Genomic DNA, 72089 nt, shown 5'->3' on the forward strand with positions numbered 1-72089 from the left:
ACTAAAATAACTTCCAGACATCATGAACTGCAAAGTAAGAAGAGTGCTTGCTAGTTTTTTCTGTACATAACACATTCTTTGTGATTCTAATAAATTATGATAGTAGTTAGCGACCCATGTGGATTTCCCCAGATGATTGAGATTACTCTTTTCCCAGAGCACGCTGTTCAAGATATAGTATCATCTGAGCTTTTTTTGTTGTTGTTGGGAGATAAGTTGCTCTTTTACTTATAACAACCTTCAAGGCTGTGTGATCAAAAAAAAAAAAAATAGCCTACACTGCCACTGAGGCTGCAACAGTTATAAAAACCAGGCATGTTGCACATGTGCCTGATCCACATACCAGCTGCAGTCTCACTGTATTCACAAGAGGATACGTGTGTGCTTGGGTTAGTACAGAAGGTGAGATACTGCCATCATGTCTGTGTAGCCAAAAATAAAATGCTGGGAGGAAAATACTAAAAACAATCTTGTGGGGAGGGAAGTGCTAAGGGGTGAGGAGTTATGTTGTTTACAGTGCTGTACTCATACTCCTAAAATAAAAAAAAAATCCTATTCACCTCAATTATCCACTGATATTTTATTCCCCACTTTTTCACATTAGTATATTGATTTATTGATTTGACTAGGTCAGCAGCCATTTGGGAAGGAAAAAAGGACAGAATATTTGAAATAGAATCAATTTTTTACAACGGACAATCACATTTAAAATACTGCAGGCAGCTCTGTTCATTGCTGTTTTGAAGGACAATGAGAGATGAACTATTTATGTTCTCCTTAACTGGGGCATGCCAGCTTCCAGTGTTTCTCCCCCAGGCCCACATTCACAGCTCTCAACCATGAGTGGATTTTTGGTTGAATAATTTTAGAAGCATTGACAAAGAGGTTAGAGAAGAAGAAAGAGAAAAATCTTGCTAGATTTCTTCTTGCATCTTAAACAATCAGTGAAGTGGTCAGCAGATAGTGGGCACTAATAAATCTTGGTGTGACTGAAATGTCTAAAAGCACAATGTGAAAAAGCAGATGTTTCCACTTTGGAAATATGAAGATGAAACAAGGTGACTCATTTCTATAAATGACATGCTCACCAAATTGCAGAATGTCCCATAAGCATGCTGTGCATAAGCAGAGTGCATCGGAGCAAACCAGACACTTTGGTTTCTTCATCTTAATTTGTTTTCCCACCATTACTGAAAGATGGCCAGTATTTTCACTGAAGATAATGAAATAGGGTCTTGGAAATTGCAACTGCCTGGTTGGACTTGTTTCTCTCTCTTTCTCTCTCTCTCTTTCTTTTTTTAATGTGACATAAAGAGAGACAGAGACAGGCAGACAGAGAGGTCTCACCCCGTGGTTCACTCCCCAGATGCTCACAATGGTTGGGGCTGGACCAGGACCCAGGCATGCAGAAGGAGGCAGGGTAATCCAAGTCTTCTGGTGGCAGGAACTCATTTACTTCAGCCATTACTACTGCCTCCCAGGGTCTGCATTAGCAGGAACCTGGAGTCAGGAACACAGGTGGGACTTTAACCCAGGTACTCCAAATTGGGATGTAGTCATCTTAGTAACTACAGGCTTCTTAGAAGCTTACTTTACGTACTATAATTTGAACATTTCCCTTATTAGTGTTATCAGTGGTGCAATGGAGCTTAACAACTGTATACCATACTAATTCTCTATCTTCCAGTGACTTTTCCCACTCTGTAATGGACAGTTTGCATTTCATGATGACATAGTTTTAATTCTATGTTAGGATCCAATAGAGTAAGTCTCAATTCGGCATAGTAACTTAAAACTTATGCTTTTACAAATGGAGACATCCATGTACAGATGAAAATAAAAATAGAAAATAGAAAGTTATAAAGATTTTTAAATAAGCATAAGGAGAAATTGAAGAGAATATAATGAGAAAATAATATAATGTGGATATATTCATTTTTAATCACTCTTCACTTTTAGTATTATCATTCTTTAAAAGTCTGATTTTCCATAATTTACTTCAGTGGGCAGTTTCTACCATCTAAGCAATTTTTATGTTGTGTGAAATCCCAGGTGTCTTCTGCCTTCATTCTACTAAATGACAATCATGTAGTAGATAGTTTAGGGGGAATTATAATAATATTTATTTATATAGTAAGTTGCCACATTCTAAAGAGTAATATAGTAATGATGATTCCTGTAGAGTCATATTGATAAGTAAAAGGCACACCTATTCTGGCAGATGTGTCCATAATGAGTATTTTTATGGCCAAACTCAGCATCTACCTATTGCAGTGTACTTACATTCTGAACTTAACCAAGACATTTAAAACTTACATCAACCAGAAGTTGGGTTAATAATAAGTGGCATGCATATGGAGCAAAAGGCACTATTTTCTATGTTAGCACTATTTCCTGCCAAAAGGTACTATTTTCTAACTTAGTATATATTGCTTATGAGCTAACAGAAATGTCAAGAATTTCAGCCAAATGCTACATTTCCTACAATGCATCCTCTTTTGCTTCATATAATTATATGCTTCAAAATGTAAAAGACATTTGTATTTTAATGGTCTACTTGAAGAATTTGAACAGTGTGTAAAGAAGTGCCAAGTCTTTCTTTAAAAGATTTTTATATTGTTTTTACAATTTAAAAAAAAAATCATGTATGGACCATGGTTTGCTAAGCCAAGCTTCAAAGCGTTTGTTGTTCTATAATGCTGCTCAGATCTGAGAGTCACTGAAGGAATGATCTATGGCCATCGGTAGGGAGTGGGGAATAAATGCATGGACAGTTTTCAAGTGTACAGTGCCTGTTCCCAATATTTCCTTGGGAAACAATTTTCAGGAACTTTCAAACCAAAAGCAAAATGTAAATAAAAAAACTAATTAGAAAATAATCATTTCAGGAATAGTTATTATATACTGAAAATTTTGTTTTTATCATGACCAAAATTCATGGTTAGGATGGTTTGGTTATTTTTAGTATGTTGAAAGGACAGAAAAGGGTCATAATGGTGAAGTAAATTGAATGAGACCAGGCCTTCCCAGTGTAGAAATTATACCCACACAAAAACATGAAACAGTTCATGAGATTTAACATCAGAAACAAGACTAATTTTGTTAGGGCAATAGGGTTATACAGTTTTTCATTTCTTCTGTTTTTCCCTTTCCAGTATATTTTTAATTTAAATTTGTTTTAATTTGTGTTAATGTAAAGAGAACAGATTTGATGCATTTCATAGATACAATTCTAAGAAGATAACCTAAGGTGGTGGGAGCTGAAGCTGAAAACCACCACTTCACAGGAATGAGAAATTGGAAGTCTACTATAAAGGCTTTCAGTGGGCTTAACAATTAAGTGGGAATCAATTCTAGGCAGGAGGGAGCCAAGGGATTGGAAGCCTTAACATTTTGGTGTAAATTCCTTCCAGATCTTTGGTTCATCACAGAACTATGGTGTGGGGAGCAACTGGGACTAGACTGTTACTCGAATTAAGATTTATTCTATGCATCTGCTCTCCCACAATATGGCGCTGGGAGAGGAGGAAACAGCTTCTACACAGCTGCCTCCAGTTCAACCAATAAACAGCAGGAGCTGCTCCTGATTGGAGGAGAGCAGCGTACTCGGCGTGTGGGTAGCAGAGTTGGGATTGGTGGAAGAGGACTATAAAGGAGGAGAGAGACAACATGCACCAGGAACATCTATCTGAAGGAACACCTGAGCAGCCCCCAAGAGAGCCGGCCGGCGGTGTGCCGCTCCCCCGCGGAAGTGGGGAAAGTGGCAGGGGGAACCACCCTTCCATGGAGGTGGAAGGGTCGGTAGCCAACCCGGGAAGAACCAGCAGCAAACCCGGGAAGGGCCGAGCAGACAAAAGAACAGCGCAGAGTCTAGTGTCGCTCCTCCACGAAGAGGGGGAGCGACACTATGGAAACACAAGGAAGAATCTACGGCATCCTATGAAAGGTAACAAGTGCATCAAATGGTGGAAAGAGACATTTCAACTGCTACCAACTACAGTGAAATTGGATTTAAGCCAAGATAATTGTCTGGTAAAACAAAAACTAATGCTTTTCTGATGAAAGCATTAGCATAGAGGAATCCGTGTCCTCTAAAATGTTATAAACATAATTTTCAATGAGCAAAAATATTACTAAATATACAAACCAATATTAAACTTACAACTATACTGCTATAGGTTGGATAGCTATATATCCCAGGGTATGTGTATATTAAATACTCATATTAATATATTTAAACTGTGTTGTATCCACATGTGGAATACAAGGTCACCAAAAATAAAGATGCATGCATGTGAATGTATATTATCAGATACAATTTTGTAAGAAGTGGAAGGTAAAACAGTATAGATATAATATAGTGTCTTCATATAACATTACATTTATTTGTATGATTTTTGTAGAAAAATACACAAAAATAGGTTTGGGGTTAATAGCTTTAGGAAGATGGGGTGGGGGTTTTATTTTTATTTTTCATCTTCTTTAAAAAGTTACTTATTAAATTTTATTCATTTGAAAAACAGAGAAAAAGATAGATATTTCATCTGCTTTTTCACTCCCTAAATGCCCACAACTGAGAGTGCTGCACCAGGATTTTGAAATCAATCTGAATCTTCCACGTGAGAGGCAGGAAATCAAGTACTTGATCCATCACCTGCTGTCTCCTTGAGTGGGCATTAACAGGGAGCTGGAAGCAAAAGCAGAGCCAGGACTCAAACCCAGGCAATCTGATATAGGATCTGAGAATCCCAAGTGGCATATTAACTACTGCATGAAATATCCACCCCAATTTTTATTTTTATCTTTTTTATTTTAAATGTATGCATGTTTTGCTATTATTTAAATTCAATTTTTTTAGTATTGATTTGTTTAAGAGACAGAGAGATAATGATAGAGGAAGAGAGAGTAAGAGAGAATGCCCATCCACTGGTTTCCTCCCCACATGTGCACAGTAGCTAGGACTGGGCTATGCGGAAATTGGGAACTAGGAACTCAGTACCAGGCTCCCACGAGAGTTGCATGGCCCGTTACTTGAGCCATCACCTGATGCCTTACATGGTCCATATTAGAGGAAGCTGAAGGCAATATCCAAAGCTGTGACTCAAACTCAGGCTCCCTGATGGGGGACAAACACTCAGCCTTACTTTTTAAAATATGTTGAAAAAACTGAGTGGTAGTAGTGAGATTCATTTTTGTTAACTTTTTTATTTATATAAGGTGAACAAATTTCATGTATTTCATATATACAGATTTTAGAGCATAATGATACTTCCCACCCTCCCATCCCTCCCATCCTCCCTCCTCCTTCCTTTCTTATTAATTTTTACAATGACATCCTTTTAGTTTATTTTATAAGAGTAACCCTCCACTAAGTAAAAAAATTCAATAAAAAGTAAGGAAAAAAGCACTATTCCCCAAACATAGAGACCAGGTCTATAAACAATAATCAATTCTCAAAATGTCAATTTTGCTAGTATACTTTACATTTTTGTACCCTATTAGTTTTGTTATCATTCCTATATATTCCTAATTTTGAAGAACAAAAATACAAAACAAAGGACATAGTAAATATAAACACATATTTGCTAATACATTTTAATCAAAATATATATAAATGTATAATCACACCCATTATATATATAATACTGTAAGACTTATATATTTATATTGTATTCATATATATATATATATTTGTCCAGAAAAATGTAAAAAAGCACGGACACATTTAAAGCAATTATTATGTGGAGCATGGCGAGCTGTAAATAAATGTGTCATTGCAACAGTAGTAGGAGATGCTCCAAAAACTGTAAGCTACTATTTGCTACATTCTAAGAATTATTTTTAACATTTATTTATTTAAACATATTTATTGATTTATTTGAAAGACAGAATTACATAAGGGAGAGATGGAGAGAGAGAGAGTGAGAGAGAGAGAGACCTTCTATTCACTGATTCACTTCCCAAATGGCCACAAAAGACAAGGCAGGGCAGGCTGAAGCCAAGAATATGGAACTCCATCCCGGTCTCCCACATGATTATCAGTGTTTAAAGCACTTGGGCCATCTTCTTTTTTTTTTTATCAAAATTGTACTTTATTTTATTGAATATTTACATTATGCCTTTTTGTTACTCTCCACACTGTGCTTTCCTTGTTTAACAAAAACTAGAGTCACTTTGTGGTTCTAGTCCAAAGGAAACAATCATCCTTTTTATTCTTAGGATTCCTTTTCTTTTGTCAATTTGCTTTTGTATGGTTTGTTTTAAATAAAGACCTGTGAATTCAAGAGATTGTAGGAGCAGGGCCCTACCCAGCAGGGTTTGGAAGGTAAACCCAGCTGGAAAACAGATATGCTATGATGTAAGGGGCTGAAGAACAGTTGTGCACATATCTAACAGGTCATTCTGACTCTAAGTGTAAGGATCTTGTCAGGTGACAGGTTGAGGTTGGATTAGTGAAGGATTAGTGTTGGATTAGTTGAGGATTAGTGGATTGTGGTAGAGAAGACCCTATAGAACAATCATGGATTAAATGCTTGGCTAACTGCTCTCCTGGAACTGGTTTATGTCCTAAAACACAAAGATCTCTGTTTTTTGATCTTTGTTTAACTTGCGAAGATTTAAGTTACAAATTTGTTTGTTTTCCAGGTTTAAAATAAAAGCAACTAAAGATGGTAATGTAGAGAAGACAGGTGAATGGCACCAGTATACTTAAGATTTTTATATTGTGAATTATTATACCTCATGAAAATACATGCCAGTATACTAAGTACTCAAAAAGATTCAGGATATGGATTATCTGAAAACTATATTTCTCTTAGATCAGCACCAAACATATCTTTATGACCTGAGTCAAATTCTTAAGGGCAATTAAACTGAAACTAGAAAAAATTGAGAAAAATCACAAAACTCCATAGAAATCATTAAAAATATACGCAAACAATTCTCAAATACGTTTTGACATCAAGATCAGGCAGCTCACTTGGTTGAACGTAAAAGTGAGTACCAACGATTTCTCCTTCAGTGAGACGTTTGATGTCAGCTCTGTATTAAGAGAATTTTTTTTAACTTTTATTTAATGAATATAAATTTCCAAAGTACCATTTATGGATTACAATGGCTTCCCCCCCATACCGTCCCTCCCACCCACAACCCTCCCCTTTCCCACTCCCTCTCCCCTTCCATTCACATCAAGATTCATTTTCGATTATCTTAATATACAGAAGATCAGCTTAGTATACATTAAGTAAGGATTTCAACAGTTTGCTCCCACACAGAAACATAAAGTGAAAAATAATAGATGATTTTTTTTAAATGATGATGAAATCAGATCAGACCTATTGTCATGTTTAATCCCAGTGAGAGTCAAGTTGGGAATTGATAATTTCTTTTCTTTTTTTTTTTTTTTTTTTTTACAGAAGATCAGTTTAGTGTACATTAAGTAAAGATTTCAACAGTTTGCACCCCCATAGAAACACAAAGTGAAATATATTGTTTGAGTACTCGTTATAGCATTAAATCTCAATGCACAGCACATTAAGGACAGTGATCCTACATGAGGAGTAAGTGCACAGTGACTCCTGTTGTTGACTTTACCAATTGACACTCCTGTCTATGGCATCAGTAGTCTCCCTATGCTCCAGTCATGAGTTTCCAAGGCTATGCAAGCCCTCTGAGTTCTCCGATTCTTATCTTGTTTAGACAAGGTCATAGTCAAAGTGGAGGTTCTCTCTTCCCTTCAGAGAAAGGTACCTCCTTCTTTGAAGACCTGTTCTTTCCACTGGGATCTCACTCACAGAGATCTTTTGCCAGAGTGTCTTGGCTTTCCATGCCTGAAATACTCTCATGGGCTTTTCAGCCAGATCCGAATGCCTTTAGGGCTGATTCTGAGGCCAGAGTGCTGTTTAGGACATCTGCCATTCTATGAGTCTGCTGAGTGTCTCACTTCCCATGTTGGATCACTCTCCCCTTTATTTATTCTATCGGTTAGTGTTAGCAGGTACTAGACTTGTTTATGTGCTCCCTTTGACTCTTAGTCCTTTCATTATGATCAATTGTGAACTGAAATTGATCACTTGGACTAGTGAGATGGCATTGGTACATGCCACCTTGATGGGATTGAATTGGAATCCCCTGGTATGTTTCTAACTCTACCATTTGGGGCAAGTCAGCTTGAGCATGTCCCAAATTATACATCTCTTCCCTCTCTTATTCCCACTCTTATGTTTAACAGGGATCACATTTCAGTTAATTTTCAACACTTAAGAATAACTGTGTATTAATTACAGAATTAAACCAGTCATATTAAGTAGAACAGACTTGTCTGTATTAAGAGAATATTTTAAATGGCACACAAAGGAGGCACTGCTTCCCTCAAGGTCATGCTCACCAGAGCAGTGGCCCTCCATCCTAGGACTATTCTGGATGATAAGAGGTTCTGTTGCTCGTATTCAAGTCTCCCAGACACCGCACTCTTTCTCTCCATTTCAGTTCAAGGGGTTTTCTGGCATGGGAGGGAAAGACTGGAGTCTTTATGTTGACTGACAAATATGTTGAGATGTCTAGAATCAGAAAACAACCCTTTGACATAAGAAACCTAACACCTCAGTGCCCTCTACTCTTCCCTGCTAACCGATTCATGCCTTTCAAAACTAGTAAGACCAAACACCCACCGATTTTCAGATCACTTCATTTAAGATAGTAAACCGTCAAATTGCAATATGCCATAACAAAACCATGAAACCAATAGTGAAATGCACCATGTCCACTGACTTATAAGTTTCAGCACTTTTGAGGACATATCCAAACAGTAATGTTGAATATTATGTTATGCTCAAGGTTAAATATCATGAAGAGTGTGTTCTGCAGCGGCTAAATGTGGTTCTTTGCGTGTCAATGGTTTCTGCAAAGTGAGAAGGCTTACTGTATATATAATGTAAATTTCAGGGGAAAATGGTGCTTTGTGTCAATACAGTTCATTAAAGTGATGGCAACTAAATTCCTTTAGTGGAGTATCAGTGGTAGAATCTTGGTGTTAAAATATTTCAACATTTTTGGTACAAATGCTAAATTTTTTCTTCTTTAAGTCATGAAGCACTCACATTTGCATGTAGTAAGTGTATGTTTGATTTAGGAAGAATGGGGAACTAAAGTGTATTAAAAGATTCTAGATATGATGTGGAAAAGGACCAATTATGTCCTAATAAGGAAAGTGAATGAAGACCAGTGGCTTGGCCAGTCAATAGATATTTATTGAGTGCCTCGGGTGTCCTTAAAACACAGAGATGTCATTAAGAAAATCCAATAGCCATGAATAATGTCACCAATCCATACACTCAGCATCAACAATTTGCACAAATTACATACCTAAGAAAACTATTATTTCAGGGAATTTTTCTCTTCTTTTATCTACTTAAATCCATATATTTTATTTAATAAAGATAGTAATAACAGCAAAATAATAATAAAAATACATTATATCTCTTCTGTCAAAATAATTTGTGGGGTAACAAAACTACACATTTTGCATTATTGACACTATCCACATACTTATTGAGGGCTATTGCCCTGTTTTACGGTATGTAAATAAATGTAAATATTTTGTCAGGCAAGTAGTTGCATTCAAAACATCATGTGCTTAAATTTAAAAAAAATGAGTTGCATTTGAAAATAATTATTTCTAGAAAAATATATTTTCCAGTTCCTTATATTTTTTATTTTTAGAACTATAATTATGTCCATGGTTATGTATTTATAGCAATTGCTAAAAGGCAGGCAGTGAAGTCTGTGACTATAAGGATAGCTTTGTTCTGTTTATTAATTTGGCTCTAACAGTTTTTACTTGATGTATTCTGTGTCTGTGATTGGGCATATAAACATTCAAGGTCATAAGATCTTTTTTATTGATTATATTATTTTACATAATGTCATTCTTTGAATCTTCTAATGTTGTTTGCTCTGCAGTTTACTAGATACTAACATAGTGCTCCTTTAGCATTATTTAAACGTATATTTGCATAGTGTGACTTTTTATATTTTTAAAATATATATTTTATATTTTACATAATTAAAAATAACATGATAAATATATAAACAACATAATAATATATTTATAAAAAATATATTCTACAGTATATAAATACCTACTATATATAATGTATATATAATATGTTATATTTCAAAGATATATATATAGAGAGAGAGAGAGAGAGCATTTCCCATCCATTTGTTAACTCTCCAAAAGTCTGCAATAGTAGGGGCTGGAGTCAGTCCAACGCAGGAGCCTGGAACTTAATCCATTTCTCTCATGTGGGTGGCAGGGAGCCATCCACTTGGGCTATCTCTTGCTACCTCCCAGGATTTGCATTAGCAGGAAGCTGGAGTTAGGAGTGGAATTGGGACCCAGACCTCAGTGTTCCAGCACAGGCTGTTAATGTTGCAAAGGTTGTCTTAACTATTATCCTTCTCTGTGGTGTGACATTATAACATTTTTATTTTTGACTTCATTATGTCATTGAATTTGAAATGATCTTTTTAAAGTAGTGGATCATGTTTTTTTATTGATTGCCAATCTCTTGTCTTTCAATTGTTATATTTAGTTAAGCAGCATTTAGGATAATTAATAATTTGTTTATGAATAAATCTATCAATTATGCATTTATTTTCTATTTATTTATTTTGGTTACTATTTCTCTCTTTCTGTTTTCTTACTTACCTGTGGGGGTATTTAATATTTCTTAGCATTGCATCTTAGTTTACTTGTAATATTGAATGGATCTTTTTGTACAGTGCTCTTTGTGGTGGTTCTTATTATACACACACACACACACACATACGCATACACATTTGACTTAAATGGTCCATATTTTACCACCTCAAGCTAGATGTAGAAGACACTTCCATTTAGATCATTTCACAATTCAAATCTTCAGCTCTCATTGTCTTGAATACCAGGTAGTGCATTAGTTAACTAGCATATTATTTACAAAAAAAGTAGCATAACTGGGTGTGTTAAGTAACAAAATTCTCCTGTTTCACAGTTCTAGAGGTTACTACCCTGAGATCAAGGTGTTGGCAGGGTGTACTACTCCTGAGAGCTGTGATGCAGAATTTTTTCCCTACCTCAGTCCTGGCTTCAGGTGGTTTGTCAGCAATGTTTGGTAAACGTTGGCTTATGGCTGCATCGCTCTGATCTTTACCTTCATGTTCTTAGGGCATTCTATTCTTGTTTGTGTCTGTGTCCAAATTCTACCCTCTAGTAAAGCAACCAGTAGTACTGGGTTAGGGTCCACTCTCCCCCAGAAAGACTTCATTTTAAATAGTTACATCTGCAGTAATCCTATTTCCAAAATAAAGGATGACATTCAATTTATGAATTAAGGGGGTGTGCAATTCAATCCGAATTGATGGTGTCACAAATTTAGTTTCAGTTATAAAATATGAGTTATAAAACTAATGATGAACAATGTAACTTGCTATTTGTGCTTGTTTCTATTGGTTATTTTTCCTTTCTGATGCTTCAATATTTTTTTTTTTTTTTTTTTTTGGACAGGCAGAGTGGACAGTGAGAGAGAGAGAGAGAGAGAAAGGTCTTCCTTTTGCCATTGGTTCACCCTCCAATGGCCACCGCTGCCTGCGTGCTGCGGCCCGCGCACTGCGCTGATCCGATGGCAGGAGCCAGGTGCTTCTCCTGGTCTCCCATGGGGCGCAGGACCCAAGGACTTGGGCCATCCTCCACTGCACTTCCTGGCCATAGCAGAGAGCTGGCCTGGAAGAGGGGCAACTGGGACAGAATCCGGCGCCCCGACCGGGACTAGAACCTGGTGTGCCGGCGCCGCAAGGCAGAGGATTAGCCTAGTGAGCCATGGCGCCGGCCTCAATATTCTTTATTTAATCATTCCTTTTCTGTTTGAAGAACATCATTTAGCTACTCTTTTTTAAGAAGAGTGAGAATGACACATCATTTTAATTTTCCTTCATCTGACAATGTTTTTATTCCCCCATTCATTCTTTATGGACTCTCACGCTGCATACATCCTACTCCCATCATAAAATCAAGCATCTCTCCAAGAAGCACTGATTCCTCATTTAAAAATTGCATTAGCGGCTGGCACCGCGGCTCACTAGGCTAATCCTTTTGCCTGCGGCGCCGGCACACGGGGTTCTAGTCCCAGGGGCGCCAGATTCTGTCCCGGTTGCCCCTCTTCCAGGCCAGCTCTCTGCTGTGGCCAGGGAGTGCAGTGGAGGATGGCCCAAGTGCTTGGGCCCTGCACCCGCATGGGAGACCAGGATAAGCACCTGGCTCCTGGCTTCGGATCAGTGCGGTGCACTGGCCACAGCGCGCTGGCTGCGGTGGCCATTGGAGGGTGAACCAACGGCAAAAAGGAAGACCTTTCTCTCTTTCTCTCTCTCTCACTGTCCACTCTGCCTGTCAAATAAAAAAATTAAAAAAAATAAAAGTTAAAAAAAATGTGACATACACACTATGGAATATTACTCAGCTGTAAAAAAGAATGAAATCTTGTCTTTTGTTACAAAATGGGTGCTACTGGACACCATTAAACTTAGTGAAATAAGCCAGTCCCAAAAAGACAAATATCATATTATTTCTCTAATCTGTGGTAACTATTGAGTACAAAAATGTAATGTATATGAGCAAAATTGACATTTTGAGATTTGGTCATTGTTTACATCCCTTATCTATTATTGAGGAACACTGTATTTTTCTTCTTACTATTTGTTGTATTCTTTACTTAGTGGAAGGTTAATTTTATGTTATTCTTATGACTATAAAATAATCCAAATGTATGTCCCTATAAAAATTTAAAAGAACAAGAAAGAAAGGAGGAGGGAGGGTAGGAGCATGGGCAGGTGGAAAGTATCACTATGTTCCTAAATTTGTACATATAAAATACATGAAGTTTGTTCACCTTATATAAATTAAAAAATATAAAAACAAAACCAAAATTTAAAAATAATTCATCATGAGAAAGCAAATTTGTGGTCCTTTTGCATTACCAGTTGGTTTGTTTCAACAGCAATTGGTAACACATATTAAGATCTTAAAATGACCTATTTTTTACCTTGTAATTCAATTTACAGGCTTTTATTCTTGGAAAATAAACTGTATTCAAAAAATAAGTAAATAAAACTTTAAGCACAAAAAAACTAAAAAAATACAAAATAAAGTAATTTTAAAAAATTGCATTAGCATTCAAGATGTAGGATCTATGTTTATTTTACTGGAATATTGACAATGTATGCATATGTAGTCAGTATATACATAAGTATATAATTCTAAATGTTTCTGTATATAACTGTTTCTATTTAGCTACTGAGTTTTACAGTTATATACAAGTTAATGCACATCACATGGCTAATTCTTCCCCTCTTCCCTTTACCTGCCTGTAACTCTTATTCCAATAGTGAGAAATATGCTCTTACCATCCTAATCATTCATTTTGAGCCCAAATATATTAGTGGCACTATTAATTTCCTAGGACTGCCATAAAAAATGCCACAGACTAAGTCGCTTAAAACAAGAGAAATTAATTGTCTCACACTTCTGGAGACTGAGTCCAAAATTAAAATAGGTTTGCTCTTTTCTGAATCCTATCTATGTGGTGTACAGGAGGCTGCTGTCTTGCTGTGTTCTTCAGGTGATCTTTCTTCTGTGTGCAAACACCTCCAAGGTCCCTCTGTCTATCAGATCTTCTTGTTTTATAAGGACAGCAGTTAGACTGGATTAGGATGCTCCATAGCAGACCCATCTCTGTGTAAGCACCTCTTTAAAGGCTTTACCTACAAATATGGTCACATTCTGAAGTACTAGGGATATAGTTCAGCCCAGACAGCGCTTAAAAATTTATAATGTGTAGCCTATTGGAAACAGCTTTATCAACTACAATTCAGTGGGACTTGTGTGCAATTCCTTTTGTCTGTAGACTTACAGACTCTACTCATTTCCAAAATTAATTATGTCAGTAACATTTAATCTTATCCTCTTCAGAAATGCTCTTTTATTTATAAAAATAAAAGTTAGCTTTCTTATTTCTTTGTTGCATTCTCTTTCGTAACAGGGTTTCTCTCATTCTTAAGCTAAAAATAGATTGCATACATTAATGACCACTGTTTGTGCTGTAGAGTTCTTTGGCTTTTGACAAATGTACAGTGTAATTTAAGAACTGTCATGGTATAATTTATAATTCTTTGACTTTTACTACCATTATCTGTCTCTCTAGTTTTACCTTTTCCAGAATACTATATATTTGAAATTATATACTATGTAGCTTTGAAATCTGACATTTAACATGGGAATATTCATTCAAGATTCATCCATTTTAATGGCTTTGATAGCTCATTTATTTATATTTTTAAATAATTATTTTATTTATTTGAAAGAGACAGAGTTACAGAGAGAGATACAGCCAGAGAGAGAGAGAGATCTTCCATTCTGCTGGTTCACTCCCTAAATGACCGCAATGGCCAGAGCTGAGCTGATCCGAAGCCAGGAGTCAGGAGCTTCCTCCAGGTCTGCCATGTGGGTGAAGGGGCCCAAGGACTTGGGCCATCTTCTGCTTTCCCAGGCCATAGCAGAGAGCTGGATCTGAAGAGGAGCAGCCAGGACTTGAACTGGCACCCATATGGGATGCCTGCACTGCAGGCTGGGGCTTTAACCCAATAATATTTCATTATATGGATTTACCATACCTTATCCGTTGAACAATTGAAAGGCACCTTTGCTACTCCCAGTGTTTTGGTGACTAGAAGTAAAACTTTGATAAACAAGTACATGCAGATTTGGGGACAGACATTTATTTTACAATCCATTATGTAAATGCCAAAAGTATAGTTTCTGGATTATATTGTAAGACTGTTTCTGTAAGAAATTTCCATTTTTTTCCAAAACAACTCTGTTTTGTATCTCTGCCAGCCGTGATTGAGAATTCCTATTGCTCTGTGTCCTTGGCAACAATCATACTCTTCTTATCAAAAGTTCAATTAGAACCTGTCATTTGTACTTACACCGTTCTGTTTTCTGAGCATCTGAGATCTATAGATTATTGTCTTCCAAATTTAAAACATTGTAGCCATTATTTCTTCTCTTTCAAGTGTACTTGCTTTTTCATTTCCTTCTAGGATTACGATGACATCAATGCTGAATCTTTTGTTTTTATACCCAAAATCTCAGGGGCTTTGAATATTTCCTTTTATTCTCATTCTATTGATTGCTACTCTTCAGAAAAATGAAATGCATTGCTCTGTCTTCAGATTCACTCTTCTCTCTTCTCTCATCTATTAAGCACATTCAATAAGTTTTAAAAATTATTGTTATAGTTTTCTATTCCAAAATTTTGACTTACATCTCTGATTCCTTAGCTGATATTTAAAATTTTGTTTCCATTTCTTCAAAGATAATTTTAAGTTGATTATTAAAGCAGTTTTATTGGGGCTGGTGCTGTGGCATAGTAGGCTAAGCCTCTGCCTGCTGTTCAAGTCCCAGCTGCTCCTCTTTTGATCCAGCTTCTTCTGTGGCCTGGGAAAGCAGTAGAATAATGACCCAAGTTCTTGAGCCCCTGCACTCTCCTGGGAAACTTGGATCAAGCTCCTGGCTCCTAGCTTTGGATTGGCTCTGTTCTGGCTGTGGCTGCCATTTGAGGAGTGAACCAGCGGATGGAAGACCTCTCTTTCTGTCTCTCCCTTTCTCTGTTACCTTACCTCTCAAATAATAAAATTAAAAAAAAATATTGTGCTCTTTTTTAATCGTCATCAGATGATGCCAACATCTCATTCCCATTGGTGTAGCTAATTGATTATTTTTTCTCATGTGGATTGTGATTCTCTTGGCTTTGCTGTGATAGCTAATTTAAAATATATCTTGAATGTTCTTTGTGTTGTGTTAGGAGACCCTGGGTCAAATTTGGATATTTTACTTTTGTAGATAGTCACTGTGTTTCACATTACTGTGCAGATCAGCCTTCCCTATGAACTGTGATTCCAATAGCAATTTAGTTTATGAACTTTGTGATGTTACTTCGGCCTGCTGCATTGAGTTAGTGCTGCTGCACTTCTCAGGGCTGGGATGGGGGAAGGGTCCTGGTTACCAGGTATCTCTCAGAGTATAAAGGCTATGGTGAGGGGTCAGTGCTGTGGCGTAGTGGATTGAAGTCCTGGCTGGCTATGCTGGCATCCCATGTTGGTGCCAGTTTGAGTACTGGCTTCTCCACTTCCCATACAGCTCTCTGCTATGGCCTGAGTCCTTGGGCCCCTGCACCTTTGTGGGAGCCCCGGAGGAAGCTCCTGGCTCCAGATCAGCTTAGCTCTGGCTGCTGCAGCCATTTGGGGAGTGAACCAATGCATGGAAGACTGCTCTCTCTGGCTCCACCTCTCTCTGTAACTCTGTCTTTCTTTCTTTTTTTTTTTAACTTTTATTTAGTAGATGTAAATTTCCAAAGTACAGTTTGTGGATTACAATGGCTTCCCCCCCATAACTTCCCTCCCACCCACAACCCTCCCATCTCCCGCTCCCTCTCCCATTCCATTCACATCAAGATTCATTTTCAATTCTCTTTATATACAGAAGATCAATTTAGTATATTTTAAGTAGATTTCATCAGTTTGCACCCACACAGCACACAAAGTGCCAAATGCTCTCTGAGCACTAGTCGTATCATTAATTCACATAGAACTACACATTAAGGACAGAGATCCTACATGGGGAGTAAGTGCACAGTGATTCCTGTTGTTGACTTAACAATTTGACACTCTTGTTTAAGGCGTCAGCAATCTTCCCAGGCTCTAGTCATGTGTTGTCAAAACCATGGAAGCCCCCTGAGCTCACCGTCTTTGATCTTATTTCTACAAGGCCATAGTCAAAGTGGAAGTTCTCTCCTCCTTTCAGAGAAAGGTAGCTCCTTCTCTGATGGTCCCGTTCTTTCCACTTGGATCTCACTTGCAGAGATCTTTCATTTAGGTTTTTTGTTTTTTTTTTTTTTTTTTCCCCAGAGCGTCTTGGCTTTCCATGCCTGAAATACTCTCATGGGCTTTTCAGCCAGATCCGAATGCCTTAAGGGCTGATTCCAAGGCCAGAGTGCTGTTTAGGACATCTGCCATTCTATGAGTCTGCTGTGTATCCCGCTTCCCATGTTGGATCATTCTCTCCCTTTTTTATTCTATTAGTTAGTATTAGCAGACACTACTCTTGTTTGTGTGATCCCTTTGACTCTTAGAACTATCATTATGGTCTATTGTGAACAGAAATTGATCACTTGGACTAGGGAGACGGCATTGGTACATGCAACCTGGATGGGATTGTACTGGAATCCCCTGGCACATTTCTAACTCCACCACTTGGGGCAAGTCAGCTTGAGCATGTCCAAAATTGTACATCCCCTCCCTCTCTTATTCCCACTCTTATATTTAACAGAGATCACTTTTCAGTGTAACTCTGTCTTTCAAATAAATGAAATAAATCTTTTAAAAAAAGGATATGGTGAGATCCATCTTGACAGATGTCTCCTCATTGTCCAGAGTCTCCAGGGAGCACAGGAGGGTCTCTGGTCTACAAGGACAAAGTCACTTCCCGGTCTGGATCACTAGATATGATTGGTTCTGTTTTATCAGCTCCACTCCCCTAATAGTAACTTTGGTGGGGCAGGAGGTATAGGGTGCAGAGGGTCTAGGTCCCTTGAAGACAAAGAGGCTTCCTGGAGCAGGTTGCTTGTTCTATGTCCTTTTTGCCAGTTCTGTCTCCCCAACTGTATCCTACTGTGTATGGAAAAGTGAGAGTCCCAGGAAGAAAGGGCTGCATATGCTGAGGCATGATGTGATTGAATTCTGCAGTCTTAGAGTCTGTAAGTGGAAAACAGGAATCTCCGGTCTGCGGGAATGAAGGGGTGCTTCTCCTGGGTGCTTATATTTGGTGAGACTTGTAATTGACTCCTCTGATAGTGGGGCTGGACTCTGTAGGTATTCTAAGAGGAACTATTGTTCAGTCCCCAGGAGGAATGAGACTTCTTGGTTGGTTCCTGTTGATGTGAGATTCGAAAATGCCAGATGTGAGTAGCCCCTGCCTTCTGTCAGGTGGTGGTAGGCAAGACATCCTGTTGCTATGGTTTTCCTCTTTTACTGGGATCACCAGTAAGAAGCTTTGCTTCTTCTTACTATAATGCATTGTCCTCCTTTGGTTTTCTCTCCATTATTTCTGAGATTTAGGTTTGCATTTGTAAAGAAAAAAGAAGGGACATATGGGTCTGTATTATCTTTTCTGTATCAGAAGTCTCAAATTCCTACAAGGTCACTTTATACAGAAAATGTAAACTATACTTGTGTTTCTAGAACATGCTGACCTGATCTAATTTAATGTCTTTATGTAGCCAGCAATAATTAAAAGCTGAAAATCCACTTTATTTTCAGTTGGATCATTTTCTTCATATAATGGGAATCAGGCACAGCTTTAAATGTCATTCACCCAGGGAAGATAGGTAAGCTTTACTTTGGTTGCTGCTTTTTTCAGATGGTCACTTTCAAGTTCAGCAAATAGTCACTGTGAATAAAAATCTCCAAGAAAGGACTCCAAGTGAGCTCTGCCATTACAGGAATTCCTAGTAACTTTCACACCCACATTCTCCAGCACCTAATAATGTAGACTTACTTTTGACCACAAAGTATGGTGGTAAATAAGAAAACAAATTTACTCATCATATAATAGCAAAAGGCACTTCTGTTTAATTTTCTACGTGGGATGAAAACTGCTTCTGGTTAAAATTATATGTTAAGAAGGCTCATCTATTTTTGCTTGGAGTATAGACTAAAATGAATTTTTTTAGGGGGCAAAGTATTTTAAATTAGCTAAGAACTCATATTCAGTATCAGAGAATACAGGTTAACTACAAAATATACAGTTTCACCCTTGATAAATTTGCCTAATTTTCCTAGTTATTTCATAGCTTTGTTCCTTCTTCTTTTAGATAATGCATAAAAAGTATTTAACAGTGCATGGAATATGGTAAATACTCAAAGATGTTACTTTTGTTACCTTAAATATTGCCAAAGCTCTTCATTTTAGAAATGACTATGGTAAAAATAGCATAAGGGAACCTTTTATACATTCCTGAAAATATTTTTAATCCACAATAGCCATTTCTATTTTGTTTAGAAATTTCTGTTCTTTGTTCCTTTCTTCTTACATAATAAAATAAGAGCTTAAAATATTCCATTTAATTAAGAGTTCAGTTCAGTTTGTTTCTAATTAATAAAGGTTTTATCAGAAATGATCTGCCTTAATCAACATTGTAGTCACAAGCCAATTATATCACCCTGTTAAATACGAGCAACTCATTACTTATTTGTAAGTTTCTCTTGGTCAACTAAAAACTGTGAGTGTTTATTTTTAAATATCAATTAGGTGTGTATTGTATAAATATTGAAATGATTTTCATTAGGTGAGAAAATTAAAGATCTTTGAAAATATGGTATACTTTGCATTTTGAGAGAAGTTGTTGACCTTATTTTTCTCTTTAACGATGTACAATGTAGGCTCAATTAAACAAATATATATTTATAAATTATCCATTATGTACTATTCTATTCAGATAGTTTTGGGATGCCCCATGCTAGTAATGGCTTTGCTTCCGTCCTTAAGTGATTAGGTTGATAAGATGAATTCTGAACTGTAGGCATTCTCAATTACTTCTCAACTTATTTCTCAAAGCAAACGAATAGCTGGTTCCTGTCCTGGCTGCTCCTCTTCTAATCCAGCTCTTTGCTTGTGGCCTGGGAAGACAGTCAAAGATGACCCAGGCCCCTGGGCCCCAATAGTCATGTGGGGGACCTAGAGAAACTCCTGGCTCCTCACTTTGGATAGGCTCAGCTTTGGCTGTTGAGGCCATTTGGGGAGTAAACCAGCAGATGGAAACCTTTCTTTCTGTCTCTGTCTCTTTCTCTCTGTAACTTTGCCTGACAAATAATTAAATTAAATGTTAGAGAGAGAGAGTTTCTGTAACTCCACCACAAAGTGTAGACGAACTTGGCCATTATGTCACTTGTTTGTAGTGGTTCTTACCACATGGGTCAGCCATGTTTTCTGGTATTTGATACATTGACGATGAGACTGATATATCACAACAAAGGGTTTTGTTTCAGCAAATTCCAGTGATAACTAGTGGACATAAAGTCTGTAATGAATTTTGCTTAGTCTACTAAAATTTTAGAAAATGAGATGTTTGTAAATCTTACGTTCTGTGAACTAAGACACACTTCAGTGGTTTATGAAGCTTTCTATGTTCTTTTACCAACAATTCACTGATTATACTCTGAGTCTAGCTACATGACATATGAAAACCTGTTAAAAGAAAAAAATTGCATCCGATTAAGTCATACAGAATTTTGTAGAATATAATCTTTGTTGATGTGTCGTGGGTAATTACATATTTAATTTAAATTTAGTAAGTATGCCTTGGACATGAGTGACATTATAGATATTTTCCCAGTGAAAACATCTTTATATATGATCCATCAGGTTATTCAGTAATTTATAAAAGACAAACTAGATAACAGATGTTAGAAAGCAACAGTATGAGCAAACATGTATAGTTTTTTTGTTTTGTTTTGTTTTTTGACAGGCAGAGTGGACAGTGAGAGAGAGAGAGAGAGACAGAGAGAAAGGTCTTCCTTTGCCGTTGGTTCACCCCCCTCCCCCCAAGTGGCCGCCGTGGCCGGCGCACTGTGGCCGTTGCACTGCACTGATCTGAAGCCAGGAGCCAGGTGCTTCTCCTGGTCTCCCATGGGGTGCAGGGCCCAAGCACTTGGGCCATCCTCCACTGCACTCCTGGCCACAGCAGAGAGCTGGCCTGGAAAAGGGGCAACCGGGACAGAATCCGGCGCCCCGACAGGGACTAGAACCCGGTGTGCTGGCGCTGCTAGGTGGAGGATTAGCCTGTTGAGCCGTGGCGCCAGCCTATCATTTTTCTTAACATAGATTTTATATCCCTGATAAATCATTGGATAATTCTGTCAGATATTTACTTTTACCAAAGCAGAATATACCTGTCATACATGTTATACAACAGTACCAATATTTATAACTGGGCCATTAGTTATTTTTTTTCTGAGTTCTTATTTATCAACAATAAAAACCCATCATAATAGCTTTAGGTCAATAGTACATTCAAGATGTATAATGGTTGTTTGATACATGTATAGAGTGTAAATTTAGTTTCAAAGTCAAAGTAATTAGTACAAATCACCACACATGTTGTCCATTATATCTCTAGAACTTACAACTGAGAGCTTATTTCCTTTGCTCTTCATCTCTCCATTTTCTTCCCATAGCTGACATTATCTTCATCACAGATAGACAAGTACTTTACAATAAAAAATCAAATTTCCATACTACCCAAAATGATCTCCAAATTTATTGGAATCCCTATCAAAATTTCAATTTTATTTTTCACAGAAATAGAAAAAGTAAACCAAAAGTTCACATGGAAACATGAAGGATACTGAATAGCCAAAGGAATCTTAAGCAAGAACAAAGCTGGATGCATCACATTTCCTGAAATCAAAATATAATACAAAATCACCATACCACACAGTATGGTACTAACATGAAAACTGAAAAGTATATCAATGAAACAGATTAGAATGTCCAGAAATAAACCCCCATAAGAAAAGTCAAATAAGTTTTTTTTTTTTTTACAATTAACAAAGGCACCTAGGATATACAATGGAGACAAGATCTTTAGATGAAATATTGTTGGAGAAATCATATATACATGCAAAGAAATCAATTTTTTTGCTTTTGTTACATCATATATAAAAGTTAACTTGGAATAGACAGATTTAAATATAAGATTTGAAACCACAAATCAAGATCCAAATCAAAATTAGAAATGAAAAAGGGAATAAAACAACAGACACCACAGAAATAAAAAGAATTGTCTAAAATTAGTACAAAGAGCTGTATGCCAACAAACAGAGAAACCAAGAAGAAACAGATATATTCCTGGACACATACAACCTACCAAAATTGAGCCATGAAGACATAGAAAACCTAAGCAGACCTATAACCAAGATGGAAATTGAATCAGTAATAAAGACTCTCCCAACAAAGAAAAGCCCAGGACCTAAAGGCTTCACTGCTGATTCTACCATCCATTTGAAGAACTCCACTTCTCAAGTTATTCAAAACAATTGAAAGGGAGGAATCTTCCCAAATTCTGTGAATCCAGCATCACCTTCATTAACCTGAAAAAGATGCAACAGAGAAATAGAATTACAAATAAATTTCCCTGATGAACGTAGAGGCAAAAATCCTCAACAAAATTCTAGCCAATTGAATCCAACAGCATATCAGAAAGATCATCTACCCAGACTAAGTGAACCATCCCTGGTATGCAGGGATGGTTCAGCATTCACAAATCAATCAATGTGATACACCACATTAACAAACTGCTGAAGAAAAACCATATGATTATATCAATAGATGCAGAGAAAGCATTTGATAAAATATAACACTCTTTCATGATGAAAACTCTAAGTTTGGGGCCGGCGCTGTGATGCAGCAGGTTAATGACCTGGCCTAAAGCACTGGCATCCCATATGGGCTCTGTTTCAAGACCTGCTTGCTTCACTTCCAATCCAGTTCTCTGCTATCGCCTGGGAAAGCAGTAGAAATGGGCCCAAGTCCTTGGGCCCCTGTACCCACATGGGAGACCTGGAAGAAGCTCCCAGCTTCGGATCGGCTCAGGTCCAGCCATTGCGGCCAATTGGGGAGTGAACCATTGGATGGAAGACCTCTCTCTCTCTCTCTCTCTCTCTCTCTCTGCCTCTCCTCTCTCTGTGTAACTCTGACTTTCAAATAAATAATTAAATAAATCTTAAAAAAAACCTCTAAGCCAATTGGATATAGAAGAAACATTCCTCAACACAATCAAGACAATTTATGACAAACACTTGGCCAGCATCATATTGAATGGGGAAAAGTTGGAAGCAATCCCACTGAGATCCGGTACCAAACAGAGATGCCCACTCTACTATTGCTATTCAGTATAGTCCTGGAAGTTTTAGAGCCATTAGGCAAGAAAAAGAAATCAAAGGGATACAAATTGGGAAAGAAGAAGTCAAAATATCCCTCTTTGCAGATGACATGATTCTATATATAGGGGATCCAAAAGACCCCACTAAGAAACTATTGGAACTCATAGAAGAGTTTGGTAAAGTGCAGGATATAAAACCAGCCACAAAAATCAACAGCCTTTGTATAGACAGACAATGCATGGCTGAGAACACTTCTAAGATCAATCCCATTTAAAATAGCTACAAAAAATACCTTGGAATAAATTTAATGTAGAACTATACTATTTCTTAAAAAAGATGATGTCCTGACTAAAAAGAGAAACTATTTTCCTAAATGGTAAAATACAACATCATGAGAAAATTTGCCATCAAATGAAATACTGATTTAATACATTTTTAATTAGAATACTAACTTTTGGCTCTTTGGAACAATTTGAGAGTGATGGTTAACATTTTTAAATGATTTTTTTTTAATTTGAGAAATAATATTTTAGGTATTTACCAAATACAACATATTGTCTTGAAATACATTTGAGGATAATTCAGAAGTTTGTGGGTATGTTGAGTTAAAAATCTGCTTATTTTGATGAAAAGTATTTTTTAATTTATGCATAGTTTTCCATCATGCACATTTTCCATGAACTTCTTGAAGATCTTGGCACACATAGTGGAATTACTAGGTAGTTAAGTAACATATTCATTAACTCACAGAATTGTAAAATCTTAAAAGTCTATAATAAATTTTGAGAAATGCCTCTAAGTAGTCTTGTAATAGTAAATAGAAGTGTTTTTGCCACACCAGATTGAAACGGATTTACTCTAAGCAAAATGTTACATATCATTAAATATGATTTGTTATATACAAAAATAAATGTACTCTCACTTTATAACCTGATATCTGTTTGCATTTCGGGGATCCTTGTTTTCAGAGGAAAGAAAAAACAACCAACGAAACACAGGTGCAGACATATCCAGCTATATTTTTTCACACAGGAAAGGAAGTGGATTTTATATCAGTAATTAATGCCTACCATAAGCTTGATAGTGTTCATGATGTATTTGCAAGTTTGAGAAGTAGCTTACAAATAATATCTTTGGTATGCATCTGTTTATCAAGATAACTTAGTGGTGTGTGTATGTGTGCATATATAAATATTTTCATCTTTATAAATTTAGAAATATTATTTGTATTAAGACAAAGCTTACTTTTTAAGTAACTTCATTTTAAATATTTTACATAAGTAGTATTTTATAAAATAGGATAAACATATTTCATTGAATAACATTTTAGAAAATAACCCATGTCTTCCGACAGGCTTTTGTCTGCTCATTTAGTATTTCATCTCTAGTTGCAAAAACCTGTTGCCTTCATGCAGCCTCAGAATTTCTTAACTGGACTTGGAATCCCTATGTGTTCTTGCTCAGCAAACACATCATTTCATTTGGGGAAGTCTGAACTGTATATAGAGATCTGACTTTCACCCTCTACGTATGCCTTCATAGTCATATAAAGGTCTGAAAAGGCAGTACAGGGCTTACCGTTTTGACATGAGCTTTCTCTTATCTAATTTTTACAGAATCCAGATTGCGTGGCCTTTACACAAAAATATAAGCTAAACCTGTTTGACTTAACAACTGTATAAATCTTATAACTGTTGAATCAGAAAGCATGCCCTAAGAAACATAGTGGATTTCCAGCATCATGCCTGTGTGTCGGTATATGTATTCCATGGTTCTGCCAGTGTGTTCAGGTAGCTGAGTGGCTGGCTGATGGCACCGTCAGATTTTAGTGTTTTGTAAACATTCTGTCACAAAGCAGAGCTTTTCCTTGACAATGAGTAATTTCTAAAAATATGTAAATATGTATTTAATTAATGCTTAACTATGATGGTATTTCAACTTCAAATCAAGTATACATTTTAAAAAAGATTTCTAGAAACCAAAGAGATAACCTCCATGCATACTTGTTATTAAAATAAGGTCAATGGTTCCTGTCAGTAGTTACAGCTCACTTCAGAATCACTGAGCAATAACGGACACTCAGTGTGGCATAAGATTGCTTCTTTTTTAATGCCACTTAATTTTCCCATTAACTTACAGTGGTAAGGACTTCCTTTTTTCTGAAATTTTAGAGAGATATGAGGCCATTCTAAATCACGGCTATCTTGGCTGCTTTCCTAACTAGATTTTATTTATTATCATATAATGCAAGGACAAAAATATGTATTTAAATCTACAGGTGCACTTAGTCATATAGGTAAAGAGAATGGTGCTGTATATCCCCAGCATTAAACACTTTAACACGGCCTGACTATAAGTCATAACTGTATTTTTAATTAAAAATTTCTAAATAAAACCAACTCCATCCTTGCACACACCTGGGTTCTGTCTTCCCTGCTTATCCCCAAAGAACATGTGGACTCAGTGTTTAGAAATCATTCTATTAGGGAACTGAAAGCCAAGGCAGCTAGCATGAGGATGATAAGATCCAATGAATCATTCATATCCGGGAGTTGGACTTATTCATTTTGGAGCTATTGAAGTGGACATGAGGATTTTCATAGAAGACTAGCATAAAATACCTTCCAGTTGTCAAGCCAGATTGAGCAAGAAAGCAAATTATCTGAGCATCATTTCTGAAAGTGTCAAAAAGAAATGCCATCCAAGCGGCAGCAGAGAGTTTTGAGTTTCAAAACTGCATGACTTGTCATGACAGAATTCTAACCATTTCATTTTTTATAAAATATTGCAAGGATAAAACTATTAAAAGCATCCTCCCTTATGCTGACATTGAAGTGACATTTATGGGTACTTGGAGACTTTACTTCTTTATATAGAGTATATAACTCCATAGCACTTATGTATGATTATGATCATTGAGATATAAACTTTAATGATATAAATTTTAATGAAAGAAAATAGGAGTGACAAAAAGATTCGCCAAAAACAGGTCCAGATACTTATGTACCCTAGAAGAATGCTGGGACTAGAAGGATGCTACTCTTTCCCATCTCCTGGTATTCATGTCCTTGTGGTATCTCCTTGTTTTCATAGTGGTTTGCAACAAGGATCTTGCTTTAAACCAAAACAATATGGCAAAAGTAATAAGGCACCATTGCCATTAGATTAAAAAACTGTGACTTCTGTCATTCTAATTTCTCTCTTGCTGAAACTCTGATTTTCTCTTCCTTGCCTTTCTGTCTTTTCCACTTAGCTGTCACATGTTGAACAGGCTCAAGTGGTGAAGAATGAGAGTGGTCTCTACCCAACAGCTAGCAAGGAATCAAGATCAAAAGCCCGTAAAAGACTGAATCCTGCCAACAACCACTCAGGGATCTTGGAAATGAATCTTGCACTGGTTAAACCTTGAGATACCACGGCTTCTACTGATGATACTTGGAATGTAGCCTCATGAAAGGCCCTGAAGAAAAGAACCAGGTAAATTGTGCTGAGACTCCTAATGCATAGAAACTGTGTGATTATAAATTTATATATTTTTTATAATCTGTTAATTCTGGGGGTAACTTGTTATGCAACAACAGATAACCAATCATCTCCTCTAACTTCCCATGAGTTCCACAGATTTACAGATGTTCAACAGTCACTGTCATGCAACTGTAAACAGCTGACATAAGATATCCTGGTGACCAAATAAACCTCTTGGTTTAGGGCATCTGTCTGTCACATCTGCTCCACATTTGAGGTCAAGTTGTGTAGAAATAGATCTTAATCTGGGTTAAAGATTTACTAGTATAGTCTTCATGTTGAAATGTGTAGGGGAATGTGGGAAAACAATTTTGGGAAGGAAAAGAAATGCTCAAAGAAGTGGTTCTTGGCAAAGTTTGAAGAGTGGCGTTAGCCTGATCCCATAAGAAACTCTGGAGAGCAGTTCATTCTCCAATTTGTCTTGCACAAGTGCAAGAGAGGTAGACTTCCAGCAGTGCACAGCTGTCCTTCACTGATTCTGTGTGATGAAGAGTTAGTGAAATGTGTCTTCCCAAGCACTTTTTGCTGTTTGTGCAAGTGGAAAAAATTCTGGCAGCCCAGTGCTGGTGTAATAAAGGGGAGTCTCGGGAATGCACAGAGGAGAAGAAGTCAGAGCACACTGAAGCAGCAGAAAGGAAGCACAGGAATGATGAAATAGATTTTAGAATTATTCATTTGAAAAACAGAGAGACAGAACTCCCATTTACTAGTTCATTCCCCAAATGACTGTAGCTGCCTGGACTAAGCCAGGAGCCCAGAACTCTACTCAAGTTTCCCACATGGGTTTCAGGGACCCCAGTCCATCAGCCATCACCCCCACCTCCTAGGGTGAACAGTAGCAGGAAGCTAGAATTGGCAGCAGAATCAGAACTTGAACTAGACGCGCAATATGGGATGTGAGTGTCCCAATTGGTGTCATAACCACTGCACCAAATACCCATTCTAGTAAAACACATTTGAAGGGATGTGGACAGATTCTCAGAGTGTGTTCTGCTATACCCTATTAAAAAGAGACTGAGGCACAGCGCATTTATCCTTGCCCCTTTGCCCCAGAACATTTGTCTACAGGATGCTGAGAAAGGTGCAAATCTATGCATACTCTGGCCTTCTGTTAACTCATATTCTTGTGACAAAGTTAATTTTTCCAGTCGTGGATCTAAAGAGGTTACAAGTACCTGGTGGTGATATTAAAAAATTAATATTATGCTGTAGCTCGGGTAAACTCAAATACCACTGTGTGTTTGGGTCCATTCTCATGGTGGGAGGGCATGCGTGGTTTGGGGCACAGATATTTTAACAGGACCCCTCTGCATTTTGCCTCTGTAGCTTTCAACAAAATCCAGATTGCTTTATCCAGAATTAGAACCAGCAGATTCTATTTAATTTTTTTCCCTTAAAACTAGTAGATTCATGACAACAAAGCACGGTAGGGACTAGCATTGTAGAAAAGTGGATTAAGCCACAGCCCATGACATTGGCATCCCATATGAACACCAGTTCAAGTCCTGGCTACACCACTTCAAATCCAGCTTCCTGTTTGTGTGCATGGGCAAAGCAACAGAAGATGGCACAAGTGCTTGGGCACCTGCCACCCACATGGGAGACCTGGATGAAGTTCCAGACTTCTGACTTTGCCTTGGCCCAGCCCTGACCACTGTGGCCATTTGGTGAGCGAACTAGTAGATGGAAGAGCTCTCTTTTTTTCACTCGCTCACTGTAACTCTGCATTTTGAATAAATGAATAAGTAAATAAACCAATTTAAAAAGCACGGTAGTTTCATTTATCAATCAATGGCACTTTCAGATGCTTAATGTAATTTAGCAAAGTAAAAAAAAAATCTCTGATGGACACAAATAATGCATAAAATGAATTTTGCATTTCTCCTGACTGCCTGTGTGGCTGCCTTCTCCATAGTCACATCACTCTAAATTCTAAGAAGTTCCCAGGACGTCAAAGATAGGACTCCTCTCTGCTCTCTGGTCTTGGCATGGAAAAGTTGGAAACATTCAAAGCCAGTAAATGAACAAAACAGCAATGGATCCCAAAGAGGAGAGTGATATGGGAACACTGGCAACTGATATCTTTCCACAAGTTCGCTTTAATCTGGAGCCAATCTGTAGGGTGATTCTGACTCAAAATAAAACCACTGGTGTCATCAATCTACCTTCAGCCTCTGCCTGTCCTTCTGTCAAACGATGTCACCTCTGAGTGCTGGGAATGGCTACAGAAGCTTGGCCAGACAACTAATATCACTGAGGGAGGACAATCAAAATGTTCGATAGATCAAAGCTGACAATCATCCACCCACTACTTACTTGCTGGCAATGAAGGAAGAGCATTCAATTCAACTTTGCCTGATGAAAGAGGACTGGAGTGCTCCTTGACAAAGGATTAATCCCAGACAACAAAATTATCAGGAACTTTCCCAGGGGGAAAAAATATCAACAAAGTGAAGCTTTGGAGCTGAGGACTTGCCAACTTGATATTTGAAGCTCCTACAATGGCCTGACAGATCTTGTTAACCCATGGCTTCTCAGTACCTCAGCCAAGTTTGAGTAAGTTTCTTTTCTTCATTGTATCACTCTATTTAAGAAGATTGTGAGTTTCACTTTTTTGCTTGCTCTGGAAGAATGAAAAAATCGGGAGCATCCCCAGGAGCCCTGTGTACTTGGTAGAAGTTAAGGAGTGATGAAGATGAGAAAGAGAACCTGAAAAAGGGCAGAATTTCAGTACATCCAAGGACAAAGCTTACACATTCTGATGTCCCTAAGTAAGGATTAGAGGATGGCTTAAAGCAGCCGTAAAACTTCACATGAAGGCAAATCTGAGATCATTTATAAAAATTTCCGCTCCTTTTCTTTTCTTCTTTTTTTCCTTTTTGTTTTCTTAAATTGAAAGATACTCAGTTGTTTTTCAAGAGGCAGACTGATGGCCAATATGCATTGATTTTTAATGGGCTTCTCACAGGGATTTTTGTACCTGGCCATAAATCAGGTAAGGATTAGCTATCATACTTGCTCATTATCAGCATCTTTGGGCAGAACTGACCTCTCTTTCTCCCTAGACTTTCTGGAAAAGGTCTAGCTCATTATTTTGAACCATCTGTTTTAATTGTTACTGTGACCATTTTTACTTTCCATCAGATTGTTACAAATCTTAAGAAGGCATAACTGAGATTTTAAATGTTAATACTAGCTCAGCAATGAATCTTATGTTACCACATACAAAAGTTTCTTTTTGATGGGCTCCAGGATTGAATTTTTGTTGTTGTTGTTGTATATTTTATAATTTATATATTTTATAATTATATTTTTCAGAATGTAAGGAGTCTTTGGAGCAATGTGCCAAATTGAAATTAAATTTAGTAAATATAAAGAAAAGGACTATTTTATTATTGCTTGAATGATATACAGTGGGTCAATATGTATTGATTTTACCCATTACCAATTACTTGAAAGATGAAAAAGGAACACATATTAATGCAGTCTGGGTTATCTATGGAATTTGTGTTTGTCTATGAGAGACTGTGTTACTCCATGACTGGATTGTTGCATCAAGAAAACAGCTATCAATGAGAACTGCCATAGAGTTCCCATATGCATTTGTCCTATATTTTACTGCTTAGAAAATGGTCTGAAAATGATATCACTAAACCAAATTCCATCAGCATTATATTTTAAAGCTTTTTCTACAAAAATGTCATTTATTTCACTATACAAGATTTCTGCATTAATATTTTATATGCAAGATTTTCTAAAATGTGATTATCTTTTATTTATAAATGGAGATTCTTTTTCAAAAAATATTTACTTTGTTTATTTGAGAGGCAGACTTACAGAGAGATATGGAGAGACAGAAATCTTCCATCTGCTTGTATATACCCCAAAATTACCATGGCTTTGCCAAACCAAAGTCCCGAGCCTGGAACCCTATCCTGATCTCCCACATGAATTGCAAAGTTTCCCTCATGTTCTTTTCCAGTAATTTAATGGTATCAGGCATAGATTTAGATCCTTGATCCATTGTGAATTGATTTTTTTTTAATTATTTTTTTGACAGGCAGAGTGGACAGTGAGAGAGAGAGACAGAGAGAAAGGTCTTCCTTTTCCATTGGTTCACCCTCCAATGGCCGCCGCAGCCGGTGCGCAGCGGCCAGTGCAGCGCGCTGATCCGAAGCCAGGAGCCAGGTGCTTCTCCTGGTCTCCCATGGGGTGCAGGGCCCAAGCACTTGGGCCATCCTCCACTGCACTCCCGGGCCACAGCAGAGAGCTGGCCTGGAAGAGGGGCAACCGTTACAGAATCCGGCGCCCCGACCAGGACTAGAACCCGGTGTGCCGGCGCCACAAGGCAGAGGATTAGCCTAGTGAGCCGCGGTGCTGGCTGTGAATTGATTTTTGTATAGGGTGTAAAGTAGGGGTCTTGTTTAATATTTCACAAATAGACCCAATTTAACACAAAACCTTTTGTTGATGAGAGTGTTGTATCTCCAGGGATTGATTTTAGCTCATTTGTCAAAGATTAGTTGGTTGTAGATGTGTGGATTGATGTCTGGGGTTTTCTATGGTGTCTCATTGGTCTACGTGTCTAAATTTGTGGGAGTACCAGGCTGTTTTGATTATAAATGCCCTGTAGATTGTCTTGAAATCTGGTATTCTGATGCCCTCTCACTTCGTTTTTGTTGAAGATTGCTTTATAAAAAATTGTGCAAGAAAAAAATAAATGTCTTATGATTTGATGGTTGTTTTTAGCCCTTGATTACACTCCTGTGTAGCAATGGTATTTCTGGCTTTTACTTGAGGAGCATTATGGCTAGTGTGTATTAAGCCTGTGATTATACAGTGGATTGAAATCATGTTTTTGCAAAAATTAGAGAAAAAAGGATAGGAAGGAAGGAGGAAAATGGAGGGAGGAAAGAAGAGGAAGCTAAGTATTATTATCTTCCTAGAATTGTACCTGTGAAATACATGATATCTGTTTTCCTCATATTAATAAAAATTAACAAGTAGAGACAAATATGAAAAGAAACTCAGAAATCATTTATGTGATTAAACTCAGCATAAGTCTCCAACAAATATATTTAAATCAAGAAGAAAATCCTTAGATTACAATTTTGGTAACACTGGTTTAAGAAAAATAAATGAAACCAAACTGAAACAAGATAAAAAACACAAGTAACCATCTGCTATTCCCGTGTGGAGAACCAATTCAAATTCACATTCTCTATGTAGGTTCTTAAAACCATTTTAATCTTTTTATTTCTCCCACATTTATCTAATCACAGCACAATTATTACTTTAACATACTGTATTAGAATTTCCCTTTAATTTCTTTTTTTAATTTTTTTAAAAATTTATTTGACAGGTAGAGTTATAAACAGTGAGAGACAGACAGAGAGAAAGATCTTCCTTCCGTTGGTTCACCCTCCAAATGGCCACTATGGCTGGCGCTGCGCCGATCTGAAGCCAGAAGCCAGGTGTGTCTTTCTGGTCTCCCATGTGGGTGCAGGGGCCCAAGGACTTGGACTGGAAAAGGAGCAACTGGGACTAGAACCCGGTGCCCATACGGGATGCTGGCACTGCAGGCGGAGGATTAACCATGTGGTTATGGTGCCGGCTCCATAGAATTTCCCTTTACTTTCATATTTGTCCAACTCTATAGTTCCTAGGAACCAGGTATATTTTTGATAAATCCAGTACCTAGATTAGTGCACAATAAATAGCTGGTATACGATAAACATTCATTTTTATTAATTACTAATAGTCACATAAAATAAGAATGATAAGAATCACAAAAAAAGAGGAAAGTGTATAGTTGAATGAATGAAGAAATTGAGTATATATCAGCAAACTTCAGAGGGATGAAATAGTTTTCTTATTGTTCTGATGGGAGAAAATAGCCAAAAGTAATTTTGAGAACACCTTTCCTATGTTCTCTTAAATAATGGAATATGCCATGTTAGAATGATTAAATAGTTCAGAATCAAATTATAGCTGTCTTTGGCAAATTAAATGTAAACACTGAGGTACTCATCAGCTTTGGAGAATTGTATCTATGAAGCTTCACCAGAATCATTATGTGTGGAATGAAAGAGTGAATATCTGCTTTTAGACAAATGACCTGCTGGATTTACACAGTGAGTAGTTTCCCAAAAATTCATGAAAAATGCTTTGCAGTAAAATAATATCTTAAGTTCAATAAGATGTTAAGCTACACAAGAAATAGTACACATTGATATCTAATGTGCAAAATAATTCTGTAGAGAAGAAAATCATCTGCTTAATAAGCTGCTAATTTAATGAACTATTTCAGGGATATACTTTGCTACTTGGTGGGTATCCATCAACACGAAGGGGTGGGATAACCCGAGTCCTGTTGGTAAGATTTAATGTAGTGTCACTATTTCAGAGGTAATTTAGAAATAAGCAATTTGCAAAAGCAGGAATAAAAAACAAAGCAAAGGAAGATCAGTTAGTAGGACATATTTCACTATTTTTTAAAGGTTGGCAATAAATACATGAACAGGAAAAATTCCAAAAATCAATTTTAATGTACAGTACCAATAAAATCTTAATTCTCTTGAATGTAAAATGATCATCACAACAAACTACACTGAATAACAATTTAGAACTTCGAAAAGAAAATTCCTCAATAACTAATGGTGGTTCTTCCTTTCTTGAATTTTTCTTCTTAATGTATTTATATTTTTGTGATGTCAATTATTTTTCTATATAGAAAAAGAAATGCATATCTAAAATCAACTGAACATGTAAATAGATAAGACTAAGAATCTGATTTTTTATTTGTCTTTGGCAAGATATTGTTATTGAAAGATTATCATTGTAGATGCTTTAATAACAAAGGTAAAATAACTGCAGTTTTCCTATAATGCAGCCACTGATGTGGTGTATGAAAGACAAGACACTAAGGTTCAGGATTCTCCTAAGGGGTCAATCATTAGTATATAAAGATACCATATAATGCATAGTCAAGAAGTGAAGTTTGAACTTAAAACATAAAATGGCATTTACCCTTATATATTTTTATGGTGAAATATGCAATGTGTAAAAATTTCATATTAAAAGAAAGATTAAAAATTTAGACAAATTTCACAATAACCTTTAACTCCTTCCATACTCTTACAACTATTCATCTGTATTAATGTGCCTGTCTTTGTTTTATTTATAAATGGTTAGGATAACTAATTTGGATATAAACATAACTTCAAAGGAGCTTAGTTCAGATTCTATTAAATGGTAATTATTCTGTTTCTTTAGTTATTACCACAAATGGTTCTGTTGAGAATTCTTTTATAAACCAAGATTCAATGCAGAACAGCTTCCTTTGTGTTTTATATGTACAAATATGTGTTTGCATACATGCACAAAAATCATATGATGATACAATTGTACATGCACAATCATATGATTGTACCATAAAATGATCATTTTTTTTGACAGAAGGATTCCTTTTTTTTTTTCTTTACAGCAGAGTTAGTGAGAGAGAGAGGGAGACAGAGAGAAATGTCTTCCTTTCCATTGGTACACCCCCCAAATGGCCGTTACGTCTGGCACTGCGCCCATCTGAAGCCAGGAGCCAGGTGCTTCCTCCTGGTCTCCCATGCGGGTGCAGGACCCAAGCAGTTGGGCCACAGCAGAGAGCTAGACTGGAAGAGGAGCAACCGGGACAGAATCCGGTGCCCCAACCGGGACTAGAACCCGGGGTGCCAGTGCCGCAGGCAGAGGATTAGCCAAGTGAGCAGCGGTGCTGGCCAGAAGGATTCCTTTTAAATATATACTTTCCTTATGTATTTAAAATATATCATTAACAAAACTGTATTAGCTGTTTGGCCTTTCTGCATTTCTTTGGTAAACTGGGGTGGAATCATAAACATGTTTTTCTTTTCATTCAGTCCAGAGTGCTTTCTAATTTCCATTTTATGCCATAATTAACTTAGGAATTATTTAGAAGTATGTTATTTAAATTCTTCATATTTGAGATTTCCATCGATACCTTACTGATATTTTAGTTTATTTTTTTTTTTGCTTGTTTGAGAATGTACTCTGTAACATTCTATACTTTTAAATTAGTTAAAAACTGTTTTAAAGCTTTGCATGTGGGATATCATGGTGAACATACCATATGTACATATTGTATAAAATATTTTTTATATTTGAAAGTCAGAGTTTCAGAGGCAAAAGAAGAGACAGAGATCTCCATTTGCAGGTTCGCTTCCCAGATGGGTGCATAGTCACAACTGGGCCAGGCTGAAGCCAGGAGCCAGGAGCTTCTTCCAGATCTCCCACGTGGGTGGCACAGACCCAAACTCTGGGGCTATCTTCTGCTACTTTTCACAGGCCATTAACAGGGCAGTGGATTGAAACCAGAGCAGCTGAGACTCAAGCTGGCACCCGTATGGGCTGTTGGTGTAGCATGTGGCTGCTTTACTCGTTGTGTCACAATGCCATCCCCTACTATCTAAACTTGCAAAAACTTACATTCTCTAGTTGCTAGATGGAGTTCTATAAATGTCATTGGAGATAGGCATTTCTTAGTGGTGTTCAGATCCTCTATATCTTTACTAATTTTTTGTGTAGTTGATCTATCATCTTGAGAGAAGGATGTTAAAATGTCTTGCTATGTAGTACTTTTTAATTCTGTTCATATTTTTTCATTTATTCTGATGCATTCTTATTACATCATACACATTTGTAATTATCATGCCTTCCTGATGAAGTTTTCATTTTATTATTATAAAATCACCAGGGTTTCTTGGGGGAGGAGGAGGTAAATTAGAATTTTTTAAAAGATTTATTTATTTATTTGAAAGGTAGAGCATCAGACAGAAAGAGCCAGAGGGCTCAACAAAAATAGACAAAAATCAGGGCCAGGCCAGTAGCCAGAAACTCCATCAGGGTCTCCTACGTGGGTGGCAGGAGCCCAAGAATCTGCTACCTTCTTCAGTGCATTAAAAAGGAACTGGATTGGAAGCAAAGCAGATGGGACTCAGCTGACACTATGATGTAGGACACAAGTGTTGTAAGTTGTGATTTACCCTGATGTGCCACAACACTGGTCCCAACAAATTAGAATCTTTTCCTTTGAAATTTTTTATTTAATATGAACACTGTAAAATTTTTATATAAAAATTTAATAGAATTCCATCAGTTCTGTTTTCCACATATATAAACAAAATCTGAATGCAGAAAACTTCAACTCATGCCATCACACACCTCAAGTGCATTGACACATATCCATCTGCATTCAGTGCTAAAATATTCTATTTGATTTTATGTTTTATTTCTATTTATAAAAGAATACATTTCATGCATACAGTCTTTTTTTTTTTTTTTTGACAGGCAGAGTGGACAGTGAGAGAGAGAGACAGAGAGAAAGGTCTTCCTTTGCCGTTGGTTCACCCTCCAATGGCCACCACGGCTGGTGCGCTGCGGCCGGCACATCGCGCTGATCCGAAGGCAGGAGCCAGGTGCTTCTCCTGGTCTCCCATGGGGTGCAGGGACCCAAGCACTTGGGCCATCCTCCACTGCCTTCCCGGGCCACAGCAGAGAGCTGGCCTGGAAGAGGGGCAACTGGGACAGAATCCGGCACCCCGACCGGGACTAGAACCTGGTGTGCCGGTGCCGCAAGGCGGAGGATTAGCCTAGTGAGCCGTGGCGCCAGCCTTATACAGTCTTAAGAGCATAATGATACTTTCCACTGTACCCTCCCTTTCTCTCACTTTCCCTCCTATTTTACTTATTTTTCGTTTAACAATGGCATACTTTGAATTTTCTTCATAGTCACAAACTTAAACTTCCACTAAAAAAAAAGAATTCAGCAAATAATAAGTAGACAAAATACTTTTCTCAAGAGTGTAATTAAGGGCTATAAGCAATAATCAAATCTCAAATGTCAATTTCACACACATACATTCCTTTTCTTGCATTCTGTATATTAACACAATTCAGTGAAAACATGATATTTGTGTTTTGGGAAGTAGCTTATTTCATGAAGCATAATGGTCTCCAGTTGCATCCATTTCGTTGCAAGAGACAGGATTTCTTTTCTTTTTTTTTTTTCACAGCTGAGTAGCATTCCATCATGTATATATACCATAACTTTATCTAATCATCAGTTGACGGGCATCTGGATTAATTCCATATCTTAGCTATTATAAGTTAAGTTCGTGTAACATGAGGGTATAGATAACTCTGTCATATGCAGATTTCATTTCCTTTGAATAAATTCCCAGGAGTGAAATCCTTGCGTCATATGGTAGACCTACTTTCAGATTTTTGAAAAATCTCCGTATTTTCTTCCATAATTGTTGTACTAGTTTACATTCACACCAGCAGTGTATTATGGTATATACTTGTTTGGTTCCACATCTTAGTGGAAATCCTTCCAACTTTTCCCCCTTTAAAATGATGTTGGCTGTGGTTTGTCATATATTACCTTGGGGGAATGTTCCATCTATACCTAATTTGCTTAAGATTTTTATCATGAAAAGATATTTTATCAAATGCTTTCTCTGCAAATATTGAGAATCATATGGTTTTATTCTTCAGTTTTTTTTGTGATGCATCATGTTTATGGATTTGTATATGTTGAACCATACCTGGATACCAAGGATAAATCCCATTTGATCCAGGTAAAGTTTCTTTCTAATGTTTTGGTGGGTTCAATGAGCTAGTATTTTGTTGAGGATTTTGGCAACTGTGTTCATCAGGGATATTGGTCTGTAGTTGTCTTTCTCTTTTGCATTTTTTTTTTCTGGTTTTGGAAATAAGGTGATGCTGGTCTCATAGAAGGAGTTTGAGAGGATGCCCTCCTTTTCAACTGTTTTCAAAAATTTGAGAAGAATTGGTATCAGTATTTCTTCAAAAATTCAGAATTTAGCAGTGAGGCCATATGGCCCTGGGCTTATCTTTGTTGAGAAGGTCTTTATTACTGATTCAGTCTTCATCTTGGTTGCTGACCTATTTAAGTTTTCTATGTCTTCATTTTTTAATTTTGGTAGTTTTATGTGTCCAGAAATCTATCCATTTAGTCTACACTTTCCTGTTGGTTGGCATATAGCTATTTGAAGTAATTCCTGATGATTCTTTTTATGTCTGTGGTATCACTTGTAACATCTCCTTTTTCATCCCTGATTTTATTTTGGGTCTTCTCACCCCCATCTTTTTTTGGTTACTTGGACCAATGACATATCAATTTTGTTTATTTGTTCAAAAGAACAGCTCTTCATTTCACTGATCTTTTATATTTTTTTGTTTCAATTTTGTTTATTCTCTAACTTTTATTATAAATTCCCTCCTGTTACTTTTGTCTTTGTTTTGTTCTTTTTTTTTTATCCTTGATGTGCATTGTTAGATCATTTATTTAACTCCTTTCCACTTTCTTGATATAGGCACTAACTGCAATAAACATTCCACTTACAACTTCTTTTTGCTGTATCCCATAAAGTTTGATATGCTGTGTGGCCGTCTTCCTTCATTTCTAGGAATATTTTTTATTTCCTTTTTGAAATCTTCTTTGATCCATTGTTCATTCTCCATGTATTTGTAAATTTTCTAGAGTTTCTTCAGTTATTAGTTTCCACCTACATTCCATTGTGGTCAAAAAAGATACATGGTATGATTTCAATGTTTCTGAATTTGTTGAGATTTGCTTGATGGCTTAGTATATGGTCTGTTTTAGAGAAAGTTCCATGCACTGATAAAATGAATGTGTTTTCGAGACTTGTGGGATGAAATGTTCTATAGATATCAGTTAGGTCAACTAGTCCATAGTGCAGATTTGCTCTGCTGTTTCTTTGTTGATTTTCTATTTAGTCCATTGATCAAAGAAGGGTGTTGACATTTCCCCATTACTGTTGGAGTCTGTATTTCCCCTTAGATCCCTTAATGTGTTTTAAATAGCCATGCAACCTTGTCTTGGATACATATACATTTAGTCATATCTTCCTGTGGAATTGATTCCTTAACCATTACCTAGTGCCCTTTTTGTCTCTTTTAGCAGTTTTTAATTTAAAGTGTATTTTTTTCTTATGTTAGGTTGGCTATTTCTGCTCATTTTTACTTTTGATTTGCATGGAATATCTTTTTCCATCTTTTCCCTTTCAATCTGTTTGTATCTTTGTTGGTGAGATGTGTTTCATGTAGGCAGCAAATATGTCTTTTTTAATTCATTCAGTCAGTCTGTATATTTTTTAAAGGATATATTTATTTATTTGAGATGTAGAGTTAGAGAGAGAGAGAGAGAGACAGAGAGAGACAGAGAGAGACAGAGACAGAGATAAAGGTCTTCCATCTGCTGGTCCACTCCCAAAATGGCCACAATGGCTGGAGCTGCACTAATCCAAAGCCAGGAGCCAGCAGCTTCCTCCAAGTCTCCCATACAAGTGCAGGGGCCCAGTGCTTAGGTCATCCTCCACTGTCTTCCCAGGCCATAACAGAGAACTGGATCAGAAGAGAAGCAGCTGGGACACAAACCGGCACCCATATTGGATGCCAGTGCTGAGGCAGATGCCCGGTCCTCCTCTGTGCCATGGTACCTAGCCCAGCCTATATCTTTTAACTGGAGAATGTGGGCCATTTATACTCAAGGTTATTATTGATAAGTAAAGGCTTAGTTCTGCCATTATCCACAAATATTCTTACTGTTTGTTTTGAATTTCCCTTGTATCTGGCCTAAAGATTGTTCTCCCCACTAGTGCTCTAAGCTGAACTCAAAATCAGTACAGTCATCATGGTTCTTGCTCAGTCAACATTACCAGTAAGATAGGCTGCTACATTCTCTTCTCACCTTACTCCAAGAAGATTTTGTCTCTTTCAGGCATTAGCTGTGGGAGTTGCCAATGATGTCCCACTGGCTACTGTGTGATGCTGCACGACATCTCTTCTCTGTAGAATTTTCACTCCAGACTTCTCTCCCATTGTCCCCTAGGAGTACAGTTCCTCCTCTTATCTTCTGTTATCTTCTTGTAGTCAAATTCCACTTGTCTTATTGCTGTTCAGCCATCTTGGATCCCCCACTTTAACTTTCTATTTTTTGGGTATTTGGGATTATTTTTTGGGGTACTATATTTCTTTCTACCCATTTACTTCCAAATTACCTATGTTTTTTATGTTTTAAGTATATCTTTAGTAAGTAGCATGTGTTGGGTCTTGTTTTTTAATTTAGTCAATCTCAATTTTGTAATTGTAGTATTTAGCCAAAATTTATTTATTTATTAAGGATTTATTTTATTTATTTAAAAGACAAAGTTACAGAGAGAGGTAGAGACAGAGGGAGAGGTCTTCCATCCGATAGTTCACTCCCCAAATGGCCGCAATGACTGGAGCTGCGCTGAACCGAAGCCAAGAGCCAGGAGCTTCTTCCAGGTTTCCCACGTGGGTGCAGGGGCCCAAGGACTTGGGCCATCTTCTACTGCTTTCCCAGGCCACAGCAGAGAGCCGGATCAGAAGAGGAGCATCCGGGACTAGAAACAGCGCCCATATGGGATGCTGGGCTTCAGGCCAGGGCTTTAACCCACTGTGCCACAGCACTGGCCCCTTAGTCAATATTTAATGTAATTATAAGTAATTATAATGTAATTATAAGTTTTCTTTGATGCATGCTATTTTATTATTTTCTTTCTGCTTGCCCCTGCTGCTTTTAGACTAATGTGTGTTTCCTTTCTTGGGTTATTCAAACATATTTTTGGTATTTCATTTTAATTTATCTACTGAATTATTGTCTCTGTTTTTCTATTTTTAGGATTTGCTAAAGAGATAGAGTGAAACTTAAGTATTCAGAATGAATATGTACTACATTTGAATGTGGAAACTGTAACTATGTATTTGCTTCTACTCTCATTCTCTTGTAGTATAGTTGTCATAAATATTACATTTATATGTAATGAAAATTCTGATACTATATTTGCCTTAATTATACATGTATATTTCATAGAATTTAAGGGCACTGAATATTTTATTTTCTTAGATATTTACCATTTCTAATGGCCTCTCTTTAAGATCTATTCTCTGATATTTCCTTCAACATGAAGGCTATGTTTCAGAGAAAGTATATTGTCAAGAGCATCTCTTAATCTTGTTCTAATAAGACAAAATCAAATAAAAATATCTTATATATTCTGACTTCATTCCTAAGGAATATTTCCAATGGATATATAACTCTGAATTTATCCCTTTTGTCTTTAATTTTTGAAGAAAATTTTCTGTGATATTCTAAATTATGCCTTTATATTTTTTTTTACAGGCAGAGTGGACAGTGAGAGAGAGAGACAGAGAGAAAGGTCTTCCTTTGCCGTTGGTTCACCCTCCAATGGCTGCTGCGGCGGGTGCACCACGCTGATCCAAAGGCAGGAGCCAGGTGCTTCTCCTGGTCTCCCATGGGGTGCAGGGCCCAAGCACTTGGGCCATCCTCCACTGCACTCCCTGGCCACAGCAGAGAGCCGGCCTGGAAGAGGGGCAACCGGGACAGAATCCGGTGCCCCAACTGGGACTAGAATCTGGTGTGCCGGCGCCGCAATGTGGAGGATTAGTGAGCCACGGCGCAGGCCCCATTTGCCCCTCTTCCTGTGTTTTTCATTCCTTTGATTTTCTGCCTGTTTTGGATTGCTTTTGTGGCTTTCAGGTAGTTGCTTAATTATTATTTTGTTTAGGAAATTTATATTTTAATTTTAATATTTTGTATAGAGAATTATGGATTGAAAACTATGCTGCAGGAACAAATTTTGTGGCACAATGAGTTAAATACTTAAGAAATTGGGATGCCATGTTGGACTGCCAGTTTGAGTCCCAGATACTCTGTTTCCAATTCAATTTCTAGCTAACATGTCTAGGAAGCCAGTGGAAGGTGACTCAAGTATTTGTGATCCTCAACCCATATGGAGAGACCAGGATGGAATTAATGGTTCCTGGTTTCATCCAGACCCGTTGTGGCTTTGGGTGGGTGGGTGGGGGCAGCAGGGGATGGAGTAGCAGGGGAAAAATCACTCCTGATCTGTCTCTCTGTCTCTGTCTCCCTCTCCCTCTCCCTCTTCGTCGACCCTTTCTTCCTCCCTGCCTCTCTCTCTCATGGAAATAAATAAATATACAAATAAACACATCTTTGAAAAATGCTTTGCCACTGCTGCTTTATCTCAGAATCTTTTCCTATTTACCTAAAATATAAACTCCCTGGTACCCCTAATCATTCTGTAAACAGTCTTGACCCACATTAATGCCTCTTTTAAAAAGTAACAATCTTTGGTCTGTGCTTCATTGCTGAGAAGTAGGGGACCAGGCACAGAAGTTCAAGTACACTTTCCTTCATTGTACCTCTACCTTCCTGTACTCCTTTATACTGTCTGTCTTCTGGACTGTTTCCTCATTTTGCATTATTCCACATTTTTGATGTTGATCATACCGCTCATTTTTATAGCTGCCGTTATTTGATAACTATTTTGCAGTAAAAAACAAAGATTTTCCTTAGAAGCCTAGTCAAACAAATTGAATGCGATTTTGATTCCCATTTTGTACTGTTACTCTCTCAAGATTGTTGTCTCCTGCTCAGTGTTCTCAGTGTTTTCCAAGATGATGTCAATCTAGAGAAAAAGTAGTATTCATAAACAAGTTTGTCACTGACTTGACCACTGTCCATATAGATACTGACAAAAGCAGTCTTTCACCCATTAGCTGTTTTTATCTGTTTGTCTCTCTGTATCTCCAAAATGCTATATTAATTAAGTTTGGGTGGGGCAATCGGGGTGAAATATCAATGTTCACTTCACTGGAGCTGCTCTTTGTTTTGAGCTGCTTGATACGTCATACAGTATTGTGCTGATGTACACTGGTGTACAAAGTGTTAGCACAGCAATTGGTATTTATATAGATGCTTATTACTAGGTATGACTCATTTTATGTTGAGGGTTTCTTGGAATACTGACACCATTAGGTATTTAACATGTGTGGAAGAGCTCACCTCCCAAATTTGATTTTGTTCAACTGTAACAACATTTTCCTAGACATAATGAGATCTAGCCTCCCTGATCACTTTTCTCGGATTATCCTCGAACTGATAAGTTTTATTGCATCTATATACTTCTTTTTTTTTTTTTTTATCTTTTATTTAATGAATATAAATTTCCAAAGTACGACTCATGTGTTACAATGGCTTCCCCCCCCATACCGTCCCTCCCACCCACAACCCTCCCCTTTCCCACTCCCTCTCCCCTTCCATTCACATCAAGATTCATTTTCGATTATCTTAATATACAGAAGATCAGCTTAGTATACCTTAAGTAAGTATTTCAACAGTTTGCTCCCACACAGAAACATAAAGTGAAAAATAATAGATGATTTTTTTTTAAATGATGATGAAATCAGATCAGACCTATTGTCATGTTTAATCCCAGTGAGAGTCAAGTTGGGAATTGATAATTTCTTTCTTTTTTTTTTTTTTTTTTTTTTTTTTACAGAAGATCAGTTTAGTGTACATTAAGTAAAGATTTCAGTCGTTTGCACCCCCATAGAAACACAAAGTGAAATATACTGTTTGAGTACTCGTTATAGCATTAAGCCTCAGTGTACAGCACGTTAAGGACAGAGATCCTACATGAGGAGTAAGTGCACAGTGACTCCTGTTGTTGACTTTACCAATTGACACTCCTGTTTATGGCATCAGTAATCTCCCTATGCACCAGTTATGAGTTTCCAAGGCTATGGAAGCCCCTTGAGTTCTCCAACTCTTATCTTGTTTAGACACGGTCATAGTCAAAGTGGAGGTTCTCTCCTCCCTTCAGAGAAAGGCACCTCCCTCTTTGAAGACCTGTTCTTTCCACTGGGATCTCACTCACAGAGATCTTTTTGCCAGAGTGTCTTGGCTTTCCATGCCTGAAATACTCTCATGGGCTTTTCAGCCAGATCCGAGTGCCTTTAGGACTGATTCTGAGGCCAGAGTGCTATTTAGGACATCCGCCATTCTATGAGTCTGCTGAGTATCTCACTTCCCATGTTGGATCACTCTCCCCTTTATTTATTCTATCGGTTGGTGTTAGCAGATACTAGACTTGTTTATGTGCTCCCTTTGACTCTTAGTCCTTTCATTATGATCAATTGTGAACTGAAATTGATCACTTGGAGTAGTGAGATGGCATTGGCACATGCCACCTTGATGGGATTGAATTGGAATCCCCTGGTATGTTTCCAACTCTACCAATTGGGGCAAGTCAGCCCGAGCATGCCCCAAATTATACATCTCTTCCCTCTCTTATTCCCACTCTTATGTTTAACAGGGATCACATTTCAGTTAATTTTCAACACTTAAGAATAACTGTGTGATAATTACAGAATTAAACCAGTCATATTAAGTAGAACAGACAAAAAAAAATACTATGAGGGATAATGTATTAAGTTGTCCATTAGCAGTCAGGGCTATGCTGATCAAGTCACCATTTCTCATAGTGTCCATTTCACTTCAGGAGGTTTCCTTTTTGGTGTTGAGTCAGTTGTCACCGATCAGGGAGAACATATGGTATTTGTCCCTTTGGGACTGGCTTATTTCACTCAGCATGATGTGTTCCAGATTCCTCCATTTTGTTGCAAATGACTGGATTTCGTTGTTTCTTACTGCGGTATAGTACTCTAAAGAATACATATCCCATAATTTCTTTATCCAGTCTACCGTTGATGGGCATTTAGGTTGGTTCCAGGTCTTGGCTATTGTGAATTGTGCTGCAATAAACATTAGGGTGCAGACCGCTTTTTTGTTTATCAATTTAAACTCCTTTGGGTAAATTCCAAGGAGTGGGATGGCTGGGTCGAATGGTAGGGTTATATTCTGGTTTCTGAGGAATCTCCAGACTGATTTCCATAGTGGCTTGACCAGTTTGCATTCCCACCAACAGTGGGTTAGTGTCCCTTTTTCCCCACATCCTCGCCAGCATCTCTTGTTGGTAGATTTCTGCATGTGAGCCATTCTAACCGGGGTGAGGTGAAACCTCATTGTGGTTTTGATTTGCATTTCCCTGATTGCTAGTGACCTTGAACATTTTTTCATGTGCCTGTTGGCCATTTGGATTTCCTCTTTTGAAAAATGTCTATTGAAGTCCTTGGCCCATCTCTTAAGTGGGTTGTTGGTTTTGTTTTTGTGGAGTTTCTTGATCTCTTTGTAGATTCTGGTTATTAACCCTTTATCTGTTGCATAGTTTGCAAATATTTTTTCCCATTCTGACGGTTGTCTCTTCACTCTCCTGACTGTTTCTTTTGCAGTACAGAAACTTCTCAATTTGATGCAATCCCAATAGTTGATTTTGGCTTTGACTGTCTGTGCCTCCCGGGTCATTTCCAGAAATTCTTTGCCTGTGCCAATATCTTGAAGGGTTTCTCCAATGTTCTCTAATAACTTAATGGTGTCAGGACGTAGATTTAGGTCTTTAATCCACGTTGAGTGGATTTTTGTGTAAGGTGTAAGGTAGGGGTCTTGCTTCATGCTTCTGCACGTGGAAATCCAGTTTTCCCAGCACCATTTATTGAATAGACTGTCCTTGCTCCAGGAATTAGTTTTAGATCCTTGATCAAATATAAGTTGGCTGTAGATGTTTGGATTGATTTCTGGTGTTTCAATTCTGTTCCATTGGTCTATCCATCTGTTTCTGTACCAGTACCATGCTGTTTTGATTACAACTGCCCTGTAGTATGTCCTGAAGTCTGGTATTGTGATGCCTCCGGCTTTGTTTTTGTTGTACAAGATTGCTTTAGCTATTCGAGGTCTCTTGTGCCTCCATATGAATTTCAGCATCATTTTTTCTAGATCTGCGAAGAATGTCTTTGGTATCTTGATTGGGATTGCATTGAATCTATAAATTGCTTTTGGGAGAATGGACATTTTGATGATGTTGATTCTTCCAATCCATGAGCATGGAAGATTTTTCCATTTTTTGGTATCCTCTTCTATTTCTTTCTTTAAGGTTTTGTAATTTTCATCGTAGAGATCTTTAACGTCCTTGGTTAAGTTTATTCCAAGGTATTTGATTGTTTTTGTAGCTATTGTGAATGGGATTGATCTTAGCAGCTCTTTCTCAGTCATGGCATTGCTTGTGTATACAAAGGCTGTTGATATATATACTTCTTGACGTTTTGAGAGCCTTCAGAAGCTGTATCTCAGTATCTTGTCTTCAAATCTATTCATTTCAGGTAAAAGAAAAACTCAGATAAAACTAAGGCATGTTTTTAAATTAAATGCTATATCTTCAGTATAGTTATGGAGTTATGGGAAGAAATAACATTTTTGCGCATTTTTTCCATTGTGAACTAGAAATTGCAATTGTTTTCCAAGAAGCATAGATCTGGCATGAAAAAGTCTTCTCCAATCTATTTCCTGGGTCTCATTCTGTTTCCATAGATTTGCTTCCTTTGGCAATTTATTGGGAAAGTGTTTCATATCCCAAAGAACAGTGAGTTTTCCTAAACATCCATAGTGTTAAAAAAATGGTAAAGGGAAGTCAGTAAACTATGTCAGTGGTATTCTACCACTACATCTTTGCAAAGACTTTCCAGGAGAAGGAAAGTATGTAATATATGAATTTTAAAATATTATTTATATAAGGTGAACAAATGTCATGTATTTCATAAATACAGGTTTGGAAACATAGTGATACTTCCCACCACACCCCACCTGCCATCTACATTATCACCCTTCCTCCTCCTTCCTTTCTTATTTTTTCTTTAATGTTTACAATGATATCCTTTCAGTTTATTTTATAATCATAACTTATTCCTCAACCAAGTAAAGAATTCAACAAGTAGTACAAAGAAACAAAACAAAACACTGTTCCTCAACAGTAGAGACAAGGGCTATAGCATACATTAGAATAATCTCGTTAAGTATGAAAAAATAAAGGAAGGCACTATGAAATATAACTACATTCTTAGCTGAGGAGTTTTGACTTGGTTCTGTAAAGACAAGTGACATAATAACATCTCTGTTTGAAAAGGTAATTTATAGCTAATGTGATTACTGATTGATTGATGATGTGAGTGGCTACAAGTAGGCAGTCCATAAAAAGATTGCTATGCCTCTGTGGCTTAGTGGAATGTCTGCACTTTCAGTGAATGACAAGAGGTATGTGCTGGGTGTTACCAGGGAGCTCTGTTCAGTGCTTCAAGGTGGAACAAGTATCCAGAGTAACACCCAAGTTTGGTGTGGTAGATCTCCTCTTGTTAGAAGGGCGGGAAAGGTCACCTCTGTTGATGTGATCACCCCCTCACCTTCTCTCCTCCAAGGTGAGCAATGCCCAGGTTTCTGCCCAAGTGGGTGTAATACTCGTTTGTGCTGCCTTTTGAACTGCACAAATGATCTCCACAGTCCTCAGTGTGAGCACAGATCCTGGTGCAATGACCCACCCCAGGCAACCAGGGTTCTCTGAGCACAGTGATTGCCCAGAAACCCAGCTACTCCCTGCACCCTCTTGTGCAGCCATCAAATCCCCAGTCTTAGCACACAAGGCTCCTGTAGTTGCTAAGTACAGAAGTTCCTCTCTGTCCCACCAGCCTGGCCAGTCCACAGAGAGGCAGATGTTCCCTGAGCCAGCTGTCTGTAGGTGCTCTGCCTAGGTGGCTCGAGACCCAGAGTGTGCGGGCCAGCCGCACCAGTGGAATGGAACCTAAGGGAGGGAGAAGGACCTGAAAGAGAGACAAGCGATCGCAGAGAATGGAGCCAAGACAGCAAGGCTGATCAAGGCTCGTTTATTCCAATGTCTCAGTGGTATCTATACACAACCAGCTGCAGAACAAAGAAACACAGGAAGCACAAAAGATAGCAACATACGCAAGCAACTCATCGGGGCCTCTAGTAGCCAGATAATTTTAACAGGATGTTCCTGATTATCATCCTCCTTCAGGATGGGAGCACGTGGCTTTCCCATCCCAAGAACTCCACAAGCCAAGACTGGCCCTGATCTGTCCAAAGGCTGCCTACACCAGAGCCTGTTGGATGTTGGGAAGCTGCAAAAAAAAAAATATTAGAATTAAGAGATTGTAATAGGCAAAGACTAACAGGAGTAGGCAAGAATGGAAAAGAAGAGAAAATGGGAAGCGTATGAATCTATTCAGTTATAATAATTTGGATATCCTATTCCAAAAAGAGTCTGCAGCTAGGTAGAACATGAGATATTAATAGGAGGATTATGCTAGCAAGCAGTAGGTATTGGACTTACACTTTATAGAGGGAATAGTAGTGGGAAATCATATTAATTGGTAGAAAGAATAATAAAAAAAAACTCTTTATTTTGTGTATTTTCCATCTAATCTCATATACATGTACCTATTTCCTTTTACAAATAACCTATGAGTACCAGAAACTGCCTTTTTGATTGTCAGTGCTTTCATTTGTCACTTAATAGCTGAAGAAAGAATAATTCCTTTCTGTTAATATTTTGCTTTAATCAAGGGTGTGAGAGTGATGGATTTTGTAAAGTAAATGAAGCTGTTGCCATTTTAACACAATATTTTTTCAGAGGTTTATATATTATATATAATATATAATTTATATTTATATTTATTATATTTATAATATATTATATATTATATATTATATTATATATATAATTATATATATATATATAGAATTTTCTCATAGAACTACCTGAATTGTTAATAGTCTGAGTAACTATTTTCAGCAGGCTGTTTTGTAAATGAAAGTATCTTACTGTTTTAACCTATAGATTGTGCTGAACAAGTTTATATTTGTTAATATAAGATGCTTATTATTTTTAAATATTTATTTACATATTTGAAAGTCAGATTTACAGAGGAGACAGGATAAGAGAGAGGGAGAGAGATCTTCCACCTGCTAGTTCACTCTGTAGATGCTTGTAAGGGCCATTCCTTAGTCAGGCAGAAGCCAGGAGCCAGGAGCTTCCTCCAACTCTCCCACGTGGGTGACTGGGGCCCAAACACACAGACCATCTTGAATTGCTTTTCCCAGGCAGGGTGCTGGGGCAGAAGTGGAGCAGCTGGGACATGATCTGGCACACATATGGAATGCAGGTGTCACAGGCATAGGCTTTACCTATTATACAATGCCAGTGTCTAATGGAGGATATTTAAATAACCCCTGAGAATAATAATTAACGGATACTTTGAGAGAAGGGGGCATGAAAAACAGATGGAGTTCTAATATCATTTATGGAAAGAATCCTATTGAGTTTGCCGATTGATAGGTAAGGCCTATACCATTGCATTTCAGGACATTCTGGAGGGAAAGAAGTGTTGTGCTCAGGATACTGATGGTCCTATTCCAAAATTCTTTTTACCACACATTAGTCATGCTTTCTGGGCAAGAAACTTGATTGCTATGGGGATAATCCATGAAACAAAGACTATGATACCACCTACCACCCAGGGCTATGAATGAAAGAAACATTTGCAGATAGAACATGTAAGAAAGTGTTTGTCTCAGCAAATGATAACTATGATTAGACAAGCTGGAAAAAGGAATAGATGGCTCAGCTCTAAAGGGAAACCTACTTAAAACTCAGAGTATATATTGAAATTCTGAGTGAATGATTGAGAGTATTTTATCTCACACTAGCAAATAATAAATATCAAAGAGCAGAACCTCATACTACTTTATGCACACTGGGATTGATACTAATAAATGAATGACTCAAAAGCTAGCATTTTTATGCCTGACTTTAATTTGAAAGTAAAGTTAAAAAATGAAGAAATGAGAAAAAATACTATTAGTGAACCCTGATTAAAAAGCAGACATTTTGAAATGAATCAATGAATTATCAACCAAAAATATATGCCTCAGCTACCAAATACACACAAAATAGATAAAAAAGAATAATCATTGAACTAAGGGCTATAGTCAGTCATTAGTGGTATTTATGGAGCATCCCTTTCACTAGCTCCCCAGATAATTTAATCATTTCAGTGAAGTTTCTGAGGTTTCTCTTAATGACATTACCAGTAATGGCTGTCTGTGGCTAAAATGTGAATTTAGACAATAATGTAGGTTAGATCATGATCTGTTCTTCAACAGAAGGGTTATCAAACAGCAAGAAAATGTACCAACTTCTACATAGTAGCTTAAAAAACTCAGGTATTTATCTAATGTTAGCAAGCCCAACATTGAATACTGTTTCCATGATTTACTTTCAATATCAATGGCATTGTGTCTTATTTTAGTTAAGGAGAGCTGCTGAGGAAAGGCTAATGTTGTAGTTTGTCTTTCTCTTATTATAACAAAATACCATAAACTGGATGGTTTATAAGCAGAAGAAATTTACTTTTCACAATTTTGGGAAAGTTGGAAAGTCTAAAATCAAAGTTTCAGAAGATTCGTTGTCTGGCAAAAGCTCATCTCTGGCTGCACCATAACATGGTGGAAACCTCCAGGAGTTTCTCTGTGGCCTCTGAAGGCAGCAATGCAATACAAGGGGCCTAATTTCTCTCGAAGTCCCCACCTCCTAATACCACCTCTTCGGGGGTTATGATTTCAACATGTGAATGTCAAAGGATAGAAACATGTAGCTGGGCTTTGGGTGTTTGCACCTGTGCTAAAATCTGCTAATATTCTGCAGCAAGACAAAAAATCTGGAATGTGTCCCCTTTCAGATAAACCACTTACACAGTCCTGAGGCAGTTATTCATTAATTGTAGTAATTGGTGATTTCGCATCACCACTGCAAACATGAGATGACATAAACCAGATTATGTCTGATTTGATTTTGTTCTGCTCCTACAGCAATTCTTAAAAAATGTCTGAGGTTCAACTTTTCTCAGGCAATCCTGCAGAATTTTTGAGGGAGGAGAAGTGAAGCTTGTTAGCTGTTACTGAATTTTCTTTCTGTTTTTATTTTCTTTCTGTTTATTTTTTTTCTTTTTCTCTGTCAAATGTCAAAGCGATAAGTCATGAATCTGAAAAACTTATTGAAGAAACAGAAGCACATGTTGTGGCAGGCTCATGCCAATATCGCATTAGGATTCACACCAGCACTGAGACTTGTCACTGAGGTTGTGTGCAACCTACCATTGAGATGCGAGCCACTAACTTGCTCTTTCTGTCATTTTTAGTCACTCTGGTTCAAGAGAGACTCATCAGAAATAAAGATCAAATGACAAAACAAGCCTCCAGTCATGAGCTGCTACAGCACAGGTACATCACCAGGCCTACTATATGTCATTTTGACAGGACCTGTGACAAGAGGATAAAGTCTGATTTCAATAAATTATTTTCAAAAGGTTATTCACTATATACTTTCACAGGAAAATATCAAGGGCAAGCAAAGGTAAATCATTTAAACTGATGCCAACAAAAAAAAGAGATTAAGTTGAAAACAGAAATATCTTAAAATATTTGTAAAACTGACATCCTTTCTCCTACTGCCCTCCTTCAAGTCTCCGTTCCAAAGCAAATTCAGTGTTGTAGGCATATCTAGTTGTCGGGTTCCTGGCTAAACTGAAGCTCCAGTGTATGGCTTGAATGTGTGTTCTGGGAGCCAGTCATGTGCTCCATTTTGTTTCTTTTCCTCTCCTCTTGGCTATCAGTTCAACTTAAAGAGATAAAGGAAAATAAAACTACATGTCAGGTTGAGTGGCAACTCCTCTTTGAACAGTGAAAGCCATAAGAAAATCTTAGTCTATGGGAAAAGAAAAAAAGTTGAAATCCTTCTTGAATCTTATGAGAACAAGCTTTTCCTGAGACTTCCTGAAAAGCAGCATGTGACAATGTTGTGTTTGTCTCAACCCTGTCACAATGGCTATCACTTACAGCTGCAGAAGCAGTACAGTGTCATGACAGATTCTGGTCCTCCAGAAACTTTTGTGGCATACTACAATCTCTGTTATAGGAGAGACCAGCAAAAATAGCCATCAGGGTCAAGAATAGAAAAAACTTCAGTCATTAAAAATGACTCAAGTTTCAGAAATAGGCATTTGGCATAGTGCTTAAGACACCTGCCTCCCACATTGGAGTTTGATTCCCAACTGTAGCCTCTGACTCAAGCATTCTCACTAATACAAACTCTGAGAAGCAGCACTTATGATGGCTCAGGTAACTAGGTTTCTGCCACCCATGCAGAAACCCTTTAGTGTTCCCTTCCTCCAGCTTCAGTTCCAACCCAGCCCTGGATATCGTGGGCCGTTGGGTTGTCTGGCTCTGTTTGTCAAATGAATGAATCTAAAAATAAATGACTTAAGCTTCAATAACATGCTTCCCTAGGAAAAGAGATAGAATTATAATACACTACAAATCACTATGGAAAGAAACTCCTTTAGGTGAAAAGCAATACCATGAAGTTATAAAAGCATGGCTAACTACACCATAATAAAAAGATAAAATACAGTCTTTATGGTAAGTTACGTGAAATCGCTGCTACCCAATCTTTACCTAGACAATGCCATTTTATTTTTTTAAGATTTATTTATTCATTTGAATGTCAGAGTTACGCAGAAAGAGAGAGAGAGAGAGGTCCTCCATCCGATGGCTCACTTCCCAGATGGCCGCAACAGCCGGAGCTGTGCCGATCGAAGCCAGGAGCCAGGAGCTTCTTCAGGATCTCCCACATGGCTGCAGGGGCCCAAGCACTTGGGCCATCCTCCACTGCTTTCCCAGGCCACAGCAGAGAGCCGGATCAGAAGAAGAGCAGCCAGGACTAGAACCGGCGCCCATATGGGATGCCGGCGCTTCAGGCCAGGGCGTTAACCCACTGCGCCACAGCACTGGCCCCCTACAATGCCATTTTCTTATTATTTTATCTAACACTAAAATATGGTTTTTTTTTTATAATGTCCTCAAAAATCATATATGTATCGTTTATATTGTTAATTAGATTACGATTTTTCAACTCTACCAATTGGGGCAAGTCAGCCGAGCATGCCCCAAATTATACATCTCTTCCCTCTCTTATTCCCACTCTTATGTTTAACAGGGATCACATTTCAGTTAATTTTCAACACTTAAGAATAACTGTGTGATAATTACAGAATTAAACCAGTCATATTAAGTAGAACAGACAAAAAAAAAATACTATGAGGGATAATGTATTAGGGATTCCAATTCAATCCCATCAAGGTGGCATGTACCAATGCCATCTCACTACTCCAAGTGATCAATTTCAGTTCACAATTGATCATAATGAAAGGACTAAGAGTCAAAGGGAGCACATAAACAAGTCTAGTATCTGCTAACACCAACCGATAGAATAAATAAAGGGGAGAGTGATCCAACATGGGAAGTGAGATACTCAGCAGACTCATAGAATGGCGGATGTCCTAAATAGCACTCTGGCCTCAGAATCAGCCCTAAAGGCACTCGGATCTGGCTGAAAAGCCCATGAGAGTATTTCAGGCATGGAAAGCCAAGACACTCTGGCAAAAAGATCTCTGTGAGTGAGATCCCAGTGGAAAGAACAGGTCTTCAAAGAGGGAGGTGCCTTTCTCTGAAGGGAGGAGAGAACCTCCACTTTGACTATGACCGTGTCTAAACAAGATAAGAGTTGGAGAACTCAAGGGGCTTCCATAGCCTTGGAAACTCATAACTGGTGCATAGGGAGATTACTGATGCCATAAACAGGAGTGTCAATTGGTAAAGTCAACAACAGGAGTCACTGTGCACTTACTCCTCATGTAGGATCTCTGTCCTTAACGTGCTGTACACTGAGGCTTAATGCTATAACGAGTACTCAAACAGTATATTTCACTTTGTGTTTCTATGGGGGTGCAAACGACTGAAATCTTTACTTAATGTACACTAAACTGATCTTCTGTAAAAAAAAAAAAAAAAAAAAAAAAAAGAAAGAAATTATCAATTCCCAACTTGACTCTCACTGGGATTAAACATGACAATAGGTCTGATCTGATTTCATCATCATTTAAAAAAAATCATCTATTATTTTTCACTTTATGTTTCTGTGTGGGAGCAAACTGTTGAAATCCTTACTTAAGGTATACTAAGCTGATCTTCTGTATATTAAGATAATCGAAAATGAATCTTGATGTGAATGGAAGGGGAGAGGGAGTGGGAAAGGGGAGGGTTGTGGGTGGGAGGGACGGTATGGGGGGGGAAGCCATTGTAACACATGAGTCGTACTTTGGAAATTTATATTCATTAAATAAAAGATAAAAAAAAAAGATTACAATTTTTCATGACTGAACATCCAGGTAAGTTGTTATTTTTCAGATTTTTCCAAAGTAGCATTATTATTATCTATAAAACTCAACTGTTTTGCTTGTATTTATCCTGCTCTTTTGCACTTTTGTGTCTGTAGGAAAGCTAGAAGGTGCATCTAATTCGCATGTATATAACTTCTAGAAAAGAAAAAATATGTTTTGTGCAAATGAGAAATAACCCTCAGTTTTGTTGGGATTTGAAGCATTGTTAGTGGAGCTTTGTTTGCCAGAAAGCAAGTAAACTCTTAGAAGTCAATGTTGAAGCCAATCATAGTCACAGAAACAACATTTTAAGCAGAACCGTTACAACTGGGATGTGATTAGTACTCTAGTATTTGACATTTAATGCAATGGTTAGACATAGGAGTTGCAAATATGCCTTCCTGAGTCCAGACTCCTTTGCTGCAGCAGAAATAAATCTCAACTCTCTGACAAGAATGGCCAAAAGGTGATGTCTTCCAATTAGTGTGGTCACTGCATAATTCACAAGAATAAAATGCTTCCTTAACTTATGAGTCACTCATTCAGGGAGCGAGACTATGAGAAAACAATGAATGATACAAAGGACCTGTAAAGTACTTAAGTTCACGAAAGGGGCTGGCATTGTGGCATAGTGGGTAAAGCTACTCCCTGCAATGCCAGCATCCAAGAATCCCAAGCACTTGACTTTTGATGCAGTTCCCTGCTAATGCAAGTGGGAAAGCTGCAGAAGATGGCCTAAGTACTTGGACTTGTGCACCTGAGTGAGAGACCCAGAATAAGCTCCTGGTTCCAGATTAACCGAGCTCCAGCTATTGCAGCCACTTGGGAAGTGAACCACTGTCGCTCCCCCTCTTCGTGGAGGAGCAACACAGGACCCTGCGCTGTTCTTTCGTCTGCTCGGCCCTCCCCGGGATTGCTGCTGGTTCTTCCCGGGTTGGCTACTATCCCTTCCACCTCCGTGGAAGGGCAGTTCCCCCTGGCCACATTCCCCACTTCCGCAGGGGAGCGGCACACCGCCGGCCGGCTCTTCTCGGGGGCTGCACAGGTGTTCCTTCAGCTAGATGTTCCCCATAGATGTTCCCTGTGCATGCCGTCTCTCTCCTCCTTTATAGTCCTCCTCTGCCAATCCCAACTCGGCTGCCCACACGCCGAGTACGCTGCTCTCCTCCAATCAGGGGCAAGTCCTACAGTTTATTAGCTGAACTGGAGGCAGCTGTGTAGAAGCTGTTTACTTCTCTCCCAGCGCCATATTGTGGGAGAGCAGATGCATAGAATAAGTCTTAATTCCAGTAACTCAGTCCAGTCCGGGCTGCTCCCCACAAACCACCAGGTGGATGATATGCTCAATGTCCCTCCCTCCCTCTCCTTCCCTCCCTCCCTCCCTCTCTCCCTCCCTCTCTCTCCCTCTCTGTCCCTCCCGCTCCCTCTCTCCTCCCTTCCTCTCTCCCCCTCTCCCTCCCTCTCTATCCCTACCCCCTTTCCCTCCCTCCATCTTTCCCTCTCTGTCTCTCTCTCCCTCTCTCCCTCTTTGTCCCCTCCCTCCCTCTCTCTCTTCCTCCCTCTCCCCCTCTCTCTCTCCCTCTCCCCCTCTTCTCCCTCTCTCTCTCCCTCTCCCTTCCACCCTCCCTTTCTCTCTATAACTCTGCCTTTCAAATACATAAATAAATCTTTACCAGAAAAAAAAAAAAGTTCACCAACAATGGGATTCTCTAAAGTCATACCATGAGAAGCAATTTAAGAAGTTTTACTTACATAAATATCTTTATAGAGAAATGTCATATAATCAAAACTATGTAGGGACTTGTAAAAGTAGAAATGAACTAAAGACACACTTCACCTTATTGTGTGTTTTCAAACTCTAATGATATTAAATCTGACCATGTTAATTTTTGTTTATAATATAGAACTGTTAACTATACATTGAGATATTTATTACTTAAAATGGTTTTCTCAGTTTTCAATTTTCACATTTCTTCCCTGAAAATAGTTTTGTATTTTCTGTTTGTGGAATTAAATTTTCTTTGTATTATTTTCCTTTTTCATTTTAATTGTTTTCAAAATTTACCTTTAAATTTGTTTGGTCTCCTCAACACATTTTGCATACAGAACTCTGTGTGACATTATGCCAGGTCAGTGGTAGGTATTTAATTTTGCTTATTTATTGCATGAGCAAGACTTAGGAGGTATAGGTAGAAACAAGTCAATTTTATGCCTTAACTGCCACTTTCAGTCTGCTCTGTGGACACTTGCTCCTGGATGGAATTCCAACAGATTTCATAGAATTTTCTGGTCATTATCAAATGCTTAAAAGTTCAACCCAACCTAACATAAAAAATGTTAGGTTTTAGAACTTCATCCAGTGTGGACAGAATATCCTCCCGCTTTTGGCCAATTATTAACATCACTGAAGAGGTCGGAGGAGCAGAGTCACCTTCATGGCTGGAACATTGTCCCCCTATATGTGACAAATCTCTGTGGGGTGATTTTGTAGCTTTCTCAGAAATTTCCCTGTTGGGGATTACATACTGTAGCTGTTCTCCAATATGCGAGCTCTAGCAATTAGTTGGACACCATGATCTCCAGTTTTCTATGTTCAGTGTAACTGGGTCACCTTCATATATCGCCATGGGTACAAAGACATTTTCACTTCTCTTGCTCCCCCCTCCTTACCCCTCTTTTTTCAGTGTATACGATAGCTCATAGGAAATAGTTCCTTTATACTGTAGCTCAAAAACTCTGTCTCGATCATTTTAATGGTGTAACTCCAGCTAAATTCTGCTGCTTGATTTTTCTGGTTGTAAACTAAAGGGCAAAATCAGTTGACTTTGGGTACAGGATATCATCCAAGAAACCTATGTGGTCATTTACAACTGGATAAGAGGCTTTAAAAAATAAAGAAAAATGCCTATTGGTAGAAGATTTAACTTGCGTCCATGGTTCCAATCTACTCTTATTGATCCCATATGGGTTTTATACTTGCTTTGGCAATCCCCTCCCCCATAATTGCAATAACTCTCAATAGTAGAGTCTCAATTACAATCCCTACTACTTCTGTTTCTTTGGTTGAACTTAAATTTCTGCAATTAGTGGAGTCAGAAGGGGTTCAAGAGAGACAAAAATCTTAAGATGATTTTTCTAAATTGGTTTTGAGTTTTCAGGTACTGGTTTACTATTTCATAAAACTCACTGATGAGCCAGCGCTGCGGCTCACTAGCCTAATCCTCCGACTTGCGGCGCCGGCACACCTGGTTCTAGTCCCGGTCGGGGCGCCGGATTCTGTCCCAGTTGCCCCTCTTCCAGGCCAGCTCTCTGCTGTGGCCAGGGAGTGCAGTGGAGGATGGCCCAAGTGCTTGGGCCCTGCACCCCATGGGAGACCGGGAGAAGCACCTGGCTCCTGCCATCAGATCTGCGAGGTGCGCAGGCCACAGCGCGCCGGCCCCGGCGGCCATTGGAAGGTGAACCAATGGCAAAGGAAGACCTTTCTCTCTGTCTCTCTCTCTCACTGTTCACTCTGCCTGTCAAAAAAAAAAAAAAAAAAAAAAACTCATTGATGATTGAATTTTCATTGCTGACAAGTGAACTAGTATTATATGCCATGGTATGATAGTATAATTATGCAAAATATTGCCATTAAACATGAATAATCAGATGTTTATGAAAGGTAAGATTCTATATGGCCAAATATTTGATTCCTCAAAATATTTAAACAAAACTAAGGGAAAAAATAAGATTGACTGATTGCTTCTAACTACATCGGAGAAAGCAGAGAAAGAAACGCATAAGCTTCAAATTCCCAGCTTAAACTTCTCATAAGTGGCCTTAAATCTCCTGTGGCATTTGAAAGAAATGTCTATAGCTTCAGGGCTGAAATTTCTGAAAATTAATCCCAGATTCTTCTACAAGTGGCTAATTATACAAAAAATTTAATTCCCAAGTTCATAGGTTGTCTTCAATTAAAGTGGAGGCATTGATTAGGGATCCTGGATGTTTTGAATAAGGAATATGGGAAGACTGTGATAAGTGGACATCACACTCTTAAATATTCCTGAGTTCTTTCTCTAGACAGAGCTCTGTGACCTCTGCCTGCAGAGGTTTGCTCTGCTTTGCCTGAAGACTGCAATGGAATCCTCCATGGTAGTTGCCTAGGACAGCATTGGTGGTGTTCTCTATGATATACTCTCAGGATTCCCTTTGCTTTTACAGCTATAACTAGATCAAAGTTCTATTAGGCCCCAGAGGGTGATGTGTGACACACAATGGGATATACTGCACACACAAATAACTGTGATGTTTCCAATTTATATAGGCAGGGATATAAGGATATATTTGGGAAAGATCTTAAAGCTGTGAAACAATGATGGAAAAAGCATTTAGTTATATCAGATTAAATTTATTGACATGGACCTACTAATCAAAGACATTGGGTTCAATGATTTAGTTCAAGGAATTAGGGCTGTAATTAATTTGATGGTTGAAACTTAAACCCAGTGGCAACTTAAAATAAGTGAAGTTGAAATGCTATGGTGTCAATGCAGGAATCCTCATAGTCTGACTTTCAGAGAACCATGGCATTTACTTGTTGACCATACTGTTTGGATTTGAGGGAGGAAAGGGGTAGAGAGAGAAGACGGAGAGTCTATTAAATTTTTATTTGATCTGTGTAGATGGAATAGTTCTAAGTCAAGTGAAAAAAAGTGTCTCACATCATAAAAAGTCATGGCACATAGTCAGCTCCCAGGAAGCTTATAGATTGTTGAATAAGGGAAAAAGCATATTACCTTGAGAAAATATCCTGCTTCATGTCAAAAATCTATACTGTTGGGTCCAGCATTGTGGCACAGAAAGTTAAGCCACTTCTTATGATGTCAGCATCCCACAGGAGCCCAGGTTCAAGTCCTGGTTGTTCCACTTCTAATGGGCCTGGGAAAGCAGCAGAAGATGGCTGAAGTATTTGGATCCCTGCCACCCATATCAGAGACCTGGATGGGGTTCCAGGTTCCTGTCTTCAGACTGATCCAGCCCTGGCCGTTATAGCCATTTGGGAGTGAACTAGCAGATGGAAAATACCGCCCCCCCCCCCGTGTGTGTATGTGTGTGTGTGTGTGTGTGTGCCCCTCTCTCTGTAATTTTACCTTTCAGATAAATAAATCTTAAACAATTTACTGGTCATCTTTCTCATAGCCTCTCCTACTGCATGGTCATTTAACAGAATGTGCACTGGGGAAAAAGAAATTATCATATATTTCATAGATTACTGGACACTGACTCTCAACTGACACTAATTTGTGGAGCTTCAAAACATCATTATAGGGGCCAGCTCTGTGGCTTAACTGGTAAAGCTGCTGTGTGTGGCACTGGCATCCCATATGGGTTTGAGTCCTGGCTGCTCCACTTCCAGTCCAGCTCTCTGCTGTGGATTGGGAAAGCAGTGGAAAATAGCCCAAGTCCTTGGGCCCCTGCAACCCATGGGAGACCCAGAAGAAGCTCCTGGCTCCTGGCTTTGGATGGAGCCAGCTTCCACTGTTATTGTTGGTGAGTGATCTTTCTCTCTTTCTCTGCCTCTGTCTTTCTGTAACTCTGCCTTTCAAATAAATAAATAAATAAATAAATATTTAAAGAAAAAAAAAACACAAAAAAATCATTATATTCTGCAAGTCAGAGTAGGGAGTTATGGAGTTCAAGTGATAAAAAAAATTTTTTGACAGATAGAATTAGTGAGAGAGATAGAGAGAAAGGTCTTCCTTCCATTGGTTCACCCCCCAAATGGCCGCTACTGCCAGAGCTACGCCGATCCGAAGCCAGAAGCCAGATGCTTCTTCCTGGTCTCCCATGCAGGTGCAGATGCCCAAGCACTTTGGCCATCCTCCACTCCCCGGGCCACAACAGAGAGCTGGACTGGAAGAGGAGCAACTGGGACTAGAACCGGTGCCCATATGGGATCCGGCATTACAGGCGGAGGATTAGCCAAGTGAGCCATGGCGCTGACCCCTCAAGTGATAAAATTTTACCTCAGCCCTTCCTACACTGCATCCATTGGTTTCCTGAACATATTTTGTGGTTATTGCTCCAGTTTCAGAATCAAACTTGTTATAGTTAAGTTCAGTAGTTAATATAACTCATATATCAGTTCTCTGACCTGTGGAATGAGAGCTATTATAGTAGGAATGGTGAAGTGGAAATTAGTATGGCCACTTTTATCTAAAGAAGCAGTAAAAACAAAAATGCAATACGATATTTCTAGAGAGATTTAAGATACCAGTGTCATTATAAAAGACTTAAAAGATGAAGGAATTGTAATTCTCACTACATACTCAATCCATTCGTCAATTTGGCTTTCCAGAAGATGAATGGATCTTGGAAAATGACAGTGATTAACTTCACCAGGTGGCAACTCCAATTGTAGCTGCTGTTCCAGATGTAATTTCATTGCTTGAGAAATTATGGCATTCCCAGGTACATGATATGCCACTGTTATTCAGAAAAAAATGCTTTCTCATTATGCCTGTTAGAAATGACCACCATATTTATTTTTCAACTGTCAGTGCCAACAGTATCCCTTCAGTGACCTGCTTCAGGAGCAAATGAACTCTTCAGCTGTATGTCATAATTTAGTTCTCAGGGATCTTGATCATTTCTGCCTTCCAAAAGGCATTGTGTTTGTCCACTACACTGATAATATTCTGCTGATTATATTTAAGGTAGGGGTCCAGTGTCGTGGAAAATGTTGAGATGTTCATTCTAAAGTGAAGTTAGTTGTTTCATCTGAATTCTCCTAATGCCTAGCATTGGTGTCTTTGGTTTCTGGGGAAGCAACCCATTCTTATTTGAGTGTGCTAATCTAGTCCATTTACTAAGTGACGCACAGAGCTGCCAATTTCGAACACTAAATGGATATGAAACAGGTCTAGACTGCTGGAAAAGCTACTCTGTCACTTGGCTCATATACTTGAGAAGATCCTGAGGTTCTTACAGTGCCAGTTGCAAATTAGGGTGCTCATTGGAGTCTTTGACAGTTCTCTATAGGCAATTCACAGTGCAGGTGCTTAAGATTTTGAGACAAAGCCCTGTTAATGCTCTGTGAATAATTACTCTCCTATTGAGAAATAGCTTTTGGCTTGCTCCTGGACCTTGTGGTGACTGAATATTCCAATGGGCCAACAAGTTACTTTGAGACTTGAGCTGCCCAGCATGAACTGGGCATTTTATAACTCAATAAGCCATGCAGTTGGATGTGTACAGCAGCAGCATATTATGAAATGGAAATTGTATATGTGATCTGGCTCGAACAGGCTCTGACAGCAAAATGAAGTTGTATGAGGAGGTGGCCCGAATACCTTGACTCCTTGAGTGCACTGCACTAATTCTCTATAAGCCCACAACTGTAGCCACATAGAGAATTGTCTAAAATCTCTTGCCTGAGGAAGTGAAAACTCAGGCCTGGTTTACAGTTGATTCTGTGTGATGTGCAGGCACTACCTGTAAGTGAATCCCTGAAAGATATTGATAGAAACAAGTCTGCCCAGGAAGCAGAACTGGGGCAGTGCATCTTGTTGTTCATTTTTTTTCCTGGAACAAAAAACATTCAGAAGTTGAGTTTCTACATTAGCTCACATTTTTTGCCCAATTATGTAACTGAGTCTTTAGAGACTTGAAGGAAAATGACTGGCAAATTGGTAGCATGGTGACCTTGGAAAGAGATAGGTGAATAGACCTCTATCAATGAGAACATATTTTGTTCTGTGCAAATTCTCATAAAAAAGATAAATTTAGAAGAGTAGATTTAAACTCTGAAGTGAAGAGGATTTTCTCATAGCCTCTGCCCACTATGCACTTCTGCCATTGCCGAGTGATTAATGGTGTGGGTTAGCATTAGGGATGGATGTCTTGTGTGAGTTCAGCGATATGGACTTCCACTCCCAGTGTCAATTTAGTGGCAGTCACTGTTGAGCATTTTATCTGCCTTTCTGATAGGGCACCATCCTCTGGGGTAATCCGCAAGCTTTCCAAAGGCAGCTTTGATGCTTTTGGATCACTTTTATCACAAAAGGTGCAGTACATTGTTCTGATTGACAGACACCTGCATATTAGTTTCCTTTCCATGCACACAATGTTCTTGGCCTAAACTTTTATTCATGGACATAAAAAAATGTTTTATCCATCATCGTAATACTCAACACAGCAGTGCTTCTCATCATGGAACTTACTTCATGGTAATGAAGTAGACCAACAGAGAACATGTTCATGAGTTCAGTGGTCTTACTAATTTCAGTGAAGAAATTAAAGAGTGAAAATAAGAGTGACTCGGCACACTTTAACACCTGGTGATCTATTAGCAAAATTTTGGCTTTCTATTTCACAACTTAAGGATCTACTGGTATAGAAGTCTTAGGGAGACAAGGATGGAAGTTTAGATTGCCATCCAGTCACTTTGGGCTTCTGTGTCTGAACCAATAGAAATAAAAGAGGGTTGTTAAACTGATTGTGATAATTGTTGCTGATTGCCAAGAGATAATTATGTTGCTTACATTTAGTAGAACTGGCAAGGTATATGTCATGCATATAGGCTATCCCTTGAGGTGTCTCTTGGCAGGAATAGATGGTAGAAGAAGATAGTTGTAAATACAGTGCCAATGATGACTAGTCATGGAAACAAAATCTATAATAGTTATATTTGATGGTTAATTTTATGTCAACTAGTCCACAGTACCTAGAAATTGGTTAGACATTATTCTGAATGTTTCAGAGACAGTCCTTTTGGAGGATATTAACATTGAAATTGGCAGATTTGCATTGGGGTGGGAGCTAATTTAACAATTTTAAAGCTTTGCTAGAACAACAACTGACCTCCCAAGAGTAAGAATAATTCTGCCTTTAGACTACCTCTGAACTTGATTGCACTCCTCACTGAGTCTCCAGATTCCAAGGCTTTCCCATAAGACTTTGGGCTTGCCAAGCCTCTAACATCATGGAAGTCAATTGTTTCTTTTTTTTTTTTTTTTTTTTGACAGGCAGAGTGGACAGTGAGAGAGAGAGACAGGGAGAAAGGTCTTCCTTTTTCTGTTGGTTCACCCCACAATGGCTGCTGCGGCCGTCGCGCTGCTACTGGCACACCACACTGATCCGAAGCCAGGAGACAGGTGCTTCTCCTGGTCTCCCATGCGGGTGCAGTGCCCAGGGACTTAGGCCATCCTCCGCTGCACTCCCAGGCCACAGCAGAGAGCTGGACTGGAAGAGGAGCAACCGGGACAGAATCCGGCGCCTTGACCAGGACTAGAACCCGGGGTGCCGGCGCGTGGCGAAGGATTAGCCTATTGAGGCGTGGTGTCGGCCAAGAGTCAATTGTTTCATTCTTTAATGATAAATCTCTTTTTCCTTCCTAAATCAGTCAATTCCTTAAGATAAATCAATCTATTTCTCTCCCTCCCTCCCTCACTCTCTTCCTTCCTCCCTCATTCTCCTTCTCTCTCCCTTTCTGTCTGTCTCCTCTCTATCCTTGTCTCTCACCATATCCTTTTGGTGTTTCATTTTCATTTCTTTGGGGAATTTTAATATATTATTAATACTTATTCATTATTTTGTTATAGCTATACTTTCATAGATAAATATTTCAGATTTCTTTCCTCACTTATTCCCTCATTATTAAACATAAAATGTGTTAGTCATTGTTAACTTGTATCACATCATTCACTTTACCAGATATCAGTGGAGAGAACTGAACATTTTTACTGGGCTCAGCTCCCAAACATCACAATTAGATTAGGTTTTCACTCTTTCAGCACCATCAGCGTAAGACTGTGGGATGTCTGCATGAGCTCATGATCCATAACCAATCCAAATCATATTCATTGAATTTCTATGATCAGTTAAATACATATATAAAAGTATTTTTCTTGGTGTTCTATTTTATTTGGATTTTTTAAAAACTCAGTCTCCTCCTTTGCTTCCATACTGTATTGTTTCTCAATTTTATAGCCAGTTGCCTCTCCTCATTCTTTTTATATACCTTTATAAGACTTCTATCATGAATCATTTATAATTCTAAAAAAACTTTCTTTCTATTACTTATGTTCTTATTGTTAATCTGATCTTATGAAAGCAATTTTGTACTATTTTATCTATGCTAATATATCCTCCTTAATTGCCTCTAAATATTTTGTCAACTATCTTTGGTCTCACACTTTCTCTTAAGAATTTTATATGATTCCTATTCAGCTGTTTATTACATCAGATGTTGCTCAAGATATTTAAACTGACATTTAAAAGATTTTTTGAAGTATTAATAGAAGTCTTAATATTTGTTATCCCTTTAAAGTTAGCTACTAAGAAATATAAAAATAATTAATAATTTATGTATATTTAGTTATTAAATTTAGAATCTGTCATCCATGCCCTCAAATCCTAATATACTGCTAAAGAGTGTGTGGGCATTACCAGATTAAAAACAAAACAAAACCCTTGGTGTGTCATTGACTTCCATATGGTGTCTTTAGAAATAATGCTATAGTTTCCTCACAGTATCTTACACTATTAAGGCTTTGACAGATTTGTCATATCAAATTAAATAGATTTGGCATAAAAGAGACAGACCCATGTCCTGCATATATTACCATTTTGAATAACCAAATATGACATAATGTAATAGGAATTTGCCCCAGTTTTGAGATGAGGGAGACATAACCAACAAGAGTAGTCATAATAGGTACATTATTTCTGTGTTAGATAGTTAAAAAGAGACTAAGTATTGTTGAAGAGGGAAGAAAAACTAGAAATTCAGAATAACAGATTCCTAGGGTTAACATAGTCATTTATTTTTCTTCTTTGGGAACACTAAATCTAATCCATCACTTTACCTTCATTATTTTTTAGTCAATATAGTTCACAATTTTGTAAGCAAATTAAATTGATTTCATGATAGACTAATCAATAAAAGTTACATTAGAAATGAACTTCACGAGGCATAACCCAGCAGCTAATGTGTCAGCATTTTGTTAATTCACAGGTTCACTGATCTGAGGTAAACATAGCTATTATTACTACCCTCACTGGCATTGTTTATCTCATCGCAAAAATTGAGCAGATTAATTCAGTGTCGCAGTATGGTCTAACTGGTTACTTAGAATGGTATTATATGCAGGATATATGCCTATCTCAGATTATATGTAAGATTGGATGATAGGTGGCTGCCATGTAAAGTAGCACCATTGTTGGTTCAGGTAATTTGAATGTATTCTGATCACTGAGCCAGGGCATGAAAGCTGTAATAGCATCAGAAACTCAAAATGTTAAAGTTCAATCAAGTTACAAACATATATGCAAATTGCTTGCTAGTTTATTTAATCATTCGTCCACTCATTCATCCACTATGTACTCCATCTATAAAAGTAACACACCTCCATCTAGCAGATTAACAGAAGCTATTTTGAAATATATATTAACATTTTCGTAGGATTTTATACTGTTGTTTTTGAATGTATAGTCTCATGAAGTAATCTTCCTTCCAGTTTTTCATGACTGTCCTTGATGAATAGGATCATTAGAATGACAAGAAATTTATAATATTGGTTATGCTTAAATGTTTGACTTACTAATTTCATGCTCATATTAGATTTTATTTTATTTTTAAAATTTATTTAAGGTATACAAATGCCATGTATTTCATATATTTAGGAACACAGTGATACTTTCCACCCTACCCTCCATCCTACCCACGCTCCCACCCTTCTTCCTCCTCCCTCTCTCTTTCCCATTCTTATTTTTTTACAAAGATTTGTTTTCTGTTAACTTTATTTTTTATTTTTTTAATATTTATTTTATTTATTTGAAAGAGTTATAGAGAGAGGTGGAGACAGAGAGAGAGGTCTTCCATCCTCTGGTTCACTCTCCAGATGGCCACAATGGCCAGAGCTGCGCCAATCCAAAGGCAGGAGCCAGGAGTTTCTTCCGGGTCGCCCAAGTGGGTGCAGGGGCCCAAGGATTTGGGCCATCTTCTACTGCTTCCCTTGTCCATAGCAGAGAGCTGGATTGGAAGAGGAGCAGCTGGGACTAAAACTGGCACCCATATGGGATGCCAGTGCTTCAGGCCAGGGCTTTAACTCTAAGCAAAGGCAATATGAACACTTGGTTTTCTCTGTTATATGTCAGATTACAACAAAGTTGTTCATGAAATGAAGCAAGCAGATACTTATTAAAACATTTAAAATAGAAGCTGAGATTGTGGTACAGTGGGCTAAGCCACTGCCTGCCTTGCTCAGACCAGACTGACACAGCCACTTGGGGAGTGTACCTGTAAATGGAAAGCCTCTGTCTCTCCCTCCCTCTCCGATTTTCAAATAAATAAACCATTTAAAAAAAAACTCAAAATTACTACTTGTGATTTCCAAAAGAATATTTAATGCAAAGGCTATTATTTATGGCAAGAAGTATTTTCATATTTTCCCTTTAACCAAATTACTTATGATAATAAGGTTAGTCTCTTTTGAAGACTGATGTTTTTTGAAAGGCTGGTCAGATTTAACTTGATAACATCAGTTCTAAGGTGATTATCAGATGCTCTACAAGCAAATTTTTACACATGATAACTAGCTGTTTTAATAAAGGTCTGAGAATTAGAATAATTATATGAATAAATTTGCATTTACAGATTAAAACAATATATTAGGCAGTTTTTTTGAAATGTTGTATATTAGTAAACATGTAGTTTCATATTTTATCTTTTAAACATCTTATTCCAAAATAGTTTTTTCCCCAGAAACCTTTTATTTAAGGAATACAAGTTTCATACACATCATTAATACTACCTGAGGAATATAGTTATTCTTCCCATTATGCCCACTCTCCCACCATTAATCCCACCACTCTTCCTCCTCACTCTCCCATTCCCACTCTTATTTTTTACTAAGATTTATTTTCAGTTAACTTTATGCATTTATGATTAGCTCTGTGCTAAGTAAAGAATTCAGCAAACTGTATGAAAAAAACCTCGGCAGCAGTGGAGACAAGGGTTGTTCAAAGTCATTGCATCTCGAAGTGTTAATTTTACTTCTATAGATTACCTTTTAGGTACTCTATTAGTTATCACAGATTGGGGTGACTATATGGTATTTATCCTTTTGGGACTGGCTTATGTCACTAAGAGCTATGATGTTTTCCAGTTTCGTCCATGTTGCTACAAAGAGCAGGATTTTTATTTTTTTTTACTGCTGTGTAGTATTCCATGGTGTACATATCCCATAATTACTTTATCCAGTGTTTAGTTAATAGGCATTTGGGTTGATTTCTTATCTTAGCTATTCTGAATTAAGCTGCAAAAAACATGGGGATACAGAGAACTCTTTCATGTGCTGATTACATTTCCCTTGGGTAAATTCCCAGGGATAGCTGGATCATATGGTAGGTCTATATTCAGAATTCTACAGTATCTCAATACTGTCTTCCACAGTGGCTGTACCAGTTTACATTCCCACCAACAGTGGATTAGGGTATCTTTTCCCCTACATCCTTGCTAACGTTTGTTGTTGATTACTGTATGAGAGCCAGTCTAACTGGGGTGAGGTGAAACTACATTGTGGTTTTGATTTTCATTTCCCTGATGGCTTGTGAGCATTTTTTCATATGTCTGTTGGCCACTTGGATTTCCTCTCTTGAAAAACGTCTATTAAGTCCTTTGCTCATTTTTTAACTGAATTGTTTGTTTGGTTGTTGAGTTTCTTGATTTGTTTATAAATTTGGTTTATTAATACTTTATCAGTTGCGTAGTTTGCAAATAATTTCTATTCTTTCAGTTGCCTATTCATTTTGCTCAGAGTTTCTTTTGTTGTGCAGAAGCTTTCAATTTGATGTAATCCTATTTGTCCATTTGAGCTTCGATTGCCAGTGCCTCTGGAGTCTTTTCCAAGAAGTATTTGCCTATGACAATATCTTGCATAGTTTCCTCAATGTTCTCTAATAATTTGATGGTGTCAGGTCAGGTCATAAATTTAGGTCTTTAACCCATTTTCAGTGGTTTTTTGTGTAAGGTGAAAGGTGGCATGTACCAATGCCATCTTACTAGTCAAATGATCAGTTTAAGTTCATAATTGATCATAAAGATAGGATTAAGTGTCAAAGGGATCACATAAACAAGACTAGTGTCTGCAAATAATAACTGATAGAATTAAAAAGGAGAGAACAATCCAACATGGGAAGCAGGATACACAGCAGACTCATAGAATAGCAGATGCCCTAAATAGCACTCTGGCCTCAGATTCAGCCCTTAAGGCATTAGGATCCGGCTAAAAAGCTCATGAGAGTTTCTCAGGCATGGAAAGCCAAGACACTCTGGAAAAAAACAAAGACCTAAATGAAACATCTCTGTGAGTGAGATCCCAGCGGAAAGAATGAGCCATCAAAGAAGGAGGTACCTTTCTCTGAAGGGAGAAGAAAACTTCCACTTTGATTATGGCCTTTTCAGGAGATCTCTGGCATCATTGATTAAATTTTTCCAATGTTTTTGATTTTTTTGGTAGCTATTTTGAGTGAGATTAATTTTAGAATTTCTTTCTCAGCCATGGCATTGTCTGAATCATTTTCAGATTCAGGAATTAAGGTGATGCTGGCTTCATAGAAAGAGTTTGAGAGGATTCCCTCCCTTTGAATTGTTTTGAACATCTTGAGAAGAATTGGAGTTAGTTCTTTAAATGTCTGGTAGAATTCAGCAGTGAAGGCATCCAGTCCTCGGCTTTTCTTTGTTGGGAGGGTCTTTCTTACTGATTTAATTTCTATCTTGGTTGTTGGTTTATGTTTTCTATGTCCTTAACGCTCAATTTAGATATATCCAGAAATCAATCCATTTCTTCTAGGTTTCCCGATTTGTTGGTATACAGCTCTTTGCAGTAATTTCTGATGATTTATTTTATTTTTTTGGTGTCTGTTGTTACATTTCCTTTTTCATATCCCATTTGATTGATTTTGGTATTCTTACTTTTTTTGGTTAGTTGGACCAATGGTGTGTCAATTTTGTTTATTTTTTCAAAAAACCAACTTTCATTTCACTGTACTTGTCTTATATTTTTGTTTTGTATTATATTTTTGGTTTCAGTTTTAGTTATTTCTTCTCTAACTTTAATTATTTCTTTTCTCCTACTAGTTTGCTGTTGTTTTTCTAGATCCTTGAGATGCATTGATAGCTCATTTATTTGGGGATTTTCCAATATTTTAATGTAGGCATCAATTGCTATAAGATTTCCTCTTAACACTGCTTTTGCTGTATCCCATAAATTTTGATATATTGTATTGACATCTTCATTCTTTTCCATAAATTTCTTGATTTCTTTTTTGATTTCCTTAATGATCCACTGTTCATTCAGAGGCATTTTCAGTCCTTGTGTTTACATATGTTGTAGAGATTCGTGAGTTGTTCATTTCCAGCTTCATTCCATTGTATTCAGAGAAGATGCATGGTATGACTTCGGTTTTTTTGATTTTGCTAAGACTTGCTTTATGGCCTAGCATGTAGTCTATCCTAGACAAAGTTCCATGCACTAGTGATAAGAATGTGTATTCTGCATCTGTAGGAAGAAACATTCTGTAGATATCCATTAGGTCCAATTGGTCTACAGTGTCCATTAACTCTTGTTTCCTTGCTGATTTTCTGTCTGGTTGATTGGTCCATTACTGAAAGTAGAGTATTGAAGTCCTCTATTACTATTGTATTGCAGTCTATTTCACCCTTTAGATCCATCTATTTTATTTAAATAGCCAGTATTTACACTAATTACATTTTCCAGTGAACTGATCCCTTAGTCATTACATAATACCTTTCTTTGTCTCCTTTAACATTTTGTGTGTGTGTGTTAAAGTCAATTTCTCTAATATTAGGGTGGCTACTCCAGCTCTTTTTTGGTTTCTGTTGGCATGGAATATTTTTTCCATCCTTTCACTTCTAGTCTACATGTATTGTTGGTGGTGAGATATGTTTTTCTTATATAGGCAGCATGTAAATGGGTTTTGTTTTTCAATCCGTTCACCCAGTCTCCATCTTTCAACTGGTGCTTTGAGGCCATTTACATTCAAGGTGATTATTGAAGTAATGACTTGGCCCTGCCAGTGTTCCATAAATATTCCCATTATTTACTTTGGATTTCCTTTGTAATTTTACTGGCAGACTATTTGCCTTCATATTCTTTCATAGTGAAAACCATATTTCTGTTTCTGTGTGTAGCACATCCTTAAGCACCTCTTGTAATGCTGGATGAATGATGACAAATTCAATTTCTGTTTGTTATGGGAGGTATTTTATCATCTTCATTCATAAATCAGAGCTTTGCAGGATGCAGTGTTCTGGGTTGACAGGTTTTTTTTTCTCTTAAGTGTTACCATTCTCTCCTATCCTGTAGCATATTTGATGAGATGTCAGCTGTGAGTCTAATTGGAGATCCTCTGAAAGTAATCTGGCATTTTTCTCATGCACATTTCAGAATCTTTATGTTTTACTGTGGTGAGTTTGACTATAGTGTGTTGTGGTGATCTTTTCTGGTCATGTATCAGGAGTTCTATTTGCTTCTTGTACTTGAAGGTACCTTTCTTTCTCCAAATTAGGGAAGTTTTCTGTAGTTAATTTGACTAAAAAGGACTTCTAATCCATTTTCTCTTTCCAAGTCTTCAGAAACTCCTAAGACCCATATGTTGGGTTGTTTGATATTATCCCATAAATCCCTGACACTGTTTTTTAGTTTTCTAATTTCTAATTCTTGTCTTTGGTCTGAATGTAAAATTTCCAAAGATCTGGCTATTCTTTCTTTTGCCTCACCTTAAGAACACACTTGTTCTTAAGGCTCTCCACCATATTTTTTGTTTGTTCTATTGATTTCTTCATTTCCAATATTTTGTTTTGATTTCTCTTGAAAACCTCAATTTTGTAGGACAGATTTCCATTCAGATCATGTACTTATATGTATATACAAATATCTTTAGTTCATAAATTTGCTTCTGCTTACTGCTAAGTAATCCTATGATCAGGTTTTTTAATTCCATTTTTGGAATTGCTTTAATCTCTTCTTCATATTCTAATATTAAAAATCTTATGTTCTTTTTGGGGGTGTGATGTTGTCTTATTTATTCTTGTTTCTTGAATTGCTGCGTTTTTATTGGGCATTTGTGGTGACACTTGCTGGTTTAACCACCCCACCCCCCCGCCCTGAGGGCTTTTATCTTTGAACTGTGCCTCTGTGGCTTGGGAGTTTCTGCTCTTTCAGTGAATATCCAGAGGTGTGTGCTGGCTTGGCTTACAGAGCTCTGCTCAGTGCTCCAAGGTGAAGGGAGTGTCCAAGGTGACACTCAAGTTGGGGAGGTAAATCTTTTGTTGTTTTGTTTTTGTACTTTTTTTTTTTTTAATCAGAGGGGAGGTTTGTGCTGCTCTGTGTTTTTTTGTTTGTTTGTTTTGTTGTTGTTTCTTTTTTTTTTTTTTTTTTTTTTTTTTTTTTTTTTTTTTACAATCAGAATGGACAGTGAGAAAGAGAGACAGAGAGAAAGGTCTTCCTTTGCCATTGGTTCACCCTCCAATGGCCACCACAGCCAGCGCACTGCGCTGATCCGAAGGCAGGAGCCAGGTGCTTCTCCCGGTCTCCCATGGGGTGCAGGGCCCAAGCACTTGGGCCATCCTCCACTGCACTCCCTGGCCACAGCAGAGAGCTGGCCTGGAAGAGGGGCAACCGGGACAGAATCTGGCGCCCCGACCGGGACTAGAACCCGGTATGCCGGCGCCACTAGGTGGAGGATTAGCCTAGTGAGCCGCAGCGCCGGCTATTGGTATATTCTTACACTCATCTCCTCTCCTCAAATGAGTACAATGCCTGGGCGCTAGTTCCAGTGGGTACAATTTTCATCTGCGCTGCCAAAAGAACCAAACAAATGATCTGTGTAGTCCTTGGTGTTAACGTGGATCCTGTAGCACTGACCCTTACCAGGGAATCAGGGAGCCCCAAGCATATGTGGAGTCTCTCACAGTGGCTTCCCAATGTCCCCATTAGAACCTGCACCCTCCCATGCAGCCACAGTGTTTTCACAGTTCTCCACGCAAGGCTCCCACAGTCATGAGCACCCAGCCCCCGTCATTTCTCCCAGCCAGACTCAGGCGTCTCCTTTTGGCTGGTTGCTGGGTATGCAGACATGAGTTGGCACAGCTGTTATGTGTATCCAAAATTGTGCCTGTCCTCTCTTGGCTAGTTACAGAGTGCTGATACTGGCTGGTCGTGGAGAGAGAAATGTGCCTCCTTCCCCCCAACCCTTCTAGGTTGGCAGTACATGGTCTCCCACAGGACTCCAAGCCCTTCCTGCAGCTTAATTGCCAGTGGCTCCAGCTGTTTTGGTTTGGTTTCACTTCACTCCAGTGCTGCTGCTGAGGCTCTCAG

General features: G+C 38.0%; 1 long non-coding RNA gene across 1 annotated transcript; it reads left to right on the plus strand.

Moving 5' to 3' along the window:
• The first annotated feature begins 3643 nt into the window (after positions 1-3643).
• On the plus strand, positions 3644-29767 carry LOC149127521 (uncharacterized). The gene is made up of 3 exons (XR_016231282.1): positions 3644-3946; positions 26288-26511; positions 28475-29767. It is a non-coding gene; the product is annotated as an uncharacterized LOC149127521 (long non-coding RNA).
• Positions 29768-72089: the final 42322 nt, after the last annotated feature.

This window comes from Oryctolagus cuniculus, chromosome 3, assembly GCF_051225735.1.
Source record: "Oryctolagus cuniculus isolate XC-2025 breed Fujian yellow rabbit chromosome 3, ASM5122573v1, whole genome shotgun sequence".
Taxonomy (NCBI): Eukaryota; Metazoa; Chordata; class Mammalia; order Lagomorpha; family Leporidae; genus Oryctolagus; species Oryctolagus cuniculus.